Source organism: Nerophis lumbriciformis, linkage group LG20 (genome assembly GCF_033978685.3).
Source record: "Nerophis lumbriciformis linkage group LG20, RoL_Nlum_v2.1, whole genome shotgun sequence".
Taxonomy (NCBI): Eukaryota; Metazoa; Chordata; class Actinopteri; order Syngnathiformes; family Syngnathidae; genus Nerophis; species Nerophis lumbriciformis.
In genome coordinates, this window is record NC_084567.2 from 26,358,026 (window position 1) to 26,430,114 (window position 72,089).

At 39.9% G+C, this 72,089-nt stretch overlaps 2 protein-coding genes across 4 annotated transcripts; both read left to right on the plus strand.

Moving 5' to 3' along the window:
- The first annotated feature begins 4,639 nt into the window (after window positions 1–4,639).
- On the plus strand, window positions 4,640–22,958 carry LOC133619585 (uncharacterized). 3 transcript variants are annotated; one of them, XM_061980711.2, is made up of 2 exons: window positions 4,640–5,611; window positions 12,154–12,345. In XM_061980711.2, the coding sequence occupies exons 1-2, from the start codon at window positions 5,021–5,023 to the stop codon at window positions 12,193–12,195; spliced, it is 633 nt and encodes a 210-aa protein (XP_061836695.2). In that variant the 5' UTR covers window positions 4,640–5,020; the 3' UTR covers window positions 12,196–12,345. The 3 variants fall into 3 exon arrangements, with proteins under 3 accessions (XP_061836695.2, XP_061836693.2, XP_061836694.2); XM_061980709.2 differs by lacking the exon at window positions 12,154–12,345 and adding an exon at window positions 15,496–22,958 and having other exon boundaries at window positions 4,641–5,611; XM_061980710.2 differs by lacking the exon at window positions 12,154–12,345 and adding an exon at window positions 15,510–22,958 and having other exon boundaries at window positions 4,655–5,611.
- Window positions 22,959–24,751: 1,793 nt separating this feature from the next.
- thap1 (THAP domain containing, apoptosis associated protein 1) lies at window positions 24,752–32,023 on the plus strand. Its single transcript, XM_061980712.2, has 3 exons — window positions 24,752–24,923; window positions 26,514–26,700; window positions 29,413–32,023. Exons 1-3 carry the CDS (start codon window positions 24,853–24,855, stop codon window positions 29,809–29,811), a joined length of 657 nt encoding a protein of 218 aa, XP_061836696.1. The 5' UTR covers window positions 24,752–24,852; the 3' UTR covers window positions 29,812–32,023.
- The last annotated feature ends 40,066 nt before the right edge of the window (window positions 32,024–72,089 follow it).

Consider the following 72,089-nt stretch of genomic DNA (forward strand, 5'->3'; position numbering starts at 1 on the left):
TATATATATATATATATATATATATACACACATTATATATAGATATGTATATATATATATATTATATATATGTATATGTGTATGTATATATATGTATATACATATGTATGTATATATATATGTATACACATATATATATATATATATATATGTGTGTTTATTAGTTATACCAACGCAAATGAGAAGTGCACAATGTACCAGATTTAGCCCAATGAGTACCACTACAACATAATTTACGAAGAAAGGTATAAAGTAGGTTGTAAAAAGCATAGGTTATATTGTATAAATGTATATATTATAAACAGAACAGCGTATTTATTTGTTTAAATTGTCTGCAAAATACCTGTCTGCAGTCTAATGAATATTGTACTATTTTTAATCCCACCGTTAAAATACGATAATTCATTTGCATAAAGTTTGTATGAAGTTTGCATAAAAAACGCATGAAAATCAGTTAAATATTGATAAAGTTACGATGGATTAAGCTTACACTTCATTGATCCTGTCACTAGATGGAGATGTTGACCGGTTTAAGATGGCGGCCCGACGGCTCGTTAGCGCCAATAGGCAGGAGAGGTCAATGCGGCATCGCTGTATGAGATATTTATGTGTGTGAACATAACTGCCGTAAAACATATGACAAAAGTGACGTAATCATCTTCTTCTTCAATTTATGGCGTGTCACAACCAACGTTACAGGTGCATACCGCCACCTACTGTACTGGAGTGTGTATCCCTAGGGTGAGTACTTAGGTTAAAGACTAATATATGAGGGCAGTTTTAGTGAAATAATATTTTCCGGGCACAGTTCATACACAATATATCCTGAATGAGTTTACAAAAGTTGAGCTCAGGAAAATAGGAACAAGATATATTACATACCCAATTCTTTACAAAATTAAAGAAATACAATTTAAAATTATGAATAGAATATACCCTTCAAAGGAATTTTTGAAACTTAAATTTAACAGGGAGTTTAATGGCTGTTATATATGTGGAGCTGTAGAGGATGTCAATCATCTGTTTGTGGAAAGTGAGAGTGTACATGTGTTTTGGGAGGAGATCAGAGATTGGCTGAGAAACAATTAAGGGCGGTATGGCTCGGTTGGTAGAGTGGCCGTGCCAGCCACTTGAGGGTTCCAGGTTCGAGCCCCGCATCTACCAACCTCGTCACTGCTGTTGAGTCCTTGGGCAAGACACTTTACCCACCTGCTCCCAGTGCCACCCACACTGGTTGGAAAATGTAACTTAGATATTGGGTTTCACTATGTAAAAAAGCGCTTTGAGTCACTAGAGAAAAGCGTTATATAAATATAATTCACTTCACTTCGCAAGGGTGTGGAGGTGTCCCCATTCTCTATAGAAGAGATCAAATTTGGTATTTTTTAGAAATGACTGTAACATGGGGACGGCGTGGTGCGGTTGGTAGAGTGGCCGTGCCAGCAACCTGAGGGTTCCTGGTTCAAGCCCCAGCTTCTACCACCCTAGCATGTCCGTTGTGTCCTTGAGCAAGACACGTCACCCTTGCTCCTGATGGGTCGTGGTTAGGGCCTTGCATGGCGGCTCCCACCATCAGTGTGTAAATGTATGTGTGAATGGGTGAATGTGGAAATAGTGTCAAATCGCTTTGAGTACTTTGAAGGTAGAAAAGGGCTATACAAGTATAACCCATTTACCCTTTACCATAACATAGAAATGTTTGTCAACATTATTATGCTCCAGGCAAAAATGTTTCTACATAAATGTCAATTTATGAAAGTAAGGCCTACATTTTCTAATTGGCTTAATGGTTTACAATTATCAATCACATATTGAAGGATAATTAAAAGTGCAAAACACCCTAAATTGATATATTTGTTAAAAACATTTAAAGTGATTTAGGTAGCCCTTTTTGTCTTCTTTTTTTTTTTTCATTTTGTTTTTTATTATTATTTATTATTATTTAATACTCTATCTGTATTTGCTTTTGTCTTCTTTCCTTGTTTTGTTTTCTTTCGCTGATGTTGAAAGTGCCTTGACTTTTGTGTGCTTTATAAATGTATGTTTGTTGTTCAATAAAAAAAATAAAAATAAAAAAAATAGGTTACAGACTATGTTGGTATATACATATCAAATGTGTATTTACACAAAACCACACATAACAAAAGGAGAAAGAAAAAAATAAATACAATAAAATAAAATTTTAATTATTATTATTATTTATTTTTTTTGTAAACCTTTATTTGTAAATTTCAACATTTACAAACAGTTGAAAATATTAATCAAAGTAAGTACAAAAACAGTACAAAACAGCGCCAGGGGGTTGTAAATTCAAAGTAACTAAAATAGAATGCAATATATATATATATATATATATATATATATATATATATATATATATATATATATATATAATAAACAAAGTGCAAAGCCATAGGCTCACTCAATCTCAGTAAACAATTTAAATATGGAACACAGCATCATCGTTTTCACAGCTTTTTGGTTGTTAGAGGTAGAGAGTGTTTTAATGTAGAGTTCTAAATCTTTTTTAAAGGCACAAAAAACAGGTCGGGTATTGAGAAACTTACATTTATGAATATATAACTTAGCCAATAGTATAATGAGGTTGCAAAGCAACACTAAATTGGCCCTAGTGTGTGAATGTGAGTGTGAATGTTGTCTGTCTATCTGTGTTGGCCCTGCGATGAGGTGGCGACTTGTCCAGGGTGTACCCCGCCTTCCGCCCGAATGCAGCTGAGATAGGCTCCAGCACCCCCCGCGACCCCAAAAGGGACAAGCGGTAGAAAATGGATGGATGGACAATGTAAATCCAAATAGCACATCTTTAAAACAAAGCACACATTTGTCATGAATATTGTCCAGGATGAAGCGACAGATGCCCTGCCATAGTGATCGAGTGCTTTCACAAGTCCATAACAGGTGGTAAACAGTCTCTTTATGCATGTTACATAAGGTGCAGGTAACATAAAATTAAAATTAAATTAAAACCTACACTTTAAAGCATGGGTGTCAAACTCTGGCCCGCGGGCCAAATTTGGCCCGCCGTGTAATTTCATTTGGCCCTTGAGGCAATATCAAATTAACATTAGAGCTGGCCCGCCGGTATTATACAGCGGCAGTGCCGCTGTAACACCGCATTCACCGCTAATACTCATACTTGCCAACCCTCCCGATTTTCCCGGGAGACTCCAGAATTTCAGTGCCCCTCCCGAAAATCTCCCGGGGCAACCATTCTCCCGAATTTCTCCCGATTTCCACCCGGACAACAATATTGGGGGCATGCCTTAAAGGCACTGCCTTCAACGTCCTCTACAACCTGTCGTCACGTCCGCTTTTCCTCCATACAAACAGCGTGCTGGCCCAGTCACATAATATATGCGGCTTTTACACACACACAAGTGAATGCAAGCATACTTGGTCAACAGCCAAACAGGTCACACTGAGGGTGGCCGTATAAACAACTTTAACACTGTTACAAATATGCGCCACACTGTGAACCCACACCAAACAAGAATGACAAACACATTTCGGGAGAACATCCGCACCGTAACACAACATAAACACAACAGAACAAATACCCGGAACCCCTTGCAGCACTAACTCTTCCGGTACGCTACGATATACACCCCCAGCTACCACCAAACCCCGCCTCCCCAACCCCGCCTCCGCCCACCAAGTTAATGTTGATATTTACCTCAGAAGGCTGCAAATCGAAAAGAGGCATTACATTTTTTATTTAAATGTTATTTAATATACCCTTGATGTGCGCTCCCAACAGGTATAAAAGAAAGTGCATCTCTATCCTCCTTCAAAACCGCAATAAAAGTTCACCTCCAGGCAGCTACAACCCTAAACTAACACCCTCCCCGGATTGTTAATAATCAAATGTAAACAATCAAATGCAGATACTTTTTCTTATGCCTTCTGATCTCTCTCTCTCTCTCTCTCTCTCTCTCTCTCTCTCTCTCTCTCTCTCTCTCTCTCTCTCTCTCTCTCTCTCTCTCTCTCTCTCTCTCTCTCTCTCTCTCTCTCTCTCTCTCTCTCTCTCTCTCTCTCTCTCTCTCTCTCTCTCTCTCTCTCTCTCTCTCTCTCTCTCTCTCTCTCTCTCTCTCTCTCTCTCTCTCTCTCTCTCTCTCTCTCTCTCTCTCTCTCTCTCTCTCTCTCTCTCTCTCTCTCTCTCTCTCTCTCTCTCTCTCTCTGCCCACTACTTGCTGTACATATCCTACCAAGTCAGACCTACACTGTTTCAATATCCATTTCTCTGTTCTCAATTGTTGATGACTGATGATAACAACCAAACCCAACCCAAATTTATTATTAGCCTGTGGAAAAAGTTTATTTTGATATTTACCTCAGAAGGCTGCAAATAGAAAAGAGGCATTACATTTTTATTTTTATTTTATTTGATATGCCATTGATATTTTTTTATTATTATTATTATTATTATTTGAAACTCGATTTTGCATGTCACTATAAAGTTATATAAGCCTTGCTTGTTCAATATTCAATGCAAAACTTGTTTAGGTCCCTATTTAAAGGTTAATTTGGCCCGTGGCTTTGTTCAGTTTAGAATGTTGGCCCACTCTGTATTTGAGTTTGACACCCCTGCTTTAAAGTATTAAGTGATGTAATCTTCTCGCATGCGTGGACAAATCGTGGTTTCCGATACTTTAGCGCATGCGCAGACACATTGGGCACCTCAATAAATCATTTTTTTTAATGCCGCACGGAGGCGCTGTGAGTTATTGTTGTATTCATTCCCGCGAAGAAGAAGCAGATCCCACAACAATAACACTGCTAGCAAGAAGAGAATGTGAGCAATTTCGCTCTTGAATCCTACTCATAAATCTTCATTCTAATACCGAACGACAGCTTCTACATATAAGTAACGTCACGGAAAGTAGTTTGCGGCGGCAAGTTTTTCTGGTCGAGCTCCCATTTAGACTTTTAGCCGCTAGCTTAGCGTGTAGTCAGCGTACTTGTTGTTTGATGTCAGTGGCGTCACGCTGCGTGTGCAAACATGGAGAGTTTGTACAAGCGCAAAATGTTCGCTTCAATGCGCAAAACCAAGACCGACCTGTCGAAGAAGAGGGAGATCGGCTTGCCCGCGTCCATCCTGGACGACAGTGACGAAGGCTCCTTCTCCTCGTCCTCGTCCTCCAGGTCCCAGTCCGACTTCCACAGCTCCCCTGAGGACAGCGACCAGGACGAGTGGAAAAGGACTGACTCCGGGGACACTTCCAGCGACCACAGCCGCTCCGTGACTCGCAAGAAGCGGTCCTTCCTGGGAGGACGGGACAGCTCGTCCTCATCCTCGTCCTCATCCTCATCTTCCAGCACTGGCAAAGATGATGATGATGATGATGATGATGGTGGTGATGGGGGGAAGAAGAAGAAGGATGATGCAAGTCAAGTGAAGAAGATGGGGCCGCCACGGAAGAGGAGTCGGCTCCAGCGACAAGATGATTCGGACTCGGACGGCGCGGACGAGAAGCGGAAAAAAGAAGCGACTGAGAAGGCCAAGAGGAGACAAAGACACAACAAGCTGCTGGCGCTGTCCAAGAGGATGAAGGCCCGGGTTCCGAGTCGCAGGTGGAACCGTGTCAAACAGGTAACCCACTTGTGGAACATCGTCCCACGCACATGGCGAAGCAGACCCTTTAAAGGCCTACTGAAATGATTTTTTTTATTTAAACGGGGATAGCAGATCCATTCTATGTGTCATACTTGATCATTTCGCGATATTGCCATATTTTTGCTGAAAGGATTTAGTATAGAACAACGACGATAAAGTTCGCAACTTTTGGTCGCTGATAAAAAAAAAAGCCTTGCCTGTACCGGAAGTAGCGTGACGTCACTAGTTGAAAGTCTCCTCACATTTCCCCATTGTTTACACCAGCAGCGAGAGCGAATGGGACCGAGAAAGCGACGATTACCCTATTAATTTGAGCCAGGATGAAAGATTTGTGGATGAGGAACGTGAGAGTGAAGTATTAGAGTGCAGTGCAGGACACATCTTAGGTACAAGGGCTCATTGGATTCCACACTCTCTCCTTTTTCTATTGTGGATCATGGATTTGTATTTTTAACCACCTCGGATACTATATCCTCTTGCAAATGAGAGTCGAGAACGCGAAATGGACATTCACAGTGACTTTTATCTCCACGACAATACATCGGTGAAGCACTTTAGCTACGGAGCTAACGTGATAGCATCGGGCTTAACTGCAGATAGAAACAAAAGAAATAAACCCCTGACTGGAAGGCTAGACAGAAAATCAACCATACTATTAAACCATGGACCTGTAACTACACGGTTAATGCTTTCCAGCCTGGCGAAGCTTAAAGGGGAACATTATCACAATTTCAGAATGGTTAAAACCATTAAAAATCAGTTCCCAGTGGCTTATTATATTTTTCGAAGTTTTTTTCAAAATTTTACCCATCACGCAATATCCCTAAAAAAAGCTTCAAAGTGCCTGATTTTAACCATCGTTATAAACACCCGTCCATTTTCCTGTGACGTCACATAGTGAAGCCAACACAAACAAACATGGCGGAAAGAACAGCAAGCTATAGCGACATTAGCTCGGATTCAGACTCGGATTTCAGCGGCTTAAGCGATTCAACAGATTACGAATGTATTGAAACGGATGGTTGTAGTGTGGAGGCAGGTAGCGAAAACGAAATTGAAGAAGAAACTGAAGCTATTGAGCCATATCGGTTTGAACCGTATGCAAGCGAAACCGACGAAAACGACACGACAGCCAACGACACGGGAGAAAGCGAGGACGAATTCGGCGATTGCCTTCTAACCAACGATTGGTATGTGTTTGTTTGGCATTAAAGGAAACTAACAACTATGAACTAGGTTTACAGCATATGAAATACATTTGGCAACAACATGCACTTTGAGAGTGCAGACAGCCCAATTTTCATCAATTAATATATTCTCTAGACATACCCTCATCCGCACTCTTTTCCTGAAAGCTGATCTGTCCAGTTTAAGGGACGGTGTGAGCCAAGACATCCAGGGGGTTTAGCTCGCTCGTCTGCGGGAACAAACTGCCGCCATTGCTTGCCGTGCTACCGAGGGCCTTTGTCCCTGAATTGCTCACACACTCCGGCAGATTCAATGGGGGTCTTGCGGAAGATTTCTTTGACTTTATCGTTGGAAATGCATCTGCTTTGAGTGTCGCAGGATATCCACACATTCTTGCCATCTCTGTCGTAGCATAGCTTTCGTCGGTAAAGTGTGCGGAACAAACGTCCAATTTCTTGCCACTTTTGCATCTTTGGGCCACTGGTGCAACTTGAATCCGTCCCTGTTCGTGTTGTTACACCCTCCGACAACACACTGACGAGGCATGATGTCTCCAAGGTACGGAAAACAGTCGAAAAAAACGGAAAATAACAGAGCTGATTTGACTCGGTGTTTGAGAAAATGGCGGATTGCTTCCCGATGTGACGCCACGTTGTGACGTCATTGCTCCGAGAGCGAATATTAGAAAGGCGTTTAATTCGCCAAAATTCACCCATTTAAAGTTCGGAAATCCGTTAAAAAAATATATGGTCTTTTTTCTGCAACATCAAGGTATATATTGACTAGGGCTGCAGCTAACGATTATTTTTCTATCGATTAATCTATAGATTATTTTTTTCGATTAATCGGTTAATCTATAGATTATTTTTTCGATTAATCTATAGATTATTTTTCCTTTTACCGATTTTTTTATTTATTTAAAATGAAGGGGAAAAAATAAATGTAGGGCAGTTTTTTCAAAAGGCATGGCTTTTATTTACAAAAAAAAAAGTATGGCCACTCAGTCAACATTGACAACAACATGACAAAATATTCTGTAACAATGTAAACATTTAAAACTTTTAACATTTAACAAAATTAAAAGTAGCTTATTTGCTTTTTAATGTGCAAATATAAAAGTAAACATCCAGTGCAAATCTTAATATTCTGGAATAGTATAAGCATTTCAAAAGTAAAAGTATTGCTTATTTTGCTTTAAAATTTGCAAAAATAAAGATAAACATCCAATACAAAAAAGTGCAAAACGGAAATATTCTGTAACAAGTGTAAACATTTCAACAAAAGTAAAAGTATTGCTTATTTGCTAAAATGTGCAAAAATAAAGCTAAACATCCAATACAAAAAAGTGTACAGTGTAAACATTTCAACAAAAGTAAAAGTATTGCTTATTTTGCTTAATAACACAACAATGATAGTATGATTAAAGTGAAAGTTAATTGTTCGTTTGTACATAGTATATGTAACTGTTAATGTTGTAAAAGGTATTTGCACAACTAATTAACGTTAGCGTTTGTGACACGTCTTGTGCCGTGGGGTTCTTTCAGGACCGACAGACTGAACGCCAGACGGCTTTGCCAGGTTTACAATCTTTTAATTTTACACAAAGTCTTTTCTCTTCCAACTGCGCGGATCGCGCACCTGGGCACGATTGCGGCGTCGCTCCCGGCGCGCCCCGCCTCGCCGCCGCCGCCTCTCCACAGCGTTAAAGAGGAGCGCGTCTTTGTAAACACTGAACAGGCACGCCAAACGCGCCTCTCAGAGCGAAACGGTGCTTTAGTTTATGAATTTACAACGCAAATACAAATGACACATTCATGTTTTTGTGTAATAATGACAACGTATACGCACGCGGACGATTGACTTGTTGATGGTGATGGCAAGAACGCTGTCGGGGGTTTTCTTTTCAAATGTTCGTTCATAGCCGTTGTGCTGCTATGATAGGCCATTTCCGCTCGACACAGTGTGCATACAACAACATTATTAGGCCGTTTATTGAAATACTCCCACACTTTTGACGACTTTTGGCGTGCTTTTTTCCCCTCGCTCGCATCGTCTGCTTTGCGCTCCGCCATGACAGTAAAGTAGTGTGACGTAAATATGCGACGCGCCGACGCACAAAAACGGCGTCGACGTATTTACGTAACCGATGACGTCGACTACGTCGACGCGTCGTTTCAGCCTTAATATTGACGCTTACATAGGTCTGGTGATAATGTTCCCCTTTAACAATGCTGTTGCTAACGACGCCATTGAATCTAACTTAGCTACGAACCTCGACAGAGCTATGATAAAAACATTAGTTCTCCACCTACGCCAACCCTCATCTGCTCATCAACACCGAAGCTCACCTGCGTTCCAGCGTTTGACGGAGCGACGAAGGACTTCAACCGATCATCGATGCGGTCGGCGGCTAGCGTCGGATAGCGCGTCTGCTATCCAAGTCAAAGTCCTCCTGGTTGTGTTGCTGTAGCCAGACGCTAATACACCGATCGCATCTACAGCTTTCTTCTTTGCAGTCTCCATTGTTCATTAAACAAATTGCAAAAGATTCACCAACACAGATGTCCAGAATACTGTGGAATTTTGCGATGAAAACTGAGCTTTTTTTCTTGGATACAATGGCGTCCCAATACTTCCGTTTCAACCATCGACATCACGCGCAAACGTCATCATACCTAGACATTTTCAACCGGAAGTTTCGCAGGAAATTTAAAATTGCACTTTATAAGTTAACCCGGCCGTATTGGCATGTGTTGCAATGTTAAGATTTCATCGATATATAAACTATCAGACTGCGTGGTCGGTAGTAGTGGGTTTCAGTAGGCCTTTAACACAGGCCTGGGCAATTATTTTGACTCAGGGGCCACATTTAGAGAAAAAAAATGTGTCTGGGGGCCGGTATATCTATTGTTAGGGACACTAATACAAAACCTCACAATAATGTCTGATTGAATGCTAAAAACGTTATGACAGACTGCCTTAAAAAACGTAATGGAATTTTAAATTTTTCTATGAATGATAAAACACTGAATATTGACGAAATATGAACGTCACACCCCCATTCGATGGACATATTTTACAATCAAGTGAAACGCAACAAAAATGCAACAAACAGTGAAATATGAACGCGAAGGGTACAAAATAAACCCACCTACAATCTGATATATCTGATATATCACTAAGCTTTAGAACTCAGTTGTGAAAATCTCCTTCTGCGTCTGTGGAAACGCTTCCCGCCCACACTGCTGTGCTCGTCTGAGCTGCTGTGACGTAGATCAGTGGTTCTCAAATGGGGGTACCCGTACCCCTGGGGGTACTTGAAGGTATGCCAAGGGGTACGTGGGATTTAAAAAAAATGTCTGTCAAAAAGAACTGAAAAGAAATGCAACAATGCAATATTCAGTGTTGACAGCTAGATTTTTTGTGGACATGTTCCATAAATATTGATGTTAAAGATTTCTTTTTTTGTGAAGAAATGTTTAGAATTAAGTTCATGAATCCAGAAGGATCTCTATTACAATCCCCAAAGAGGGCACTTTAAGTTGATGATTACTTCTATGTGTAGAAATCTTTATTTATAATTGAATCACTTGTTTATTTTTCAACAAGGTTTTTAGTTATTTTTACATCTTTTTTTCCAAATAGTTCAAGAAAGACCACAACAAATTAGCAATATTTTGCACTGTTATACAATTTAATAAATCAGAAACTGATGACATAATGCTGTATTTTACTTCTTTATCTCTTTTTTTTCCAACCAAAAATGCTTTGCTCTGATTAGGGGGTACTTGACTAAAAAAAATGTTCACAGGGGGTACATCACTGAAAAAAGGTTGAGAACTACTGACGTAGACTACCATAGTAACTAATTATATGACCATAGTAACTAATTAGATGACCATAGTAACTAATTAGATTACCATAGTAACTGGTATATCATCTATAAGCGCAGATTTCAACCATTGAAAGACTTAGTATAGTTGAAGACTTACGGTCATTAGGAAACATCACTGCACATCATAATGGCAGCTACACTTTCCATCTTAAACATTTAAAAAAATGATTTGAGAATGTCCGGCGGGCCAGATTGAAAAGCTTAACGGGCCGCATGTGGCCCCCGGGCCTTAATTTGCCCAGGTCTGCTTTAACTGTTAATGGGTCTGCTTTGATTGATTGATTGATTGAGACTTTTATTAGTAGATTCCACAGTACAGTACATATTCCGTACAATTGACCACTAAATGGTAACACCCCAATACGTTTTTCAACTTGTTTAAGTCGGGGTCCACGTTAATCAATTCATGGTATAAATATATACTATCAGCATAATACAGTCATCACACAAGTTAATCATCAGAGTAAATACATTGAATTATTTGTATTATTTACAATCCGGGGGGGTTAGGTTTGGTTGATATCAGCACTTCAGTCATCAACAATTATATCATCTGAGAAATGGACATTGAAACAGTGTAGGTCTGGCTTGGTAGGATATGTACAGCGAGTAGTGAACATAGTGAGCTCAGAAAGCATAAGAACAAGTATATACATTTGATTATTTACAATTGATTATTTACAATCCGGGGAGGTGGGATGTGGTGGGGGGAGGGTGTTAGCCTAGGGTTGTAGTTGCCTGGAGGTGTTCTTTTAGTGCGGTTTTGAAGGAGTGTAGAGATGCACTTTTTTTTACACTTGTTGGGAGTGCATTCCACATTGATGTGGCATAGAAGGAGAATGAGTTAAGACCTTTGTTAGATCGGAATCTGGGTTTAACGTGGTTAGTGGAGTTCCCCCTGGTGTTGTGGTTATGGCGGTCATTTACGTTATGGAAGTAGTTTGACATGTACTTCGGTATCAGGGAGGTGTAGCGGATTTTATAGACTAGGCTCAGTGCAAGTTGTTTTACTCTGTCCACCCTGAGCCAGCCCACTTTGGAGAAGTGGGTAGGAGTGAGGTGTGATCTGGGGTGGAGGTCTAGAAGTAACCTGACTAGCTTGTTCTGGGATGTTTGGAGTCTAGATTTGAGGGTACTGGAGGTGCTGGGGTACCAAGAGGTGCATGCGTAATCAAAAAGGGTTGAATGAGAGTTCCCGCTAGAATCTTCATGGTGCTTTTGTTGACCAGAGAGGAGAAGGTAGATGTCTTCCATGTCCTCGACGGACAGCACTTAGAGGCACATGATTTACCATTTCACCCAGGAGTCTCTCACGTACCCCGCAGCAATGGTTCCGTCAGGGCAGCCAGGCTCCCCAGAACCTCTTTTCCTCGTCGAAAAGATTTTGTCAATTGAGTCGAGAGTCCAGCTAATCAATTCCATGTCTGGTGTTTAGATTTGGAGGACAGCGCAGAGAAAGAGGCTCCAAAAAGTGTAGACAGGACAAGACAAAGAGAGCAAGCAGGGAGAAGACAGGAGGGGAAAAGAAATGCAACCGCCCCCACCAAGAACCAAGGCAGAAAGATGTAACGGTATTAAGGACATGGTACAATATTATTGTGGTATATGTAAAAAAAAAAAGATTTAAAAAGTGGCAGGAATGTTTAGGATAAGAACACTTAGCGTAATTGAACACAAACATAATGCTAAAATGTTCTACTCATTTATTACTATAAACATACATTTTTAAGTGCAAAGAATTGTGCAGAGTTTCAAATATTTAAAAAAAATTAAGTGACAATGTAAACATCCAGTTTAACAAGTGTAAAACAATAATGTTCACTTTAGTGTCTTTCAACTTTTACTTTATGAGAAACCGTGTCCTCCGCAGTGGACATGTTTATATCTGTCTGGAAAATGCTGTTTCTCAGAAAAGTTAACTAATTATCCATCTATCCCTTTTCTACCGCGTGTCCCTTTAACTTTTAATAATGTAAATACCTCACAAACTGATGCTTAGCTTCGCTGGCTTCAAATACATATTCTGGATGACAGTTTGTGAGGTCTCGACGTGTCTCGAGTGTACACGGTTTTCCGCCAGAGTGCAAATAGGCTCCAGCAACCCTGCGACATCGAGAGAGACAAGAGGTAGAAAATGAATGATAGATTGAGGATTTGTTAGGCAGTTTTTCAGTTTCCTCATATTTCTGGCATTGAACATTTTATTTTGGTGATTACCTCCGTGCAGTGCGATGTGACAGGCTGGCTCTGTGTCGCCTCGGAAACGCTCAAGACGAAAGTGGCACACATTGCTTTGCAGAATGTAGACTTTCTTACCTACGCCAAAGAGGTTGTGTTTTCGCCAGGGTTTGTTTGTCTATTTGCTAGCAACATAACTCAAATAGTTATGGCTAGATTTTGATGACTGTGACAGTCACAGTATTATTGTGAAGACCTTGAAACCGGAATACCGTGGAACAATTTCGGAAGATTAAAATAAAAATTAAAAGGCATTATACGCATTAAGTTTTTCTTGTTGCACTCAAAGAACAACTTACAAATGTATATATTAAATACAGTCTGCCATAATTTAGGATTAGGTTGAAATAGAATAAAAAGCTTTACTGACATTGTATTAAATGCCTCATGATTTATAGTGGCCACTCTTGGTCTGTGCTTTAAGACAAATAAAATAATTAGCAAATACTAAAAACAATACTATGGCTGAAACTACACAGATAAGACATGTAGAAGGTGAAACACACATTGTTAAAGATAAAACACAAATTGTACCAATTTGTTACAAAATTCAGTCATTTCACTTGTGCTGCTAGCTTAATGCTAACATACAATGGACAATCTCATTGACAGGCTAACAAGATTAGCATTTACTCTTTAACAAATTTGATTCTGAAGGAAGAAATTTGACATTAAACAGAAAATGCATTTCTACTCACCGAAATATAGTCACCAAACTGTGGAAACAAATATTGACGGCTAACGTACTACTAGTCTAGTTCGCTATTCTGCACTCTGTCGGCTAACTACGGATGCCTGTTCTCAAATGTAAAATCTAAAAAAAATAAATGAATATACATTTTTTACTTGTGGCGGCCACAAGTAAATGAATGTATGGGAAACACTGATAAGCAGTCAGATATTTTATGAGGCAATCCAACTGTTGATGATAAGTGGCCGTAATTCACCACTGAAAAGGAGAGAAAAGAAGGTCAATACGATTATTTTAGGTACACTAAGTATACAATGACAGTAATGGATTTGGGACGGCACTACACTGTCAACATTAACACAGTCAGAATTTTAGTACACAGTGTACTAGGGTTGTACCGGTACCAAAATGTATATCGATACTTTTCCAAATAAAGGGAACTACTAAAATATTTCAATTTTGGCTTTATTTTAACAGAAAAGCTTACAATACAATAAACATATGTTTCCTGTTGCACTCAAAGAACAATTTTAGAAGGTTAAAATATAAATTAAAGGGCATTAAACACATTGTGTTTTTCTTGCTATACAAGTATAACCCATTGTTGCACCCAAAGAGCAATTTACAATTTTCCATAATCAAGAATTAGATTAGAATATAATAAAAAAGCTTTATTAATATACTATTCAATTATTTTTGATTTATGGTTACCAATCCTGGTCTGTGTTTTAAGAAAAATACAATTATTAGTAAATACTAAAAACAAAACTATGGATAAATGTAAATAGATAAGCCATGTAGCAGGTAAAACACACATTTGTTAAAGATGAAACACAAATTGTAGCAATTTTTTACCAAATTCAGCCATTTTACTTGCACTGGTTGACGTTAGATGGGCGGTCTTAACTTCTCTAATATTTGGCATCCATCCAAGCAGCTGTGTGCGCGTCTACGTATTACATTTGCACAGCAGGGGAGCTGGTTAACTTATGAGAGTAGCGTACGTGTGTTTGTGAGAATGGCAACGTGTTGTCTGAATGACATCAGTGAGTGCGTGGGTGAGTAAAGAGAGGGAGAGGTAGCACATGCACTGCGCAGTAGAAAAATAACGGATCCTGTTATGTCCCGCAAAACTAATAATAAAGCAACCAGAATGTTACAAATCGGCGGCCTCGAATACTGACAGGAAAGCAGAGCTTAGAAGACCCATTGTAAAGTGAAGGGTTACCCCCGACCAAAATATCGACTCCAAAGGGAACGTCTGCCCTGTGCTCCTTGACGACAGTCTGCACCGGAGCCAAACAGCAGGACAGGTGTAACAACTACATTATTACCTGTCACTCTTTAAACTCCTTGTGCAGATCTGAATGTTCATTATTTAAATGTTTACCTAAGTTTGAAGCAAAGGTGATAATACTAATCGCCACGTTTGGCGAGGCGTGTTTTAAAGCAACACTTGAAGCGCGGCGCTTCCTTGTTTGAAGCATCACCTTTTACCGTTGGTTTTGAAGCCCAAATACCTCCATATTGCGCTTCACGCACCCTCTTTGCTAACCAGTAGAAATTGTGTTTTTTGCCATTCTTCCACTTGAAGGTGTTATTGCTTGTGTGTGCGTTTTGACACTATCAACATCATGCGCCTTGGGTCTGTAGTCACCGCCGCACAGCGGCATTAGGATGAAAGAATGGTACCGGTATTTTCAAAGGCAGTATAGTACCGATTTCAATCAATTAGTATCACGGTACGTTATTAGTACCGGTATACCGTCCAACCCTACAGTGTACACAGTATTACGTATTGAAGTGTACTGACCCAAGCATTCCATTTGAGACCCAGCACTGTCACAGTCTTGTACTTTCAGGATGAGGATTCCAAAGATGATGAAGAGGAATCTGATGGAGATAAAGATGGAGGAAATGACGGCAAGGCTGAAGCATCATGTGCGGATGCAGGAGAAAAGAAAGAAGATGAGGACAAAGATAAAGCAGTCGAGAAGGTGTAAATCGTGAGCAATGGAGTATTTACGTTAAGACACAAGTCTACTGCGATGACTCATTAGCATCATGAAGGACAAGCTTGCATACAAGGAATCAATATTAATTAATAATAATATGGCAATGCAGCTGCTTGCGATGAAAAGTGGAGCTACTAGGTCTACACTTTTTTGTGATTGGGAATAATCCAACTTGTTTTGGGTGAAGAAATTAATCCTCCAGGCACTTTTGTTTTTCTTTTGTGTTCAGACTTGTCAGAAGACACCTTGCAGTATTAGGGAGCGAGTATGCAAATGTCAATGGATGTACAATCTAAAAACACAGGAAGCTCCATTTTAACAGTAGCTCGCAGTGTCAAACACATGTTGTACAAATGTGCTTTTTATTAATAGAAACACACAAAATACTGCTTCTTTTCAAGCAGGGGTCTCAAACTCAATTTACCTGGCACGTCAAATATTCACTTCATAATCATATTTTAACCAAATTATGACAGACATATTAACTTGTTCAGCAGCTATAGTGATCATTAGCTATGGAAGGCCTCAATTCATTGTAAATACAAAATGTATGCATTAGAAAACAAAACAAAAGGAAAGTTATATTTTGACACTAATGGGTTATTCAGAAGAATTTCAGAGACACTTCAGCTTGCTTAAAGGAACAACTAGCTAACAAACACACTCTGTAGGTCAGGGGCCTTCAACAGGGGTCCGCAGAGATACTGCAGGGGTTGTCATGAAATTTTTCGGTTGATTGAACATTTTTTATATATTCTTTTATATTCCCACTCGCAATTTATCCACAAATGTAAATGTCTTTAATTACAAAAAGACATTGATCCAACACAGTGCTGTGTAGTTTATAAATGGCAGTGACATGGCCATTATACTCACCTTGTAAGTTTGAAATAAAAACATGAATAAATAATACTATTATTACAGTCATGCTAGCCAGGCTGCCTACATCTATTTGGGGGTCCTTGGCCTGGAAAACATTGAAGACCCCTGCTTAGGGCAACGACTATCACTATTGGAGGATGGATGATATGTTTAAACCAGTGGTTCTTAACCTGGGTTCGATCGAACCCTACGGGTTCGGTGAGCCGGCCTCAGGGGTTCGGCGGAGGTCAAAACACACCCGACTCATCGTGTAAATACAAACTTCTCCCTATCGGCGTATTACGGATACGGCAACAGCAGAAGTCACACTGATTTGCAAGTGTGTAATTTGTTGTGAGTTTATGCACTGTGTTGGTTTTGTTCTTTGAACAAGGTGATGTTCATGCACGGTTCATTTTGTGCACCAGTAAAAAAACATGGTAACACTTTAGTATGGGGAACATATTCACCTTTAATTAGTTGTTTGTTAACATGCAAATTAGTAACATATTGGCTCTTAACTAGTCATTATTAAGTACTTATTAATGCCTTATTCGGCATGGCCTTATTATAACCATAACCCTCTAACCCTGGCCCTAACCCTAACCAAATAACTCTGAATTAAGTCTTTATTACTTAGAATATGTTCCCCTAGTGTCCAAATAACTCTAAATTAAGTCTTTGTTACTTAGAATATGTTCCCCTAGTGTCCAAATAACCTTAAATTAAGTCTTTGTTACTTAGAATATGTTCCCCTAGTGTCCAAATAACTCTAAATTTAGTCTTTGTTACTTAGAATATGTTCCCCTAGTGTCCAAATAACTCTAAATTAAGTCTTTGTTACTTAGAATATGTTCCCCATACTATAGTGTTACCAAAAACATATAACTTTGTCTTGAATTTGAAAAAAAACCATTTTATTTTTCACTAAAGAAGGGTTCGGTGAATGCGCATATGAAACTGGTGGGGTTCGGTACCTCCAACAAGGTTCAGAACCACTGGTTTAAACTCTAAACATGTACTTTTTGCAACTATTTACATAAAGATGCCGCAAAGCATGCTGGGTCAGAAATGATGCCAGTGTTCTGACAAAATGAGCTGCCTGGTCAAAAAAAGCTACCATTTACTATTTTCGATGGAAACAAAATGTAGGCTACCATTATTTGCCTCATTGGGAACTTCCTTACACTCTTAAGTGTCTAAATGCTTACTGGTCAGAAGACACAATTAAAGGAGCCTTATGTAGTAATCTGGGCAGAAATGGTACTGCAATCATGGTAAAAATTCTGTAGTCCCCCCCCCCCAAGCCTCCTCCCTGACTGAGGTTGCCAGATACCCGGCCGAATCCAGCTCGATCGACTGAGCTACTCCAAGGAACTTCCAACTTCCACTGCCTCTTACTAGGGGTTGAGGTGCTGGGACCATAATAGCTGAATAGAAAAGTGTTTTGTCAATAACAAATCTCTAACCAACACATTTTAAACAGAAATTAGTCTTTTTTTCAAGAAGAAGTACGTCATGCTTGTGTACAATATCACAACAAATGGCAATCATATGATTATTGTCAGTACTATCAGAAAACAAAGACTCAAACGAACTACAACCAATGGTGAAAATACAAACCCCGTTTCCATATGAGTTGGGAAATTGTGTTAGATGTAAATATAAACGGAATACAATGATTTGCAAATCATTTTCACCCCTTATTCAGTTGAATATGCTACAAAGACAACATATTTGATGTTCAAACTGATAAACATTTTTTTTTTTTTGCAAATAATCATTAACTTTAGAATTTGATGCCAGCAACACGTGACAAAGAAGTTGGGAAAGGTGGCAATAAATACTGATAAAGTTGAGGAATGCTCATCAAACACTTATTTGAACATCCAGCACAGGTGAACAGGCAAATTGGGAACAGGTGGGTGCCATGATTGGGTATAAAAGTAGAATCCATGAAATGCTCAGTCATTCAGAAACAAGGATGGGGCGAGGGTCACCACTTTGTCAACAAATGCGTGAGCAAATTGTTGAAAAGTTTAAGAAAAACTTTTCTCAACCAGCTATTGCAAGGAATTTAGGGATTTCACCATCTACGGTCCGTAATATCATCAAAGGGTTCAGAGAATCTGGAGAAATCACTGCACGTAAGCAGCTAAGCCTGTGACCTTCGATCCCTCAGGCTGTACTGCATCAACAAGCGACATCAGTGTGTAAAGGATATCACCACATGGGCTCAGGAACACTTCAGAAACCCACTGTCAGTAACTACAGTTACTGACAGCTACATCTGTAAGTGCAAGTTAAAACTCTCCTATGCAAGGCGAAAACCGTTTATCAACAACACCCAAAAACGCCGTCGGCTTCGCTGGGCCCGAGATCATCTAAGATGGACTCATGCAAAGTGGAAAAGTGTTCTGTGGTCTGACGAGTCCACATTTCAAATTGTTTTTGGAAATATTCGACATTGTGTCATCCGGACCAAAGGGGAAGTGAACCATCCAGACTGTTATTGACGCAAAGTTCAAAAGCCAGCATCTGTGATGGTATGGGGGTGCATTAGTGCCCAAGGCATGGGTAACTTACACATCTGGGAAGGCACCATTAATGCTGAAAGGTACATACAGGTTTTGGAACAACATATGCTGCCATCTAAGCGCCATCTTTTTCATGGACGCCCCTGCTTATTTCAGCAAGACAATGCCAAGCCACATTCAGCACGTGTTACAACAGCGTGGCTTCGTAAAAAAAGAGTGCGGGTACTTTCCTGGCCCGCCTGCAGTCCAGACCTGTCTCCCATCGAAAATGTGTGGTGCATTATGAAGCGTAAACTCCGACAGCAGAGACCCCGGACTGTTGAACGACTAAAGCTCTACATAAAACAAGAATGGGAAAGAATTCCACTTTCAAAGCTTCAACAATTAGTTTCCTCAGTTCCCAATCGTTTGAGTGTTGTTAAAAGAAAAGGTGATGTAACACAGTGGTGAACATGCCCTTTCCCGACTACTTTGGCACGTGTTGCAGCCATGAAATTCTAAGTTAATTATTATTTGCAAAAAAAAAAAAAAAAGTTTATGAGTTTGAACATCAAATATCTTGTCATTCATTGAATATGGGTTGAAAAGGATTTTCAAATTATTGTATTCTCTTTATATTTACATCTAACACAATTTCCCAACTCATATGGAAACGGGGTTTGTACAAGTAATAAGAAACGTAATTGCCTTACTTACCAATCAAGGAGGAACTTAGCAAGTTTGGCGTCAGATGAAAAAATCTTCTCCGCCTTCAATCGTCTCCATCTTTCAAACCCATCCCTGATACAAATCCTCGTTTTGTTCCTGGCTTTGTCATGAATAAGTTGAGAATCGTAACGACGTCTTTTAGATTTACTAAGGTCTGACATATTTAGTAACTATACCAGTGGCAGTAGCTATACTAAGATGGCGGTGCGTAACTGGCAACCTGGATGTGGCACATTAATGGACTTTCCAATTGGTTTAAACGGTGGAGGGAGGGGCATCGAAATTAAAACAATAACACGATTTCGGGGCTGTAAATCTAATTTTGAAATGAGTATATCCCTGCTGAACTACTGTTATCAGTTATAGAGGTGTTAGAAAAGAACATGATTTATTAATGCCTTTTGATATATCAGGGCCATTTAATGATGACTTGACATTAAATTCTTACATATGTCTCCTTTAAAGAAATATAAATCAAAATAATGACTTACTTGTAGGGCGAGTGACACAGTCTACACAATGTAAGTCTACACAAAGTAGTTAATTGTGATTGATACTTTGCTCGAGGAAAACTTTAGCATTGATGCGCTGTTTTAATGGGTAGCGCATGTTGACAGAACACTGGCTCCCAGCATGTTTTGCGGCACTTGTTTTGAGAAAATTTGCCAAAGTTTGGTGTTAAGAGTTGATATATTTTGTTTGTGGTACTTGCCCTGTGTATTTGTTGTGTTGCCATTTTTGTGTTTGGACCGGAATTTTGTGTTCTGTCTACAATTTTGTTTTATTTGCAACTGCCCAGTGTGCGCGGGCTGCATTTACACTAAAATATGATGTGACGTACAGCAAGGGGCTGTGAGTTTGAGACCTCTGATGTAAAGTGTTCCTATCCTACACGTGTACAGTTTCAGACTTATGTATATGTTTCTAAAGTGGTTCCGATGATGTGGAAGTGTCATCTGATGAGATTGGTGTGGTTTTAAAACGATCCCTGCTTTCATTTTTATCAAACTTCTAAATCTAGTGAACGGTCGAGTACGAGAACGTCACGAGATTTCCACGAAATGTTTTGAATTCCTCTCGTCACAACTTTAGGTGACTTTTCATGTATGACAACTTTCCCGGTTTCCAGCACTAATCACTGCTCAGTAGCGTTTTTTTTATTATGTTAATAGGGTGTAAGAATTGTGCATCTACAGTGGGTCTGGGTTAGTTTTTGCCTCATCCCTCACGTAAAGCGTGAGTGAAGAATGTGTGAAGAATGCACCACAGACCTGATCCGGCCTGATATGTCCGAAAGAAAAAGAGATGATACAGTATTATCTGCTCACAGATGCTATCTGATGCTACCGTGAATCAACAGGAATATGTTTAGTTTTCCGGGGATGTAAGACCTACCTCACGATCACTACTTCTCTGTTTGGTGAACACATTTAGCCAGATTGTCCAATATTTATCCACTTATACCAAATTGTTCTTTACTGTTTGAGGAAGCATGGCTCTATGCCAGTGTTTTTCAACCACTGTGCCGCGGCACACGAGTGTACCGTGAGATATTGTCTGGTGTGCCGTGGGAGATTATGTAATTTCACCTAATTGGGTTAAAAATATTTTTGCCAAACCAGTAATTATAATCCGCAAATGTGCCGTTGTTGAGTGTCTGTACTGTCGAGAGATTGGCAGATTAACCATGTAATACTCTTCCATATCAGTAGGTGGCAGCAGGAAGCTAATTGCTTTGTAGATGTTGGTTACATGGTTTGTCGTGATCACATTATGCAGACGACAGCGATAGGCAGTGTGCAGGTGAAAAGGTAACTAATGCTTAAACCAAAAATAAACAAAAGACGAGTGACGCTAAGAAAAGGCATTGAAGCTTAGAGATGGCTCTGCAGAATGAAACTTAAACTGAAATGGCTGCAAAGTAAACAAAAACAGAATGCTGGACGACAGCAAAGACTTACAGCGTGTGGAGCAGACGGTGTCCACAAAGTACATCCATACATGACATGACAATTGGCGTGCTGTGACAGGTCGTGACTGTACACCTACTTTGAGACAAGAGCTATAGTGATGCATGGTTGGTTATGGTTTAAATTCATATCCAACAATTGCGAGAACGACTTTTTAATGTCAATAACGGCTGCGGAGTTAAATTTTTTTGTGTTTTATGCTGGTGGTGTGCCTCCGGATTTCTTCAATGTATAAAATGTGCTTTGGCTCAGAAAAGGTTGAAAAACACTGTTCTATGCGGCCCTTAACCAATCGCAACAGAACAGGAAGAACAAGAATCCATGAGTTTTGGCCAAGAGAAGAAGGCAGATTTTTTTTTTAGCAACTTAATGAGTTTTTTTTTTTCACTGTCCTTTTAAAAGCTCCTGAAATGAAATTGATTTGTTCTGAAAGCCTTGTTTTATGCCAATATGATGGCCAAAGTTTCTGCATAAGTTGTTTCCTGCACATTATTTTCATTATAAATTCATTACCCGCATATGAAAATGACTTCAGCACAGCTTCAGACGATCGACATCATCAGCTGAGTTCAGGAACAACGTGAATTGAGTGATCATGCATTGCTGTCAGTGCTAACATGATATATTTTATGTTATGTTCTACTACCAACACATTTGTCTGTCTGTTATCTAGTTAAAAGACAAAATGTGTAGCCAATAGTGGGTCATATTTTGTTTGCTGTTATAACAATTTTTAATGAAACGTCTTTCAAATATCTTATTATTTGACAACACATTCTTATGAATGAACTAAAAGATTGTAATTGATGAGCATGAATGAGGCTTTTGATGGAATTATCTTTTTATGACTTGACTTGAGTGTCAGACACATCAATGAGGCCGCTTGTAAAATACATGTAAATGTTTTCCAAAACAACCTTTTTACTATGTAAGAAGTTATGTGTGTAAATGTAACACACCGGTCATTTGAAATGTGCTTTTTTTTACCTTCATGACTGCATTTCAGTGACGATGTGCTTACATAGTAAAAACAATAATTTTGTGTATATTTGCAGCTCCATAGAAGATTGGCATATTACTCACTGTCAACTGCAGCAGCTTAAAACAATCATGTTTGAGGCCTTGAGTGTGTTTTATTCAACCTGTCAGCAACAATGTTGTGTGTTTGTTGAAAAGCAGCAAGCTTCATGATTAATAAAGATTTTGTTTTACCCAAAAAACATTTTCCAGTTTCCATTCTCAAACAAACACATTATTTCAATCAAATCAAATACAATTAAACCGCATTAGTAAACTCCATCCATCCATTTTCTACCGCTTGTCCCTTCTGGGGTCCCTGGGGGTGCTGAAGCCTATCTCAGCTGCATTCGGGTGGAAGGCGGGGTACACCCTGGACAAGTCACCATCTCATCACAGGGCCAACACAGATAGACAGACAACATTCACACTCACATTCACACACTAGGGCCAATTTAGTGTTGCCAATCAACCTATCCCCAGGTGCATGTTTTTGGCGGTGGGAGAAAGCCGGAGTAACCGGAGGGAACCCACGCAGTCACGGGGAGAACATGCAAACTCCATACAGAAAGATCCCGAGCCCGGGCTTGAACCCAGGACTACTCAGGACCTTCGCATTGTGAGGCACATGCACTAACCCTTCTGCCATCGTGCTGCCCTGCATTAGTAAACTAAATATATATAAAAATAAAATACAGTCACTACTACTAAACATTTGAATTAAATATAATATAATTAAATTCCTAGAAAACTAAATATTGAATCAAATTTAACAGTGAGTGAACAAAATATTTTAATACAATATAATAAAACAGCCATGTAAAGTCAATCTTTAAATAAAATACAATACAAGTTATTTTTCATTTATTTTCAAACGTAGAAGAAAATAAATGAAAAACATTTGAATTAAATAAAATATAATTAAATGGACAAGCGGTAGAAATGGATGGATAATTAAATTCCGAGAAAACTAAATATAGAATCAAGTTAACAGGACTACTCAAATTAATGGATGGATGGATGGATGGATGGAAATATTTTAAGAAGATATAATAAAACAGGCATGTAAAGTAAATCTTTAAATAAAATACAATACTAGTTATTTTTCATTTATTTTCAAACGGAGAAGAAAATAAATGAAAAATTAAAAGCATTTGAATTAAATATAATATAATTAAATGGACGAGCGGTAGAAATGGATGGATAATTAAATTCCGAGAAAACTAAATATAGAATCAAATTAACATTTAGTGAACTAAATATTTTAATAAGATATAATAAAACAGGCATGTAAAGTAAATATTTAAATAAAATACAATACTAGTTATTTTTCATTTATTTTCAAACGGAGAAGAAAATAAATGAAAAAAGAAAAACATTTGAATTAAATAAAATATAATTAAATGGACAAGCGGTAGAAATGGATGGATGATTAAATTCCTAGAAAACTAAATATTGAATCAAATTAACAGTTAGTGAACTAAATATTTTAATACGATATAATAAAACAGCCATGTAAAGTAAATCTTTAAATAAAATACAATACACGTTATTTTTCATTTATTTTCAAACGGAGAAGAAAATAAATGAAAAACATTTGAATTATACAAATTATAATTAAATGTACAAGCGGTAGGAATGGATGGATAATTAAATTCCTGGAAAACGAAATATTGAATCAAAGCAACAGTTAGTGAACTAAATATTTTAATACGATATAATAAAACAGCCATGTAAAGTAAATATTTAAATAAAATATAACAAAGAGGGACAAGCGGTAGAAAATGGATGGAGGGACAATAAAAGTTATTTTTCATTTATTTTGTTCTCCGTTTTGAGAACGACGCTTAATTATGACGTCACCACAAGGCCTTCAACCGAAATGCAAATGATTGGACGTTCGGGAATCATATTAGCCAATTGGCTAAGAGTATGCTGCGTCACGTGACCACAACGTAACCACGTCGTGACGCCATCTTTGTTATTGGCAGTGACTCTTGGGGAGCGAACGCTAGTTGTTCAGTATCTTGGAGTTGTCAGGGCAGAAGTAATTAGTTAGAATCAATTAATTATACATAAATTAGTTAATTAACAGTTATGGTTCAAACTTGCTCAGCTTACGGCTGTAAAAACCGCTATCACAAAGATAAAGACATCTCCTTCCATAAGTGAGTTGAATTTAAAACGTGTGTTGACGATGAGTATTAGCTAGTGATAAGCAATTAAAACACCTGTGTACATTGTTTTATTGTCATTAAATAAGTCGGTGGCAATCAACAATATGCATTTCAAATGTTTTTGAAAATGACGGATCGATGCCGTTATAAAAACACATTTCCATAATGATGTAGTCATTTTATATCCCAAACTCACTCTTAAATTATATTTATTATAAACGCTGATTGTTTTTCCATGTCCCACTCAACTTGTGTGAATTGTTTACTAGCATATTATTACTATATGTTTTTACAATGTGTTGCTGTTTACTACAACATTTACTTTATACTATTACTGCATTCTAGTTACTAAGTGCATTTACCATGTGTGTCTGTTAACTACAATCTTTACTTTAGTCTAGAGATGTCCGATAATGGCTTTTTTTTTGCCGATATTCCGATATTGTCCAACTCTTAATGATCGATTCCGATATTAACCGATACGATATATACAGTCGTGGAATTAACACATTATTATGCCTAATTTTTTTGTGATGCCCCGCTGGATGCATTAAACAATGTAACAAGGTTTTCCAAAATAAATCAACTCAAGTAATGAAAAAAAATGCCAACATGGCACTTCCATATTTATTATTGGAGTCACAAAGTGCATTGTTTTTTTTAACATGCCTCAAAACAGCAGCTTGGAATTTGGGACATGCTCTCCCTGAGAGAGCATGAGGAGGTTGAGGTGGTCCTGGAAGAGTTAGTGCTGCAAGCGGTTCTGGGTATTTGTTCTGTTGTGTTCATGTTGTGTTACGGTACGGATGTTCTCCCGGAATGTGTTTGTCAATCTTGTTTGGTGTGGGTTCACAGTGTGGCGCATATTTGTAACAGTGTTAAAGTTGTTTATACGGCCACCCTAAGTGTGACCTGTATGGCTGTTGACCAAGTTTTCCTTGCATTCACTTGTGTGTGTGTGTGAAAAGCCGTAGATATTATGTGATTGGGCCGGCACGCAAAGGCAGTGCCTTTAAGATTTATTGGCGCTCCGTACTTCTCCCTATGTCCGTGTACCACTCCGTACAGCAGCGTTTTAAGAAGTCATACATTTTACTTTTTGAAACCGATACCGATAATTTCCCATTTTACATTTTAAAGCATTTATCGGCCGATAATATCGGGCTGCCGATATTAACGGACATCTCTACTTTAGACTTACATGATCAACTTCATATTGCTTACAAGACTGTGTAGTGAGTCAACACCTTTTACCTTGAGTGTAAATTCCACTTCACCCCACTTGGTTGGGGTCCAAGGTGCTAACAGTAATGCAATAATCCAATAATGGTATCGCTCGGTTGGTAGAGTGGCCGTGCCAGCAACTTGAGGGTTCCAGGTTCGATACCCGCTTCTGCCATCCTAGTCACTGCCGTTGTGTCCTTGGGCAAGACACTTTACCCACCTGCTCCCGGTGCCACCCTTACTGGTTTAAAAATGTAACTTAGATATTGGGTTTCACTATGTAAAGCGCTTTGAGTCACTAGAGAAAAGCGCTATATAAATACGCTTCACTTCACACTAATCCATTTGTATTTTCAGGTTTCCCCTTGCACGTCCAGATATTTGTGGTAAATGGGTGTCCGCAATGAGGAGGAACAACTTCAAGCCCACCAAGTACAGTAACATCTGCTCGCAGCACTTCACCAAAGACTGCTTCAAGAGAGAATGCAACAACCGTGTGCTCAAGGAGAACGCTGTGCCGTCGCTCTTTAACTTCAACCTCAAGGTAAACCGCGCTCGATGACTGGCTCTCACTGCACATTCAAAATGTCCCCATTTAATTGATTATTTTATACAAATCTGATATAGAAATTAGTAGGCTTGTCACGATACCAGCATTTCAATAGACAATACCGATATTTATTGATTTCCACAATTCTCGATACTTTTTCGATACCACAATAGAAATTGTAAACACAGCACCCATGTACCCTTAAGTTCACTGCTCTATTGAAGTGTTTCAATATGTTAATTATTTAAGACCACTGTGCTTTAACATTATTTTTCACAGAATTTAAAGTATCAGCTACCAAAAGTTAACTAGAGACTTAGACTTAGAGACTTGGACTTCCTTTTATTGTCATTCAAATTTGAACTTACAGTACAGATAAGAACAAAATTGTGTTGCATTAGCTCGTTGTAGTGCAGTATAAAAGAGCAATAAGGTGCAGATATAAATAGATTTACTGTACAGATAAATGTATTGCACTTTTGCATATGCATCCACGTTAATGTATGTATGTTATATTGTGTTTATATTCCAGCGAGTTAATCCGTTTTTGGGGGGAATTGAGGGGATTTTTATAAGGCGTTCAAGAGTCTTATGTCCTGAGGGAAGAAGCTGTTACAGAACCTGGAGGTTCTGCTACGGAGGCTGCGGAACCTCTTTCTAGAGACCAGCAGTGAAAACAGTCCTTGGTGGGGGTGGAAAGAGTCTCTACAGATTTTCTGAGCTGCAGGTTTTTGCGATTTCCAGGATAGGAGGAAGAGGAGTCGGTTGGAGATTTTACAGTTTTATTTACAGAAGTTTGTTATTTAAGACAGAAGTTTGAAGTTTGCCCTTTATTAATGTCAATATTGGAGATTGTTAATTTGCATGCAATGTGCAATGCTACATTTTTGTCAACAAAAGTACTATATTCAAGCAGAAGTATTGCTTCCCAAGGGAAGCTCTTGATTTAATTATTTGAAAATGATTCATAGAAGGTACAATTTATTTCTGGTCTAAAAAGAACAACATTATACAAATTATAATTTTGCCAAGAGTAAGATGCAGTGTATGCAGTAGCATTTTTAAACTACTAGTGTTTGATTAAATAAAATTAAAAAAATATTTTGAATTATCTTAGTCATTTGTATTCAATGGTTTCTTTAAAAAGTAGGGGGAAAAAATCATAAATTTAATTAAAACACAAAAATCAAGGTTTTTATATTCAGGCCATATTGCCCAGGCCTACTTTGACCTAAAATACTGGTCAAAATTGTCCAAAGATGTAATGCACCAATGAATGTTAGAATTTTTGCATTTAATTAACAAACATTTTATTTGACACAAAAAGCACACGCTCAATGTGGTATGACAAGTCTAAAATGAAATACAAAACTATTACAACGGAAAAACTGAATTGTACTTATTTAATATTGCTATTTGAATTTATTGCTATTTACCTTTTTGATCTATTCGTTACTAATCTATATCCGGGTTTAAAAAAAATCTATATTTAAAGTTACGTTTTGGTGGTACAATAAATACTCATGTTTTCAAATGAATTTGAAAATTGTGAAATTGTGTAATTAATCGTGATCACAATAGCAATCAAAATAATTGTGATTATTATTTTTTGCCATAATGGTCCAGCCCAACTCTCTGGGCGGATCTGTACTCTCACTCGCACAAAATACTTTAATCCATCCATGACCGCTTGTAATTTCATTAATGAATAAATGCATGACACAAGATAGATCTTTATTTCACTTTCAACAAACAAATCAGATAATTTAGTTTTGTGGGATCTGAGCCGAGGATGTCGTTGTGGCTTGTGCAGCCCTTTGAGACACTCGTGATTTAGGGCTTTATAAATAAACTTTGATTGATTGATTGATTGAGTTTTATGATTTTCAAACACCCAAGCAAACCCCTCCAAGATAGATTTTAATAGACTAAAACAGTGGTTCTTAACCTTGGTGGAGTTACCGAATTCACCAGTTTCATATGCGCATTCACCGAACCCTTCTTTAGTGAAAAATAAAATGTTTTTTTTCGAATTCAAGACAAAGTTATATGTTTTTGGTAACACTTTAGTATGGGGAACATATTCTAAGTAACAAAGACTTAATTTAGAGTTATTTGGTTAGGGTTAGGGTTAGGGCCAGGGTTAGAGGGTTAGGGTTATAATAAGGTAGTACTTAATAATGACTAGTTAAGAGCCAATATGTTACTAATTTGCATGTTAATAAGCAACTAATTAATGGTGAATATGTTCCCCATACTAAAGTGTTACCATGTTTTTTTTACTGGTGCACAAAATGAACGGTGCATGAACATCACCTTGTTTAAAGAACAAAACCAACACTGTGCATAAACTCACAACAAATTAAACACCTGCAAGTCAGTCTGACTTCTGCTGTTGCCGTATCCGTAATACGCCGATAGGGAGAAGTTTTTATTTACACGATGAGTCGGGTGTGTCTTGACCTCCGCCGAACCCCTGAGCCCGACTCGCCGAACCCCTAGGGCTCGATCGAACCCAGGTTAAGAACCACTGGACTAAAAGAAACAGAAGGTGAAGTTAACTGGCATCACTTCAAGTTGATGAAAGCAATATTCTTTTGATTTATTTTTCATCTGAGCCAATTCTTTCACCAACCCAATCAAGACTGGGACCGAGCGCTCAAGAGTCATGTCAGAGATTGACTTATTTGTTTTCCTCTCTGACAGTCGGAATGTCTGGAGGATCCCTTTACCTCTGAGATCCACTTCCCCCTCTCGTTTCCTTTGACCTCCGACACTGTCATGGAGGAGGTGGAGTCCGAACCCGCCAGGAGTCTGCCAGATACCCACGGCGACACGGTGGTGGTCTCCTGTGACCACAACTACACGGCAGAGGACTCTGCGCGGCAAAAGAAGCGCATCCAGCAGCTGGAGGAGCAGCTTGAGCTTCTGAGAAAGAAGCTGAAAACCACCCAGCAGAAGTGTCGGCGTCAGGAGAGACAGCTCAAGAGTTTGAGGGTCTCCTGCAAGACGGTCAAGACAGCGTGTGACGCGCCACTTTCTTTTAGTGAGGGTTATGTCATTTTACCCAAACACATCAACCAAACTCTCAAAGGTGTTGAGTAACACATTTACTGAGACTTCAAATACACTAATTATCCTGAACTGTTGGTGGAGCTACTGAGCAAGAAGGCTGTCAATTGAAGAGCCCATCCAAGGAACATGGACCTTAAAATCAACTATCATGGAAAATGTTGTTTCTGACTAATTAACGACTTGCATTGTTGCTACAACAATTGAGTTCATCAGCACATCTTTTGCACATCCAATATTATGTATTTGGTAAACAATATAATATGTCGTATTTCATCCAATCTGACTATCAGTCCTTCATTTGTTTTTCCAGTTGAAACCAACTTTTTCACTTTTATTTTTTAAACAAAGATTTTTTGAACAACAAATATCTCCATCATTTTCCTGATTTATCATCTAGATATCCATCCATCCATTTTATTCCGCTTTTACGAGGTCAGGTCGCGGGGGCAGCAGCCTAAACAGAGAAGCCCAGACTTTCCTCTCCACAGCCACTTCGTCCAGCCCCTCCCGGGGGATCCCGATACGTTCCCAGGCAAGCCGGGAGACATAGTCATCCCAACGTGTCCTGGGTCTTCCTTGTGGAAGGGAGGCATTCGGGTGGCATCCTGACCAGATGCCCGAACCACCTTATCTGGCTCCTTTCGATGTGGAGGAGCAGCGGCTTTACTCTGAGCTCCTTCCGGATGACAGAGCTTCTCACCCTATCTCTAAGGGAGAGCCCCGCCACCCGACGAAGGAAACTAATTTCGGCCGCTTCTACCCGATCTTGTCCTTTCGGTCAAACCCCAAAGCTTATGACCATGAGGATGGTAACGTAGATCGACCGGTAAACTGAGAGCTTTGCCTTCCGGCTCAGCTCATTCTTTACCACAACGGATCGATACAGTGTCCACATTACTGAAGACGCCGCACCGATCCGCCTGTCGATCTCACGATCCACTTTTCTCTTACTCGTGAACAAGACTCTGAGGTACTTGAACTCCTCTTGGGGAAAGATCTTTTCCTCAACCCGGAGATGGCACTCCACCCTTTTCCGGGCAAGAACCATGGACTTGGTCTTGGAGGTGCTGATTTTCATCCCAGTCGCTTCACTGCGAACCGATCCAGTGAGAGCTGAAGATCCTGCCTAGATGAAGCCATTAGAACCACATCGTCTGCAAAAAGCAGAGACTTAATTCTGCAGCCACAAAACCGGATCCCCTCAACACCCTGAATGCGCCTAGAAGGGCAGCCCTGGCGGAGTCCAACCCTCACTGGAAACAGGTCCGACTTACTGCCGGCAATGCGGACCAAGCTCTGACACTGATCATACAGGGAGCAGACCGCCACAATCAGACAGTCCGATACCCCATACTCTCTGAGCACTCCTCACAGGACTTCCCGAGGGACACGGTTGAATGCCTTCTCCAAGTCCACAAAGCACATGTCGACTGGTTGGGCAAACTCCCATGCACCCTCAAGGACCCTGCCGAGATTATATAGCTGGTCCACAGTTCCACGACCAGGACGAAAACCACACTGCTCCTCCTGAATCCGAGGTTCGACTATCCGGCGTAGCCTCCTCTCCAGTACACCTGAATAGACCTTACCAGGAAGGCTGAGGAGTGTCATGGACATTCAATGTTGGTTTTCGGCCTTGTTGCTTACGTGCAGTGATTTCTCTAAATCTCTAAATTCCTTGCAATAGCTCGTCAAGAAATGTTGTTCTTAAACTTCGACAATTTGCTCACACATTTGTTGACTAAGTGGTGACCCTCGCCCCATCCTTGTTTGTGAATGACTGAGCATTTCATGGAAGCTGCTTTTATACCCAATCATGACAACCACCTGTTCTCAATTAGCCTGTTCACCTGTGGGATGTTCCAAATAAGTGTTTGATGAGCATTCCTCAACTTTCCCAGTCTTTTTTGCCACTTGTGCCAGCTTTTTTGAAACATGTTGCAGGCATCAAATTCCAAATGAGCTAATATTTGCAAAAAATAAAGTTTACCAGTTCGAACGTTAAGTATCTTGTCTTTGCAGTCTATTCAATTGAATATAGGTTGAAAAAGATTTGCAAATCATTGTATTTTGTTTTTATTTTCGATTTACACAACGTGCCAACTTGTGGGGTCCTGTGTCAAATGCCAGCTGGTACGGGGACAGGGAAGGCAGGGGCGTGGTTCGTGGGAATTGTGTCCACAAGGCTTGTCAGGGATGATGTTACTGTTGTGTTGTTTGCACAAAAAAAATAAAGTTGTCGTTCTGTAAGGCAAAACTGTCTTTTTTACGAGTCAAGTCAAGCCAATCCCGTCACAGACGTGCCCGCCTGTGGGTATTGAATCTATTGATAAACGGCAAAAGCTCGCAAAAGTCTGCACTATTTTGCTGCACGGCGAAGCCGCAACTGAACGGTGTTGGGGATTGTCGTATGGCAGCTGTCGGTGCCGTTCGGTGGAGATTACGCACCGCATTAGGGGGTTAGTGTCTGCAGCCACAGCTATACCCTTCTCCTTTTCTAAGCGGTGACATTTTTGAAGCATCACTAGTCAATACTGTGCAAATAATACATTATATATATAGTTTATTATTTGCGTATGAATGTGACTGCGTGATTTCCCTCTGGACACCCCCGCTTTCTCCCACTTTCAAAGACATGCACCTGGGGATAGGTTGATTGGCATCACTAAATTGGCCCTAGTGTGTGAATGTGAGTGTGAATGTTGTCTGTCTATCTGTGTTGGCCCTGCGATGAGGTGGCGACTTGTCCAGGGTGTACCCCGCCTTCCGCCCGAGTGCAGCTGGGATAGGCTCTAGCACCCCTAAAGACCCCGAAAGGGACAAGAAATAGAAAATGAAAGAATGGATGGATATAAATATCCTTTCATACTGCAACTACCTGCTGGTGTTAATGTGTACAGTCGTGGTCAAAAGTTTACATACACTTGTAAAGAACATAATGTCATGGATGTCTTGCGTTTCCAATAGTTTCTACAACTTTTATTTTTTTGTGATAGAGTGATTGGAGCACATACTTGTTGGTCACAAAAACATTCATGAAGTTTGGTTCTTTTATGACTTTATTATGAGTCTACTGAAAATGTGACCAAATCTGCTGGGTCAAAAGTATACATACAGCAACATACATTATCAATGATGGTGATGTAGAAAAGTTAATACCAAATCAAATTAGCTTCATGGCCTCTTAACTTCATGTGAGTGATTATGATTGACGACACCTGTTGACTTCTCTGAGCCCATTTAAATAGGGCTCATGTAATGCAGTCATTAGACTCTGTTACAAACGCGACAATGGGAAAGTCAAAGGAACTCAGCACTGATCTGAACAAATGAATCATTAACTTGAACAAGTCAGGAAAGTCACTTGGAGCCATTTCAAAGCAGCTTAAGGTCCCGAGAGCAACTGTGCAGATAATTGTTCGGAAGTATAAAGTGCATGGCACAGTTTTGTCACTGCCACAATCAGGAAGGAAACCCAAGCTATCACCTGCTGCTGAGAGAAAATTGGTCATAATGATCAAGAGTCAACCGAGAACCACCAAAAAGCAGGTCTGCAATGAATTGGACGCTGCTGGAACACAGGTGTCAGTGTCCACAGTCAAGCGTGTTGTGCATCGCCATGGACTGAGAGGCTACCATGCAAAAAGGAAGCCCTTGCTCCAGAAGCGACACCTTAAGGCTCGTCTAAAGTTTTCTGCTGATCACATGGACAAAGATAAGACCCTCTGGAGGAAAGTTCTGTGGTCAGATGAAACAAACATTTTACGGTTTGGCCACAATACCCAGCAATATGTTTGGAGGAGAAAAGGTGAGGCCTTTAATCCCAGGAACACCATCCCTCCAGGAACACCGTTCCTACAGTCAATCATGGTGGTGGTAGTATTATGCTGTGGGCCTGTTTTGCTGTCAATGGAACTGGTGCTTTACAGAGCGTAAATGGGACAATGAAAAAGGAGGATTACCTCCAAATTCTTCAGGACAACCTAAAATCATCAGCCCGGAGGTTGGGTCTTAGGTGCAGTCACACGTCAAAAGCGGTAAAGGAATGGCTAAATCAGGCTAGAATTAAGGTTTTAGAATGGCCTTCCCAAAGTCCTGCCTTAAACGTGTGGACAATGCTGAAGAAACAAGTCCATGTAAAAAAAAAATTTTTTTAGCTGAACTGCACCAATTTTGTAAAGAGGAGTGGTCAAAAATTCAAGCAGAAGCTTGTGGATGGCTACCAAAAGCGCCTTATTGCAGTGAAACTTGCCAAGGGACATTAACATTGCTGTATGTATACTTTTGACCCAGCAAATTTGGTCACATTTTCAGTAGACCCATAATAAATTCATAAAAGAACCAAACTTCATGGATGTTTTTTGTGACCAACAAGTATGTGCTCCAATCACTCTATCACAAAAAAATAAGAGTTGTAGAAATGATTGGAAACTCAAGACAGCCATGACATTATGTTCTTTACATGTGTATGTCAACATTTGACCACGACTGTAATTGCTAACAGAAAGCAGGTGTGTGAATCAGTGCTCGGAAAAAGATGTAAAGCGGTTAAAAGAAAAAACACAACAAAAAGTAGGGATGTCCGATAATGGCTTTTTGCCGATATCCGATATTCCGATATTGTCCAACTCTTAATTACCGATACCGATATCAACCGATATATACAGTCGTGGAATTAACACATTATTATGCCTAATTTGGACAACCAGGTATGGTGAAGATAAGGTCCTTTTAAAAATAATTATAATAAAATAAGATAAATAAATTAAAAACATTTTCTTGAATAAAAAAGAAAGTAAAACAATATAAAAACAGTTACATAGAAACTAGTAATTAATGAAAATGAGTAAAATTAACTGTTAAAGGTTAGTACTATTAGTGGACCAGCAGCACGCACAATCATGTGTATCCCTTGCAGACTGTATTGATATATATTGATATATAATGTAGGAACCAGAATATTAATAACAGAAAGAAACAACCCTTTTGTGTCAATGAGTGTGAATGAGTGTAAATGGGGAGGGAGGTTTTTTGGGTTGGTGCACTAATTGTAAGTGTATCTTGTGTTTTTTATGTTGATTTAATTAAAAAAAACACAAAAAAAACCCCGATACCGATAATAAAAAAAACGATACCGATAATTCCCGATATTATATTTTAAAGCATTTATCGGCCAATAATATCGGCAGGCCGATTTTATCGGACATCTCTAACAAGAAGTGCCACCAAAATAAGAGCGCAGGACAGGAACTAAAACACTAAACACAGGAGAACACTAAGAAACTCAAAATAAGGCACGGCCTGGTGTGACGAGCCGTGACATGAACTCCTCCACTAGCTCGACCCCTACCTTTTAATCTTCCTCCCCCTCTTATTCTCATCCTCTTCTACTCTCTGCATCATTTTCCATTGTTGTTGTAAAAGAAAGAGGTGCTCACCTGTGGTCTTTTTTTTATAGTGCTTCTTTCCTGATCGAAGTGTTCACAATTAAGCATTCAGATGTTTGGCCAGGTTACATTTATTGGCCAATTAGTTCATGTAGTGTCATTGGACTCTCACAATATTATGCTTAATCCACTCCACGTCCATTGCACCGGTCGCCCAAAAGGGGTGGGGGGGTCCCCACATCTGTGGTCCCCTCCAAGGTTTCTCATTGTCATCCCATTGGGTTGAGTTTTTTCTTGCCCTGATGTGGGATCTGAGCCGAGGATGTCGTTGTGGCTTGTGCAGCCCTTTGAGACACTCGTGATTTAGGGCTATATAAGTAAACTTTGATTGATTTATTGATTGATTTTTAAATGGCAGTATTTTGAAACTGCAAACATGTGCTCCCATGAATTGATTAACGTGGACCCCGACTTAAACAAGTTGAAAAACTTATTCGGGTGTTACCATTTAGTGGTCAATTGTACGGAATATGTACTGTACTGTGCAATCTACTAATAAAAGTCTCAATCAATCAATCAATACCTTCATGTCAGATTGTTGTGTCTTATACACAGACCTGTGTTCATTTAAAAAGTGCCATTTTTGAATTGCGAAATGTGTGTAAAGTAGAACATGTGTTTAGACTTTTTGGAGACTTGAGAGTTGGTTTTGCTTTTAGTGTGTTAGCAATTGGAAAAAAACTGTAATAGACAGGACATAGAAAAATAAAGGAAGGGGGAAAAACTGCAGTGACATACTTGACCAGCAGGTAGCACTGCAGGCTGAGTATCCACTAGTGCAGTTACTGGCTTGCTCTAATGATTTTCAACTGGTTCACTATCACTTCTAAATGACAAACTATATAATTTTGTTCAACTCAAATATTTTTCAAATTTTACATTGTAATACATTTAATTGTCTTACCCTGGATGTTCAATGTTAACTAGTTATTTAAATGCAATGTTTATATACTACAAAACCCTAAACCAGTGAAGTTGGCACCTTGTGTAATTCGTAAATAAAAACAGAATACAATGATTTGCAAATCCTTTTTCAATTTATAAACTGCAAAGACAAGATATTTAGTGTTCGAACTGAGAAACTACATTTTTTTTAGTGCACATAATCTTAAACTTAGAATTTAATGGCAGCAACACATTGCAAAAAAAGTTGGCACAGGGGCATTTTTACCACTGTGTTACATTGCCTTTCCTTTTAACAACACTCAGTAAACGTTTGGGAACTGAGGAGACCAATTTTTGAAGCTTTTCAGGTGGAATTCTTTCCTATTCTTGCTTGATGTACAGCTTAAATTGTTCAACTGTCCGGGGTCTCCGTTGTGGTATTTTAGGCTTCATAATGCGCCACACATTTTCAATGGGAGACAAGTCTGGACTACAGGCAGGCCAGAGTAGTACTCGCACTCTTTTACTATGAAGCCACGCTGTTGTAGCACGTGGCTTGGCATTGTCTTACTGAAATAAGCAGGGGCGTCCATGATAACGTTGCTTGGATGGTAACATATGTTGCTCCAAAACCTGTATGTACCTTTCACCATTAATGGTGCCTTCACAGATGTGTAAGTTACCCATGCCTTGGGCACTAATACACCCCCATACCATCACAGATGCTGGCTTTTGAACTTTGCGCCTATAACAATCTGGATGGTTCTTTTCCTCTTTGGTCCGGAGGACACGACGTCCACAGTTTCCAAAAACAACTTGAAATGTGGACTCGTCAGACCACAGAACACTTTTCCACTTTGCATCAGTCCATCTTAGATGAGCGCTGGCCCAGCAAAGCCGGCTGTGTTTCTGGGTGTTGTTGATAAATGGATTTGGCTTTGCATAGTAACTTGCACTTACAGATGTTGCGACCAACTGTAGTTACTGACAGTGGTTTTCTGAAGTGTTCCTGAGCCCATGTGGGGATATCCTTTACACACTGATGTCGCTTTTTGATGCAGTACCGCCTGAGGTCCGTAATATCATCGCTTACTTTCTCAGTCTTTTTTGCCACTTGTGCCAGCTTCTTTGAAACATGTTACAGGCATCAAATTCCAAATGAGGTAATATTTGCAAAAAATAAAGTTTTCCAGTTTGAACGTTAAGTAGCTTGTCTTTTCATCTGTTCAATTGAATATAGGTTGAAAAGGATTTGCAAATCAAAGTATTTTGTTTTTATTTATGATTTACACAGCGTGCCAACTTCACTGGTTTTGGGGTTTGTACATTACCCAGAAGGCTTAGCAATGTAGAGCTATGCAGGAGGACGACCGTTGTGTTTGATCAATAAGGAGTTGATTTATTGTTACATGTTGTTGTTCCTGCTTCGTCTACACAAAAATAAACGTATGTTTGGATTAGACGCTTGACATAAGACATATTATATTGGTAAAAATAACGCTGATTGGCCAAAATGTGCGGGGAAGTTGCAAGCATTGAATAAAAGCCACACATAATTGGTATAATTTGCGTGATTTGGTGCAATAGCAACATTGCAAATTCCCAGAGGTTTTTCAAGTGTAAAACATACACAGAAAATGTCTGCTTTTGGATGATTCAATGTTATTGAATGAAAATAGGCCACAAAACATTGCAACTTTTCCCTCAACGTTTTGTAAAGCTACTGCTGATTCATGCACTTTAGACTGCAACAAGCACAAAAAAGCCTGAAAAATACAGAAAGGACTTATTAGGTGTTTTATTACTGTGTTTTATGTCTTTCATGTTTGATTGAGCGCCTGTACTGTGAATGAAAGATTAAATAGTCAAAAAAATGCACCCCTATTGTGCAGAAAATATACTATTATTTTTTTATGCAGGTAGGATTACCATACTTCTTTTTATACTTGAACAATAGCATCATCCTGCTAGTATTTTGGCTGCCATGTCATCCACAGCCTGCAGTCGTGTGTTCTTTTCTGATGTTTTTCACTTTGGACAACACACTTCACCCCCGCCATGACCTCCCCTTAGGTGATCCAGGTGAACTTGTCAAAACACCACGAGTTGGCGCCCCGACCCCCACTGCCCTGCCGGTGTAGCGTCAAGGTGGTTGTGTTGGAAGCGTGCAGGCTGCAGGCCAACTGTGAACCCATACATCATTATTTTTATGTACCAATATATGCAACAAAATGCATTTTTTTTCTGTCTTTTTACTCACAATGAAGTATCAGTCAATTCATTGAAGGCACTTTCTCTTAACTTACCCGTACACAGGAGTATATTAAGACATTTGGTGGCCCGAGGCAAAGCCTAGTCATTCATAACAAAAACATAGTACAAAACCCAAAACCAGTGAAGTTGGCAAATTGTGTTAATTGTAAATAAAAACATAATACAATGATTTGCTAATCATTTTCAACCTATATTCAATTGAATAGACTGCAAAGACAAGATACTTAACGTTCGAACTGGTAAACTTTTGTTATTTTTTGCAAATAATACCTCATTTGGAATTTGATGCCTGCAACATGTTTCAAAAAAGCTGGCACAAGTGCTAAAAAGGCTGAGAAAGTTGAGGAATGCTCATCAAACACTTATTTGGAACATCCCACAGGTGAACAGGCTAATTGGGAACAGGTGGGTGCCATGATTGGGTATAAAAGCAGCTTCCATGAAATGCTCAGTCATTCACAAACAAGGACGGGGCGAGGGTCACCACTTTGTGAACAAATGCGTGAGCAAATTGTCCAACAGTTTAAGAACAACATTTCTCAACCAGCTATTGCAAGGAATTTAGGGATTTCACCATCTACGGTCCGTAATATCATCAAAACGTTCAGAGAATCTGGATATATCACTGCAGGTAAGCGATGATATTACAGACCTTCGATCCTTCAGGCAGTACTGCATCAAAACGAGGCATCAGTGTGTAAAGGATATCACCACATGGGTTCAGGAACACTTCAGAAAAACACTGTCAGTAACTACAGTTTGTCGCTACATCTGTTAAGTGCAAGTTAAAGATCTACTATGCAAAGCCAAAGCCATTTATCAACAACACCCAGAAACACAGCCGGCTTCGCTGGGCCAGAGCTCATCTAAGATGGACTGATGCAAAGTGGAAAAGTGTTCTGTGGTCTGACGAGTCCACATTTCAAATTGTTTTTGGAAACTGTGGATGTCGTGTCCTCCGGACCAAAGAGGAAAAGAACCATAACCACTTGTTCGAGGCGCAAAGTTCAAAAGCCAGCATCTGTGATGGTATGGGGGTGTATTAGTGCCCAAGGCATGGGTAACTTACACATCTGTGAAAGCACCATTAATGCTGAAAGGTACATACAGGTTTTGGAGCAACATATGTTGCCATCCAAGCAACGTTATCATGGACGCCCCTGCTTATTTCAGCAAGACAATGCCAAGCCATGTGTTACAACAGCGTGGCTTTGTAGTAAAAGAGTGCGATGGCCTGCCTGTAGTCCAGACCTGTCTCCCATTGAAAATGCGTGTTGCATTATGAAGCGTAAAATACGACAAGTTAATGATTATTTGCAAAAAAAAAGTTACGTTTCTCAGTTTGAACATTAAATATCTTGTCTTTGAAGTCTATTCAAGGTAATATAAGTTGAAAAAGATTTGCAAATCTATGTTTTCTGTTTTTATTTACGAATTACACAACGTGCCAACTTCACTGGTTTTTGTTTTTGTAATTCACCGTGTTAAAAAGCAGCATGTGTGCTGCACATTAAAGCTTGGCGAGCCGTACAATGAGTATAACTGAACACTTCATCATTATTTTTGTTCGCGCATAGCACTATTATTGTGAAGGTCAGGACTCAGTGTGTGACTGGTGGGAAAATGAGAGGTCTCGAGGGTGGCTGTGTTTGTAAGAGAGACTTTTTTTCCATGTGATGTGTTTGGGCTCTGCTCCTGGAAATCTCGGCGCCTGTGTTTGCTTCATGGTAAGTCCGCCCTAGTCTATTCTCCAATTTTAACTTATAGTTTTGTTTGGGTTTTCAGAATTTTAGACTTGAACTTTTTCCAAAAAAAGGATTTTAAGTGCGTCTTATAGTCCGGAAAATGCGGTACTTTCAGTTGTGTGCATGACTTTGACTGTTTGATCATCACAGGGGGCTTAGATGTGCGTGTAGATGTAGCCAATGACAGGCATGCTAAAGAACTCGGTTCTATCCTAGAAATGTTTGGAACTAACTCGGCATGTAAACGAGCCGACCCACAGCAGAGGTCGCACTCTTGATTTAAAGTTAAAGTACCAATGATTGTCACACACACACGAGGTGTGGCGAAATGATTCTCTGCATTTGACCCATCACCCTTGGTCACCCCCTGGGAGGTGAGGGGAGCAGTGAGCAGCAGCGGTGGCCGCCCCCGGGAATCATTTTTGGCGATTCAACCCCCAATTCCAAACCTCAATTTGATCATTACTAAAGGTCTTGTTATTTCAAACAGAAATGTTACCGATGTTGCTCTCTGTCAGATCATTTCTGGGTTTTGTTCGACCCAAACCAGCAGTTAGGTCTGCGGCTGTTAAGGGGAAGACTCATAAATGATAGAATATGGACACAGCTTGTGATTATGATTAGGTTTGAAAACACCCTGTATGCTAATGTTGATTATCTGTTGAACTCATACATCAAGTGTTGGAAATGTTTTGGACATCATTGCTCCTGTCAAGGTTAGAATGGTTAAAAGTAGGAAAAAGGCACCATTGGGAAATAAAGACTTAGTCTTGACACAGACAAGGGAGTGCCAGAAAATGGCGCAAATTAAAGCTCCAAACTCATTATGGGATTTAAAATATTTTTGTTCTTCTCAAAACTCGACTGTGCGCCTTATAACCCGGTGCCCCTAATGTACGGAATAATTCTGGTTTTGCTTACCGACCTCGAAGCAATTTTATTTGGAACATGGTGTAATGATAAGTGTGACCAGTAGATGGCAGTCAAACATAAGAGATAAGTGTAGACTGCACTTTGATGGCAATATGACTCAAGTAAACAACACCAACATGTTAGATGTTCTATTGAAAATATAGAACATTACACACGGCGCTCAAACATCTATCGAAATGTTTTAGTACGACTTTGGTAAGCTATGACGCCGCACCGCTTGATGTGCTTCAACATACGAGTATTATTATGGTGTGTGTATAAGGTAAGACATATTATCTGGCGTTTTGTTTCCCAATAATATGCAAAAGCAACTTTTCTCACCTTCTGGTACCTGCTGATCTGTATTTGGGATCGGCATAAATCCTGAAAAATTGCGCGCGTCCGCCTTTGCAGTCCGTGCCGACAACGTAGCCGTTAAGCTTCTTCTTTTCCTTTATCTTCTTGTTATGGGACATTCATCCTCTGCTGTTGCCATTTCTAATATAAAGTAGCGCAAAGTTCTTACTTATATCTGTCAGTAAACTCCCCATGAAAGCGTCAAAACATACCGGTGTAGTGAGTTTACATTATTCACCCAAGGAACTTTAGTTATTAGAGTTCCGGTTGGACGGTTTTTCGCGTGTTTTTCCGGTGTTGTTGTTTCCGGATGAGGAGATGCTGCTCCATTATTGATTTAAGTAAAGTCTGAATGTCATTAAAACAGTTAGCTCCATCTTTTGACTCTTCTTCCACTCCCGTCCTTGCACGCTACACCGCTACAACAAAGATGACGGGGAGAAGACGCTGCCGAAGGTGAGCCACGTAAATAAGACCGACCACAAAACGGCGCATCCTGAAGCGACTGTCAGAAAGCGGCTTGAAGATGATCTGTAAAACATCATCTATGCAACATTTTGACCAAAGAACCACCATTACATGTTATGTAGACCACAAGGAAGTGTTTTACATTTAGGAAAAATAATAATAATATGACTCCTTTAATGCGCCTTATAATCCGGTGCGCCTTATATATGAAAAAAGCTCAACAATAGCCCATTCATCGGCAGTGCGCCTTATAATCCGGTGCGCCCTATGGTCCGGAAAATACGGTAATGCCAAAAATATGTAGAATATGCTTAAAGAGAAAGTCCGCCGTGAAGTAAACCTGCAATATTTGAAGCACGGATTGGTGACTGTAGTGAATGTGTGTTCTTTTTGAGCATGTGCATCACACTGCTTTCTTCCAAGCTTTAGGACAGGAAGGGATGAATTCCAGTATCGGATGTGACTGAAAGCAAATACACAAACCTCAGCTGTGTAGTTACAGCATGGTCTTAACCCAAAGAGTGATGTCACCAGGACTCCACCCAGAGTGTGTCAGGTTGATGTCAACATATGAATTTACAGAGCAGATGAAAAACAACCCAAATTATCTGCTAAAGAAAAAAAATCACTTTACTGTTCACACACACACACACACACACACACACACACACACACACACACACACACACACACACACACACACACACACACACACACACACACACACACACACACACACACACACACACACAGATTCTTGTATTTCTGACCTTCTTGAGACCTCTGAAAAAGGCCTACCTCTTTAGGACCACCCTTTGTAGATATACAAATATTTGTATTTACAACATTAATAATATATATATATGTATACTGTGCAAATATGAAAATAGTAAACATTTTTATTTTATTTTTGTAATTGTTTTTTAATCTTCATTATTTACTTCAAGTTATTACAGTATGTCTCTATATACATATTTATTCATTTATTTTTAATTAATTAATTTTGGCCAAAGGGGGCGCATTTCAATTTCTTATACCCACTTGTTATTACATATGTTGGCCAGAGGGGGAGCACTTCACATTTTTACACACACTTGTTATTTCTTATGTTGACCAGAGGGGGAGCACTTTTAAAAACCGACACACAGTCAATTTGGAAAAATCCCTCCTTTTTGGGACCACCCTAATTTTGATAGATTTTACTACCAGGGATGCAAAAGAGACACCATGGTTTCAGTCCTAATTTGTTCACCGGTCCTCATATGGAAGGTACTTTTCCTTGTTGATGTCTCAAGAATGAAGAAATACAAAAACATACACACGTACACACACACATTCTTGTAATTGAGTGTTGTTAAAAAGAAAGGCCATGTAACACAGTGGTGAACATGCCCTTTCCCAACTACTTTGGCACGTGTTGCAGCCATTAAATTCTAAGTTAATTATTATTTGCCAAAAAAAAAAAAAGTTTATGAGTTTGAACATCAAATATCTTGTCTTTGTAGTGCATTCAATTGAATATGGGTTGAACAGGATTTGCAAATCATTGTATTCCGTTTATATTTACATCTAACACAATTTCCCAACTCATATGGAAACAGGGTTTGTATATTTAGTGCGCATGAATGTCTGTAATAGAATTAGAAGAGTGAAACGTTGCTGGATATGACATGGAGGAATATTGTATCGTGCATTAAGAATGCTTAAATGAAGGTCTTAGGCCAAGATGCAAACATATGAACAATGAAGTCCTTCGAGATGAGTTCTTTCTGGGTCAGGACTCGCTAATTAGCATGCGCTCTGACCAATAGCAGCCATCATGCATCATTCGCCGTCTGCACTTTTGTCTTCTGCCTGAAGTTGAAACGTCTCATTTGAAAATGTGCTTCCCCAACCCTTCCCCCTTTCCTTCCTCCCCCGCTCTGCTTCCTCCCCCGAAGGAGTTTTGCCCCCCCGTTTGTGTGGAAGCAGCAGATTATTGGCAGTGAGATCAGACGCTTTTAAAGAACTGATAAAGGCCCCGGGGCCAGATTGGAGATAATGTGTGTTTTTATTTATATACATCGTCGCCGTGTTGCGAGCATCGCTTGTCTCGATGCTCCGGGGCCGCCGCTGGCTTGGGAGGCCGGAGTGAAGAGGATGAAAAGTGATGCTGTGTGATTTCTATCTGGGTCAGAGGATGAATACATTCATGAGATTTACATCAGTGCAGTCCAATAGTGAATAATAGACGTGATAATAAGCGTCAAGTGTGAACGTTAACGTCGCAATTAATGTCACGTAAAGCTGTGGTATTATTTACACGGCATACACGTAGTTATAATACATACATTTTATATGTAAGCACTCTACTCGCGTTCCTTTGTTGAACAGTCAGAGGTGAGGTCTTCTGGAAGATTTCACAAGCATTTATTATATGTCGGCTTTATTATGAGAAAATGGAAGAGTTTGGGAACAACAGCAACTCAGCCACGACGTGGTAGGCCACGTAAATTGACAGAGAGGGGTCAGCGGATGCCGAAGCGCACAGTGCAAAGAGGTCGACAACTTTCTGCGCAGTCGGTTGCGACAGAGCTCCAAACTTCATGTGACCTTCCAATTAGCCCACGTACAGTACGCAGAGCGCTTCATGGAATGGGTTTCCATGGCCGAGCAGCTGCATCTAAGCCGTACATCACCAAGTCCAATGCAAAGCGTCGGATGCAGTAGTGTAAAGCATACTTGCCAACCCTCCCGATTTTCCCGGGAGACTCCCGAATTTCAGTGCCCCTCCCGAAAATCTCCCGGGGCAACCATTCTCCCGAATTTCTCCCGAGTTCCACCCGGACAACAATATTGGGGCGTGCCTTAAACAACTTGTCGTCACGTCCGCTTTTCCTTCATACTAACAACGTGCCGGCCCAGTCACCTAATGTATGCGGCTTTTACACACGCACAGGTGAATGCAAGGCATACTTGATCAACAGCCATACAGGTCACACTGAGGGTGGCCGTATAAACAACTTTAACACTGTTACAAATGTGCGCCACACTGTGAACCCACACCAAACAAGAATGACAAACACATTTCGGGAGAACATCTGCACCGTAATACAACATAAACACAGCAGAACAAATACCCAGAACCCCTTGCAGCACTAACTCTTCCGGGACACTACAATATACACCCCCCGCTACCACTAAACCCAACCCCCCCAACCCATCTCCCGAATTCGGAGGTCTCAAGGATGGCAAGTATGGTGTAAAGCACGTTGCCACTGGACTCCAAAACAGTTAGCTCCACCTGGCAATCCGATGGACAAGTCTGGGTTTGGAGGTTGCCAGGAGAATGGTACATTTCGGAGTGCATTGTGCCGAGTGTGGAATTTGGTGGAGGAGGAATTATGGTGTAGGGTTGTTTTGTAGGAGTTGGGCTTGGCCCTTTAGTTCCAGTGAAAGCAACTTTGAATGCTCCAGGATACCAAAACGTTTTGGACAATTCCATGCTCCCAACCTTGTGGGAACAGTTTGGAGCGGGCCCCTTCCTCTTCCAACATGATTGTGCACAAGTGCACAAAGCAAGGTCCATAAAGACATGAATGACAGAGTCTGGTGTGGATGAACTTGACTGGCCTGGGCAGAGTCCTGACCTGAACCCGATAGAACACCTTTGGGATGAATTAGAACAGAGACTGAGAGCCAGGCCCTCTCCACCAACATCAGTGTGTGACCTCACCAATGCGCTTTTGGAAGAATGGTGGAAAATTCCTATAAACACACTCCGCAACCTTGTGGACAGCCTTCCCAGAAGAGTTGAAGCTGTAATAGCTGCAAAAGGTGGACCGACATCATATTGAACCCTATGGGTTAGGAATGGGATGGCACCTTAAATTCATATGTGAGTCAAGGCAGGTGGCCAAATACTTTTGGCAATATAGTGTACATGTATATGTAAGCACTTGTTGGACTCTGCACGTGTTCCTTTATTGAACAGAAGAGGTTGGGTCTTCTGGAAGATTTCACAAGCATTTATTTAAAACAGGCCACAGGTAAATGATACAGCGCTGGTCTCACTCCCGCAAAAAGCATTGTCGATTGCACACGTAAACAGACAACTTCAGATTGTTTTCTTTGTTTAAAAATAGAACAAGCACATCCTGAAAATGTACAAATCATAATGATGTTGTTTTTTTTTACACTTAATGTTACGGTTAATAGTATTCCATATTTATTTGTCGTTATTTATACTTTCTGAATAAATTATGCGATAATGTTCATCAGTCAACTCATTGGTGTTAATTTTCAATCTATCAAGATTAAAAAAATATATTAAAATCAAATTACAGTATGTTATTTATGTAGTTTGCTCATTTTCCTCGACTGGTACACCAACATCATATGTTTTTTTTTGTTTTTTTTTACATATGTAGCATCATCTACAAAGATACAAAGAATTGCTATTGCGACCTCTAATGGACACATTTAGAACAGCAGTTTCTTTCACTCAAAAATTTAGGCAAATTTTTATACTTAGCAAACTCATCCTGCGTGTCGTACATTTGACACCCCTGAGCTAGTCCATTGTATGTTAGCATTAAGCTAGCGGCATTACAGCTCAACCTTCATCCCTCGTAATTGTATTGAACTTTTTAGTTTATTTCAAAGTATATTATTAATCTAAGGTGATTCCAACATGTACGTGCACTTCATGTGTATGTATAATGTACTTTCGTTAGTGTTGTTAGTTTTACGGTGCCTTCATCGTGAAGGATATCAACAAAACACCTAGTTATTTTTTCCAAATCTAAGTCAAAAGACTGTTTACATATTTGGCAAACTAAATATCAACATTCAGGGAGAACAGAATAACGTGCAGCCTGTGTTACGGTTTACAATAAGCAACACTTGAAACTGCATTGAACAAAGAGAGCACAGTCTACCAAGTCAAATTATTTGTGTTAAATCTGATAAGGATTCTGATTATATAAGAAAAAAAATGAATTAATAATATTAGTAATTATATTTTTAATAACTAAACACTAATATTTGCTTTTAAATATACATAAAACATTTGTTTAGCCCTTTTAAAGTAAATATATGCATCATTGCAAATCAAAATGATCATAACATATATATGATGATGTCATATTGACCACGCCCCTAACCACGCCCCCACCACCACTTACTTGATCCATCGCTCACCCACGCCACCCTTCTGCCCGGGAAAAGGTGACAAGACCAGCGGTACACCACAGTTTCAACCATCAATGAGGGGATTTTTTTGTCAAAAAAGATTTGTAGCTAATTAAAATTGTTATTATAGATTATAAATATTCGGATCTTTCTGTGTGGAGTTTGCATGTTCTCCCCGTGACTGCGTGGGTTCCCTCCGGGTACTCCGGCTTCCTCCCACCTCCAAAGACATGCACCTGGGGATAAGTTGATTGGCAACACTAAATTGGCCCTAGTGTGTGGATGTGAGTGTGAATGTTGTCTGTCTATCTGTGTTGGCCCTGCGATGAGGTGGCGACTTGTCCAGGGTGTACCCCGCCTCCCGCCCGATTGTAGCTGAGATAGGCTCCAGCGCCCCAAAGGGAATAAGCGGTAGAAAATGGATGGATGGATGGGTATTTGATTCAACCTTTGTGCCAATTATTTAGCCATTGAAGACAGCTTGAACTTGGTTACATTCGGACACATTCTTTTTTTACAAGGGATTAGACGGCAAATTATTTTTTGTATCATATTTTAACGTTCTGTTTTGTTTTTTTAATTAATTAGACCATGAGTTTAAAAGGTTGTCCAAATTAGTACCTATATATAGAGTCTGTGCATTCCTGTAGACTTGTATAGCATGTAAGTAATATTAATTGTTGGCGGTCTCATCCATCAGACGGCAAATTTTTTTCCCTACATGTTTAATCGTATTTCAAAAATACTAATGCAAATCAATATACACCTGGGACAACCCATGTACTGTCAATTGGGGACCCTTGATCTGATTAGTAATTCTCTGGCGGCCTAATTACAACAATTACTGTATTTTTCAGACTATAAGGCGCACTTAAAATCCTTTCATTTTCTCAAAAATCGACAGTACACCTTATAACCCGGTGCACCTAATGTACGGCATAATTCCGGTTGTGCTTACTGACCTTGAAGCAATGTTATTTGGTACATGGTGTATTGATAAGTGTGACCAGTAGATGGCAGTCATACATAAGAGATACGTGCAGACCACAAAATGATGGCAGTAAACAACACCAAAACTTTAAATGTTCCATTGAGCATATAGAACATTACACACAGCGCTCAAAAATCTGTCAAAATGTTTTTAGTACGACTTCGGTAAGCTATGAAGCCGCACCGCTTGATGGATTGTCGGCGCATTTAACATACCAGTATTATTATGGTGTGTGTATAAGGACCGCAAAATGGCACCTATTAGCTGACATATTATCTGGTGTTTTGTTTCGCAATATTATGCAAAACCAACTTTTCTTACCTTCTGGTACCTGCTGATGTGTATTTGGGATCTGCATAAGACCTGAAAATGTGTGTGTGTACGCAATTGCAGTCCGTGCCGACACCTTAGTCATAAGCTTCTTTCATCCTCCGTGGTTGCCATTTCTAATATAAAGTAGCGTAAAGTTCTTACTTATATCTGTCAGTAGACTAGCCATGAAAGCGCTAAAACATACCGGTGTAGTGAGTTTACATTATTTATCCAAGGAACTTTAGTTATTAGAGAGTTCCGGTCGGACGTTTTTTCACGAGACACATTTCCGGTGTTGTTGTTTCCGGATGAGGAGATGCTGCTTCGTTATTGATTGAAGTAAAGTCTGAATGTCATTAAAACAGTTAGCTCCATCTTTTGACACTTCTTCCACTCCCGTCCTTGCACGCTACACCGCTACAACAAAGATGACGGGGAGAAGACGCTGTCGAAGGTAAGCCACGTAAATAAGACCGCCCACAAAACGGCGCATCCGGAAGCGACTGTCAGAAAGCGGCTTGAAGATGATCTGTAAAATATAATCTATGCAACATTTTTACCAAAGAACCACCATTACATGTTATGTAGACCACAAGGAAGCGTTTTACATTTAGGAAAAAATAATAATAATATGACTCCTGTAATCTGGTGCGCCTTTTATATGAAAAAACCCCCCCGAAAATAGACCATTCATCGGCAGTGCGCCTTATAAGCAGGTGCGGTGCGCCCTATGGTCCGGAAAATACGGTAATTCCATAAAATCATCAATAAATGCATTTTAATTCTGTGGTGGTTTGTAGATATTGATATTAAATATGGATTTTTGTTTAATCTCCATTTTGAATGACACATACTTAAATGATACAAAAAAACTAAACAAATGACAATATTTCCCTGAATATGGCACAAACACCCCCACCACTCTGGTTTTTTCGTGTCTCAATCACATTGTTAAAGGGAGGTGGGTTTGTTTCAATCAGAACTGCATTTGCTGTGTTTATGTGGAGCCATGTCTCAGCTAAAAACATACAACTGAGATTGTAAGAGGAAATACAATTATTAATAAAAAAATATTTATTACCTATCTGACATTGAGTACTGCGTGTTTGAGATTAGCTAGAGTTGTCCTGAGACATTGTGTCCTTTAAAGGAAGGTGGATCACATTTCTCTGGTCAGAACTGTCTGTCTCTTAACTAATTTATGTGTCATCTAAGATGGACTGATGCAAAGTGGAAAAGTGTTCTGTGGTCTGACGAGTCCACATTTCAAATTGTTTTTGGAAACTGCGGACGTCTAACGAAGAGGAAAATAACCATCAGAATTGTTATTTGCGCAAAGTTCAAAAGCGAGCATCTGTGATGGTATGGGTGTGTATTAGTGCCCAAGACATGGGTAACTTACACATCTGTGAAGGCACCATTAATCCTAAAAGGTACATACAGGTTTTGGAGCAACATATGTCGCCATCCAAGCAACGTTATCATGGACGCCCCTGCTTATTTCAGCAAGACAATGCCAAGCCACGTGTTACAACAGCGTGGCTTCATAGTAAAAGAGTGCGGGTAGTAGACTGGTCTGCCTGTAGTCCAGACCTGTCTCTCATTGAAAATGTGTGGCGCATTATGAAGCCTAAAATACCACAACGGAGACCCCCGGACTGTTGAACAACTTAAGCTGTACATCAAGCAAGAATGGGAAATAATTCCACCTGAAAAGCTTCGAAAATTGGTCTCCTCAGTTCCCAAACATTTTCTGAGTGTTGTTAAAAGCAAAGGCCATGTAACACAGTGGTAAAAATGCCCCTGTACTCAACTTTTTTGCAATGTGTTGTCATTAAATTCTAAGTTAATGATTATTTGCAAAAAAAATTTAGTTTCTCAGTTGGAACATTAAATATCTTGTCTTTGCAGTCTATTCAATTGAATATAAGTTGAAAAGGATTTGCAAATCATTGTATTCTGTTTTTATTTACGAATTACACTATGTGCCAACTTCACTGGTTTTGTACTTAGGAATAAAATGTTGAACTAATTCCCAGTTTATTTGGTTTTTAGTACAGATGCATTTACACTGCAGGTTAAAAACTATGTAAAAAATAATGATATTAATAGACATTGATGATTTTTTTGTTGTTGCCATAATCACTCAACCCTAGGATCTGATCATCAGCTTGGAATAATCACAAATAAGAAAGCACTAATAATAATACAAAATAATAAAGCTAATTAAATGATAATTAAAATAGATTTTTTCACAGCTTTCTTGACACCAGGTTTATGTAGTACCGATATGAATACTGATCCCATACTTGCCAACCCTCCCGAATTTTCCGGGACACTCCCAAAATTCAGCGCCTCTCCCGAAAACCTCCCGGGACAAATATTCTCCTGAAAATCTCCCGATTTTCAGTCGGAGCTGGAAGCCACGCCCCCTCCAGCTCCATGCGGACCTGAGTGAGGACAGCCTTTTTTTATGACGGGAGGACAACAGGGTGACAAGAACTAAATCATCCAGACTAGAGATACATTGTATTATGTTTATCTTACCTAAAAATAAATATATTTATTAATAAAAAAAAAACAACTAAATACAATTTTACTATATTTTGCTAAAAACATCAAAATTAATTGTATTTTTATTTGTATTTTTTCTGACTCCTTATTACATCCAGCCATAGAATTATACATTAAAATAAACATATTGGAAATAATTAATTTTAAATGATCATAATAATTCATTTAAAATGACCATATTTAATTATTAAAATAATTGCTTGTTTATCAACAACTTTAGCATTTTATTCATTACATTTTGAAGCTCTCAGAAGCCAAGTTATGTTATATTCCTTAAGATTTATTTATGCAAGTTTGAAGTATCAATTATCTGAACACAGTTTTGTTTGCATATTTTCAGGATGTAGATATATATATATATATATATATATATATATATATATATATATATATATATATATATATATATATATATATATATATATATATGTATATGTATATATATATGTATATGTATGTATATATATATGTATGAAATACTTCACTTGGTGAATTCTAGCTGTCAATATACTCCTCCCCTCTTAACCACGCCCCCGCCCTCAACCACGCTCCTGCCCCACCCCCGACCACGCCACCACCCCCCCACCTCCCGAAATCGGAGGTCTCAAGGTTGGCAAGTATGACTGATTGTCACGATACAGGGGAAGCTGAGTTGATTTTCTCAACAACTTCTTTATTTGTGGAGTCATACACACACAAGCACTAACCTCGCTGATCGTGGCAACTTCAGTGCCTCCGGTCACATGCTCTACGGTGGCCTACGATGGACAATAAGGCAAATCTACCCTCTTTCAAAAGTGAAACAAATATTGCAAGACACATGTCATAGCACCATTAGACGATCAGTTGCAAAATCAAAATAGAACATACATCAACACGCTTTTTGTTACTTATTTTGTTACTTCCAACTACTTTTATTAAACAATATTACTGTGCAATGTTCCTTTAGGCAGCACGGTGGTACAGGGGTTACAGTTCCTCACAAGGAACGGCGTGGCGCAGTGGGAGAGTGGCCGTGCGCAACCCAAGGGTCCCTGGTTCAATCCCCACCTAGTACCAACCTCGTCATGTCCGTTGTGTCCTGAGCAAGACACTTCACCCTTGCTCCTGATGGGTGCTGGTTAGCGCCTTGCATGGCAGCTCCCTCCATCAGTGTGTGAATGTGTGTATGGGTAAATGTGGAAGTAGTGTCAAAGCGCTTTGAGTACCTTGAAGGTAGAAAAGCGCTATACAAGTACAACCCATTTATCATTTATTTATTTAATTCGAAGGTCTTGGGTTCCATCCTGGGCTTGGGATCTTTCTGTGTGGAGTTTGCATGTTCACCCCGTAACTGCGTGGGTTCCCTCCGGGTACTCCGGCTTCCTCCCACCTCCAAAAACATGCACCTGGGGATAGGTTGATTGGCAACACTAAATTGGCCCTAGTGTGTGAATGTGAGTGTGAATGTTGTCTGTCTATCTGTGTTGGCCCTGCGATGCGGTGGCGATTTGTCCAGGGTGTACCTCGCCTTACGCCCATGTGCAGCTGGGATAGGATGGATGGATGGATGGAATTTTCCTTTACTGTAACATACTTAAACCTGACTATTTTAACAATACTGCACACTCAAGGAACATCAAACATCCTCGGGGTAGACTACCTTCTGCCCGAATAAGGAGTTATTCTGCCCTTTTCCTAATATTTAGTCTTTTTTTATGTCTTCACAATATCACACAAGTGAAAATATTACTTAATGTATGACAGTTTTCACTGCTGGACTCTGGAAAGAGGTTCCACAGCCTCCGTAGCAGAACCTCCAGGTTCTGTAACAGCTTCTTCCCTCAGGCCATAAGACTCTTGAATGCATCATAATAATCCCTTCAATTCCCCCCAAAAAACGGATTAACTCGCTGGACTATAAAGACAATATAACATACATCCGTAAACGTGGATGCATATGCAAAAGTGCAGTATATTTATCTGTACAGTTATCTATCTATTTATATCTGCACCTTATTTTGTAAATGCAAACACTCTGCACCTTATTGCTCTTTTATCCTGCACTACCATGAGCTAATGCAACAAAATTTCGTTCTTATCTGTACTGTAAAGTTAAAATTTGAATGACAATATAGGAAGTCTAAGTCTAAGTCTAAGAACATAGTCCAAATGTCTCAGTCTCAATACCTGAGAGGCAGCTTTACCTCCCGGCTGTTTGTGCCACAGGTCTCAGAGGGGTTGTAGGCTGGGGAAAGGACTCTTGGGCAGCGTCGAATAGCGGCTGGCTCGATGATGTGTTGTTTGGACCAGCCGCTACTCCCGTTAGGACACTGGAGACCTACTATGGTTGGGCAGAATCCTTCTTTCAGTTTCTTTACTGGATCTGCTGGTCCCGGGACTGCTTGAAGATGGTGCCTATTGCGGCGAGACACTACACCGTCAAGTGTCTCGACCAAGTAAGATCTTGGCTCACCTGACCTGTTGATGACTCTGGCGGGTGTTTTCCGTCCCTTCGCCCCCTCCAGCTTTACCATGAAGTCCTGGCCTGGAACCAGTTCAGGGAGTGGGCGAGCTGAGTGTGGCTGGTTGTAGGAGAACCACTAACTCTCATTTGCCCTGGCATCTCTCAGTCTGAGCACATACCGGCTAATTGGGTGTTGAAGCAATGTCTCTTCCAGCGCTGGCACGGTTTTGTCGTCCTGTCATGAGCTGGGCTGGGCTCCAACCAGTTGCAGCGAGGTGTTAGACTTAGACTTAGTGTTAGACTTAGACTTATTGTCATTCAAATTTGAACTTTACAGTACAGATAAGAACACAATTTTGTTCCATTAGCGGCAGGATAAAAGAGCCATAAGGTGCAGATATGAATAGATTAATGTACAGATAAATATATTGCACTTTTGCATATGCATCCACGTTTATGGATGTATGTTATATTGTCTTTATATTCCAGCGAGTTAATCCATTTTTGGTGGGAATTGAGGGGATTATTATGATGCATTCAAGAGTCTTACGGCCTGAGGGAAGAAGCTGTTACAGAGGCTTTGAACCTCTTTTTAGAGTCCAGCAGTGAAAACAGTCCTTGGTGGGGGTGGGAGGAGTCTCTACAGATTTTCTGAGCCCTGGTCAGGCAGCTGCTTTTTGCTATTTTCCGGATAGGAGGAAGAGGAGTCCTGATGATCTTTTCTGCCGTCCTCACCACTCTCTGCAGAGACTTCCAGTCTGAGGCACTGCAGGCTCCAGTCCAGACAGAGATGCTGTTGGTCAGTAGGCTGTCTATAGTGCCTCTGTAGAATGTGGAGAATGTGTGTAGAGTGGTAACACATTAAGGCTAGAAAGGGGTCAGATTGTGGCCCTCTCTGCATCACTATTTGCTTGTTGGTAATGAGGACTAGAGGTGATATGGGAAAATATATACTTCCGCCTAAAATCCATCTCACACAAGTCGGCTGCAATCCTTTGCCAAGGACCCGCAGGTCGGGGAGTTGTAATCACTTGGCCACCAGAATGTTCCCCTGGCTCGCTCCCTGCCCTTAGTTAGTCCCCTGTGTCATTCATGCAGCTGGTCTAGAATATCTGATTGGAGTGTTGTGGCGATTACGATGCAGTCTAGGAAGAACACTGGACTGTCCAATTCAGATAGGTGGGCCTTGGTCGGGTGGAATCCTCGCAGGGGTGAAAAGTTAGACATTGTTTCTGGTCACCCATTTCTGATGTGTGTGATCACTTTTTGTAATTCTGGATCATTTTGAGTAGCTTTCCGAATTTCCTCAAGTTTAGCTGGATTGATTGGCTTGCTCTCTACCACGGTGTTTACATAAGCTTTCACCTGACTATCATGTCAGTCTCGTCTCTCCCATCTATTGGGTGTCTTGACAGCGCATCAGCCACTGTCAGCTGTTTACCAGGAACATGATCCGCTGTGACATTAAAACGCATGAGGCGCAGTAGTAGTCTTCGGCACCTTAGAGGGGCATTGTCTAGGTAAGGCCAGGGGAATTATTTTGATTTGGGGGGCCAAATTTAGAGAAAAAATGTTGTCTTTTTTAGGAACACTAATACAAAACCTCACAATAATGTCTGATTGAATGCTAAAATTTTTATTACAGACCGCCTTAAAACACGGAACGGAATTTTAAATGTTTTTACTGAATGAGACACCCAGAATATACATGAAAATAAAAAATGTAGGATTTACAATATTGACTATGAATGATAAAACACTGAATATTGACAACATATGAACGTCACATCCCCTCTCCATCGACATATTTTACAATCAAGCAAAACGCAACAAAAATGCAACAAACATAGCGAAATATGAGCACAAAGGGTAAAAAATAAACCCACCTACAATCTGATATATCTGATATATCACTAAGCCTCAGAACTATGTTGTAAAAACCTCCTTCCGTGTCTGTCCCTGACACACATATTTCAGGCTGGCCGCTCTGCAAACACTCTGTGGAAATGCTCCCCACCCACACTGCTTGATGCCTCCTCTGAGCTGCTGTGACTTAGAATACTATAGTAACTAGTACCGGTATATCATGCAAAAGCGCAGATTCCAACCATTGAAATACTTTGTATAGTTTAAGACTTACGGTCATTTAAAAACATCACTGTACATCATAATGGCAGCTACAGTTTCCATCTTAAATAGGCTGACCATATTCTGAAATCCCAAAAAGAGGACACATATATGCGTGACAAGGCGGGCAGCACGCCAAGGCCGGGACTAGGTGAAAATTTGCCAATGATACTTGAACTTGGACCCCCATCAAGTCATAAAAATGGGGTCCCACAGTACATTTTTGGGGTCCCACTTTTTTGTAAGCGTTTTGAAAACAAATGATAAACATAAAATAAATAATAAAAAAAGAAAACAAATTTGTATAGATATGTAAATGTATTCAGTTATAAACATTCATTCACTTTCTTCTTTCCTTCATGGATGTAAACTTTACCGCTGCTGGTAGTTTTTTCTATGTTTTTATTTAATAAGTTGTAGGTGTATTTATTTCAGTATAAATGTGTAAAAAGTGTTTTTCTTCGGTCATGAAATGATGATAATGGTTTGCCAGAGCATACATACATTTTATATTTAACGCTTAAATCTCTGGAGTCTACATCAACTTCTGATCTATTCCTTATTTCAAAATGTTTTAGTTTTTTTTTAATGTTATTTTTTTGTTTGTTTGTTTTCTGCCCTTTTTTGTCAAACAAAACTATGTTTTTAATGGCAAACACACAAAATATGCAAAATCTTCCACCAAAAATATTTTTCAAAGTGGAATATTTGATGTGAAGTAATCAGAACCTTGGTTAATAATTCATAATAACATTGATTTTGATTCAATATTATGTTTTGAGCAATGACAGTTTGACAGCTTTGTTTTATTAGTCAACATTGCAACTTTTTCTAAATTACATTTCACCTTTAAGCTTTTTTTTATTTCACTTTTTTTATGTTTTTGTTTATTTTAATAGTATTTTTAGAATGTGCCGTGGGCCTTTAAAACATTAGCTGTCCGCAAATGTTAAAAAAAATACAAATCTGTGTCCTTTCTGATTTCAATGCGTTAAAAAGACACAAAAAGTGCGTTAACGCCAACACTGCTTGACAGTATAACAAAATAAGTCACACTTATATTCTGTAGCATTCACAGTTTTGGTAAAAGGGCAGAGGTAGAAATATTCAAAATAACCTCTAAATTTTAATTTCCCCTCGGGGATTAATAAAGTGATTCTGATTCTGATTGTATATATATATATATATATATATATATATATATATATATATATATATATACATATGAGGTGGGGTGGGGGGGGGGGGGGGGGGGGGGGGGTATATTGTAGCGTCCCGGAAGAGTTAGTGCTGCAAGGGGTTCTGGGTATTTGTTCTGTTGTGTTTATGTTGTGTTACGGTGCGGATGTTCTCCCAAAATGTGATTGTCATTCTTGTTTGGTGTGGGTTCACAGTGTGGCGCATATTTCTAACAGTGATAACGTTGTTTATACGGCCACCCTCAGTGTGACCTGTATGGCTATTGATCAAGTATGTATTGCATTCGCTTTTTGTGTGTGAGAAGCCGTAAATATTATGTGACTGGGCAGGCACGCAAAGGCAGTGCCTTTAAGGCACGCCACCAATATCGTTGTCTGGATGGAAATCGGGAGAAATTCGGGAGAATGATTTCCCCGGGAGATTTATGGGAGGGGCACTGATATTCGGGAGTCTCCCGGTAAAATCGGGAGGGTTGGCAAGTATGTCAATCAATCCACTCTCTCGCTCTTTCTGTCTCTGCCCCTCCCTCACGAATGCTGCTGCGTGCGCACACCTTCACAATTTGTTTTGTTTTTAACCCCTTCTTAACCCTGGACGTACATTGAAAATACACGCAACCCTGACTCAAAATGCCGGACATTTGAGGCATTTAAGAAACCCGCAAAAGAGGACATGTCCGGGTAAAAGAGGACGTATGGTCAGTCTAATCTTTAAAGATCTGAAAAAAATATATTTGGGAATGTCCGTCGGGTCAGATTGAAAAGCTTTGCCCAGGTCTGGTCTAGGTCATATGTGTTAATCAGTGGTACTAATGGCTTATGGTGGGTTTGTAACCTGATGAAACCCATGCCCTGAATGTATCCAGCAAAGCATTCACAAGCTCACACCGAAGCCAAGTATTCCTTCTCTATTTGAGAATATCTTTTCTATGCATTTGTGAGGCTACGAGAAGAGAAGGCAACTGACCGCAACTCTCCGTCATGGTCCTGTAGTAGTGCAGTGCCCAGGCCATAGCTACTAGCATCCGCACTGACCAAAGTAGGCAGCCCTACATTGTTATAGCATAGTGCAGGCATCGCTTTTGCTTTGTCGAATGCACGCTGCTGTTCCTCATCCCTGATCCATGCACTGTCTTTCATAAGCAATGAAGCGTGGTGGACAAGCCGGGTATTAATTTTCCTCCGTAGTTATTCAGTCCACGCACTCGACAAAGTTGTTCCACATTCGTGGGAATGGGCATTTTAGTGATGGCCTGGTTGGGGGCGTGGTTAAGAGGGGAGGAGTATATTTACAGCTAGAATTCACCAAGTCAAGTATTTCATATATATATATATATATATATATATATATATATATATATATATATATATATATATATATATATATATATATATATATATATATATAAGAAATACTAAGTCAAGTATTTCATATATTTCTTATATAAATAAATAATTTCTTATATATATATATATATATATACACATATAAGAAATACTTGACTTTCAGTGAATTCTAGCTATAAATATATATATATATATATATAATAAATACTTGAATTTCAGTGTTCATTTATTTACACATATACATACACATAACACTCATCTACTCATTGTTGAGTTAAGGGTTGAATTGTCCATCCTTGTTCTATTCTCTGTCACTATTTTTCTAACCATGCTGAACACCCTCTCTGATGATGCATTGCTGTGTGGCACGCACAAAAGTGCTTTCATCAAATGCACTAGATGGCAGTATTGTCCTGTTTAAGAGTGTCACAACATTGCTGTTTACGGCAGACGAACTGCTTTACGGTAGACAAAAACGTGACTGCTGTTGTTGTGTGTTGTTACCGCGCTGGGAGGACGTTAATGAAACTGCCTAACAATAAACCCACATAAGAAACCAAGAACTCGCCCTCCATCATTCTACAGTTGTAACGTGATTGGGCAGGCACACTGTTTATATTGTGAGAAAGCGGACTCAGGTCCGCATGGACCTGAGTCCGCCTGAATTTCGGGAGAAAATTTGTCCCGGGAGGTTTTCAGGAGAGGCGCTGAATTTCGGGAGTCTCCCGGAAAATCCGGGAGGGTTGGTAAGTATACTTTTTACCCAACTACATTTTCTGCCATTTTGCTGTTTTTTTGCATTAAGTCTTGCAACTAGTCCCATGTGCTTCCCCAAAGTCTTGCCCAGCGAATTGCTTGCAAATATTTTTGTTTTTTATAGATGGTTGTGGCTAGGATTTTCCTACACACTTGACATTTCCCCCTGGACTGTACACAGTTGGCCTGGAATGTGTTAGTCTTGGTCTGTGCTGTCGTCCATTGAGTGCCCATTTTGACCTCACCACATAACAGTGGTGTCTGCCCCAGTGTCCGTTTTAAAATCAACTTGACTTGCAGCCGAACATCCCAGTCAGTGTCTGAGCATGGCTCTTCTATGACGGTAGGCTTTGGCTCAGTCACGCCCCCAAGGAAAAGTCCACACTGCAAAAAGTCAGTGTTCAAAAACAAGAAAAAAACAAACAAAAATTAGGGGTATTTTATTTGAACGAAGCAAAATGTTCTGCCAATAGAATAAGAAAATTTGGCTTGTCAAGACTTTCCAAAACAAGTAAAATTACCTAACTTCAATGAACCCAAAAATACCTTAAAATAAGTATATTTTCTCTAATAACAAGTGCACTTTTCTTGGTAGAAAAAAAAAGAGAAATTTTTGCTCAATATGTTAAAAAATATTCTTAAATTAAGTAAATGCTAGTGCCATTATCTTGACATAATGATATGCGCTCGGCATTACATTTAATTATACTAAAAACTAATTTATTGTTCTTAATGGAAAGGCAACAAGGCAACTGCTTGTTACTCTCGGGGTCTCCTAGCCGCTCAGGCAAATCATATGGTCTAAAAATGCATTTTTCCATCGACAACATGACATCACCGCGCCGAGTGCGTGCTCTTTCAGTCAATTAGTGCGCATATATACAGCCTGGAACCCCGGCCAAAATTTTTTTTATTGTAATTTTGAAGAATTCATCTGAATGTGCATGAAATATTTCTGTTCAGAATTGTTAGAAATGTCACATGTTAAATGTTTAAATATTAACTGTCAGTTTACTGTACTGTGCCAACTGTACTACTATATGAATACGTGTTTTCTATTGTTTCATTGAAAATAAAACAGCAAAGTCCATTTGACTGTCATCCGTTTTAATTATGAGACACAATTGTGTCAAAGTCATGATTTTTTTTTTCATGCTGGAAATAAGAAATTTTTACTTTAAAAAAAGTAGTTTTATACTTGTGAGTGTTGATGACACAGCTTTGCAACACTTGATATTCTAGTTTCAAGCATGTTTTACTCAATATAGGTCATCAAATCTCAGCAACAAGCTGTAATATCTTATTAAGATCATTTAGGACCAAAACCCTTAAAACAAGTAAAACACTCTAACATAAAATCTGCTTAGTGAGAAGAATTATCTTATCAAACAGAAAATAAGCAAATATCACCCTTATTTGAGGTATTTAATCTTACTTAGATTTCAGTTTTTGCAGTGCACCACTGAAAAAGTCTAATACAGTGTCTGCTCTGACATCTTTTAGCATTTTGCTGCGGTACTCTATTGCAAAAGGTCCTGTCTTGTTGCATTTGTTACACTTTTTGTTAAAAGCAGGACTGGGCTCACTTTTAGCATGTCGTCAGTTGCAGCGTGGGCAGTTACGCTTGGCATCGCCATTTTTCCGTCCGTATGACTGCTCCTGTGAGTGTCTTGGATTGTGGCATGTCCGCACATTATCATAGCACTGCCTCCTGCTGCTGTGTTGTTTACGTCTCACTTCGTTAAGTCCACTCTCCATCCGCTCGGCGCTCTGCTGCTGAATTTGCTCACTTTGTTGTGTCAGCTGCACAGCTAGTTCCAGTGTCAAATCCGGCTCCGGTTGAAGTTCCTGTGACACCTCTTTGTCCAAAATTCTGATGACAATGCGGTCCCAGTCATATAGCCAGATTCACAGAGTTGTTCAAGCTCGTACAGGTTCCGCACAAAAGCCTCCACCGTCGCTCCAGCCTAGGGTTGTACGGTATACCGGTATTAGTATAGTACCGCGATACCAATGAATCATTTTCGGTACTATACGGCCTCTGAAAAGTACCTGACAAACTTGCAATAAGAAACATATGTTACATTTTTTGATTTTTTTGTTAAAATAAAGCCAATAATGCCATTTTTTGTGGTGCCCTTTATTTAGAAAAGTACCGAAAAGTATCTAAATTATTTTGGTACCGATACCAAAATATTGGTATCGATACAACACTACTCCCGCCATCTGTGCTCTTTGATGAAAACACGCACGGTCATGAATGAAGTTCCGCTTGATAACAAAGTGTCCACTAAACTTCTTTACAAAAGTTTTAAAGTCAAACTCAGTGTGTGGCATTATCCACAGTGGCAGCAGGGGAAATAAATGAGAATTATATGGGCTCAGCGTTTTTTCCCATGGAATAAAGAAGTGAATGTACTTGAACTTCCCCACTCTCCTGGTCTAGCTTCATCGCTGGAACGGCAAAATCAAATGCCTCTGGGGGCCATACTTGCCAACATTGAGACCTTCGAATTCGGGAGATTGGGGGTGGAGGGTTGTTGAGGTGTGGGGGGCGGGGGTGTATATTGTAGCCCGAAAAAGTTAGGGATGCAAGGGATTCTGGGTATTTGTTCTGTTGTGTTTATGTTGTGTTACGGTACGGATGTTCTCCCGAAATGTGTTTGTCATTCTTGTTTGGTGTGGGTTCACAGTGTGGCGCATATTTGTAACAGTGTTAAAGTTGTTCATACGGCCACCCTCAGTGTGACCTGTATGGCTGTTGATCAAGTATGTCTTGCAGTCACTTTCGTGTGTATGCAGAAGCTGCATACAACATGTGACTGGGCCGGCACGCTGCTTGTATGGTGAAAAAGCGGATGCGTCGACAGGTTGTACAGGACGCTAAAGGCAGTGCCATCACGGCACGCCCTTAATATTGTTGTCCGGGTGAAAATCAGGAGAAATTTGGGAGAATGGTTGCCCCGGGAGATTTTCGGGAGGGGCACTGAAATTTGGGAGTCTCCCGGAAAAATCGGGAGGTTTGGCAAGTATGCTGGGGGCCCAAACCTTGCCATCCTTCTATGTTGTCTTCCACTCTGACATCATGTTACAATACAGAAGAGGCTGATCTTATTCTGTCCACAGCTCCTTTATTTCAGTTGACTGCAGTCATACACACACAAGCACTAACCTCGCTGATCTTAGCAACTTCCGTGCCTCCGCTCACGTGATCCATGGTGGCCTATGATGCACTTACAAGGCAAATCTCACAAGACTGATGAATATCGATTATAGATATCAATAATCAATAAAATCTAACAATATACATCCATAGCGCCCCAGCTTCACTAAAATGTATACCAAACAAAACTCCAAAACTCACAAATAACATGATAACATTCATCTACGGGTTATTATTTAACATCCAGCCAGGAAGAAGACGCTGTTGTAGTGTGCATACACACGCTACATCACCATGACGACAAATCATATTTAAAATCTAATTTAACATGTTAGTAAAACTCCATGTTCCACAATTTTCACTCAGCAAAAAAGGCATACTGGCAAAGTACTTAATTCAGGACTTAAAGGTCTAATGTCATACTTGATCATTTCGCGATATTGCCATATTTTTGCTGAAAGGATTTAGTAGAGAACATAGACGATAAAGTTCGCAACTTTTGGTCGCTGATAAAAAAAGCCTTGCCTGTACCGGAAGTAGCAGACGAGTAGCGTGACGTCACAGGTTGTGGAGCTCCTCACATCCGCACATTGTTTACAATCATGGCCACCAGCAGCGAGAGCGATTCGGACCGAGAAAGCAACGATTTCCCCATTAATTTGAGCGAGGATGAAAGATTCGTGGATGAGGAAAGTGAGAGTGAAGGACTAGAGGGCAGTGGGAGCGATTCAGATAGGGAAGATGCTGTGAGAGGTGGGTGGGACCTGATATTCAGCTGGGAATGACTAAAACAGTAAATAAACACAAGACATATATATACTCTATTAGCCACAACACAACCAGGCTTATATTTAATATGCCACAAATTAATCCCGCATAACAAACACCTCCCCCCTCCCGTTCATATAACCCGCCAATACAACTCAAACACCTGCACAACACACTCAATCCCACAGCCCAAAGTACCGTTCACCTCCCAAAAGTTCATACAGCACATATATTTCCCCAAAGTCCCCAAAGTTACGTACGTGACATGCACATAGCGGGACGCACGTACGGGCAAGCGATCAAATGTTTGGAAGCCGCAGCTGCATGCGTACTCACGGTACCGCGTCTGCATATCCAACTCAAAGTCCTCCTGGTAAGAGTCTCTGTTGTCCCAGTTTTCCACAGGCCAATGGTAAAGCTTGACTGTCGTCTTTCGGGAATGTAAACAATAAAACACCGGCTGTGTTATCCAGCAAAACACCTGCCGCAATACACCGCTTCCCACCTACAGCTTTCTTCTTTGCTGTCTCCGTTGTTCATTGAACAAATTGCAAAAGATTCACCAACACAGATGTCCAGAGTACTGTGGAATTTTGCGATGAAAACAGAAGACTTAATAGCTGGCCACCATGCTGTCCCAAAATGTCCTCTACAATCCGTGAAATCACGCGCAAGCGTCATCATACCTCTACGTTTTCAGCAGGATATTTCGCGCAAAATTTAAAATTGCACTTTAGTAAGCTAACCCGGTCGTATTGGCATGTGTTGCAATGTTAAGATTTCATCATTGATATATAAACTATCAGACTGCGTGGTCGGTAGTAGTGGGTTTCAGTAGGCCTTTAAGTGCCAAAATGTGTGCAACAAATAGGAGAATAAGGCCCATAGTCAACAAAGCATCCCTATAAGAACATTTAAAAATGGTTCCAATATCACTCATATTCATAAATACTCATGAATACTTTTTATTTTGGTCTCGTCTTAGTGAGGATTTTGAGCAGCAACTCGTTTTGGGCGTTTGGCCTGTTGCTTTTCTGTAAATACCAATTTCTGCCTCAAGTGACTAATTGCTGCCCAGCAGTCAAAGCACACATGTGATGACATTTGATCATTTGGGTCAGAGTAGGACTACTTCTCATGACACGAAACACTACACTACAACAATACAGAGATGATAATGAAACTCAAATATACTATAGCATTTATATAAAGTTCAAAACGCATATTGAATCAAAATGCCTATGTCAGCATTATGGATCAGGTTAATGACTAATTAAATAACTGTAGGAACGTGTAAATGTGCAGTGAAATGAAGAGAAGAGGACTTCAACCTGAACACTGTTGTTGCTTCTCATGATAAAAGATGCCAGACGGTATTATTCTGAGACGAGCTGTGACCACGACTCAGGATGAAATTAGTTTATGCTCCGTGAATGCCCCCCTCCACACACACACACGCACACACACACACACACACACACACACACACACACACACACACACACACACACACACACACACACACACACACACACACACACACACACACGCAGTCATGCACCGCTGGCCTCGTCCTGAACATGGCTCTGATCAGATGTGATCAGTTTCCGCTCAGCTTGCTCTCTCACAGCGTGAACGCAAAGAGGCAGCATAAATTTCCCTGTCGTGCTTTTCTCTCCAATTTCATGCAGCAGAGCGGCTGCGGGGGTTTTCTTCTTTTACTGTCACTCCGTCCCAATGTCTGAAACATGCTCGCAGTCCAAGAGCAGGTCGTAAAACAACATCGTGCCCCCTCTCCGAAATTATACTTAAGTCAACCCAAAGTGACATCGCTGGATTGTTCTCATGAATAAGTGCTCCAATTATTTTTGTTCACCTTTTATTCTACAAACAAATAACCTACGCCAACAAGCTACCTGAACGCAAGCACAAACACAATAGTGACAGTTGATGTCCATATCAATACAGTAATGCAAAAGGCTTAATATGATAATGGCACATTGTATTTACATGGTCTTTCCTTTTAACAACACTCAGTAAACGTTTGGGAACTGAGGAGACCAATTTTTGAAGCTTTTCAGGTGGAATTCTTTCCCATTCTTGCTTGAGTTGTTCAACAGTCCGGGGTCGCCGTTGTGGCATTTTAGGCTTAATAATGCTTAATAATGGGAGACAGGTCTGGACTACAGGCAGGACAGTCTAGTACCCGCACTCTTTTACTATGAAGCTACGCTGTTGTAACACGTGTCTTGCTGAAATAAGCAGGGGCGTCCATGATAGTGTTGCTTGGATGGCAACATATGTAGCTCCAAAACCTGTATGTACCTTTCAGCATAAATGGCGCCTTCACAGATGTGTAAGTTACCCATGCCTTGGGCACTAATACACCCCATACCATCACAGATTCACTTTTAAACTTTGTGCCTATAACAGTCCGGATGGTTCTTTTCCTCTTTATTTCGGAGGACACAACGTCCACAGTTTCCAAAAGCAATTTGAAATGTGGACTTGTCAGACCACAGAACACTTTTCCACTTTGCTCCAGTCCATCTTAGATGAGCTCGGGCCCAGCAAAGCCGGCAGCATTTCCAGGTGTTGTTGATAAATGGCTTTCGCTTTGCATAGTAGAGTTTTAACTTGCACTTACAGATGTAGCGAGAAACTGTAGTTACTGACAGTGGTTTTCTGAAGTGTTCCTGAGTCCATGTGGTGATAACCTTTACACACCGATGTCGGTTTTTGATGCAGCACCGCCTGAGGGATCCAAGGTCACGGGCGTTTGATGTTACGTGCAGTGATTTCTCCAAATTCTCCGAAACTTTTGATGATATTACAGACCTTAGATGGTGAAATCCTTAAATTCCTTGCAATAGCTCGTTGATAAATGTTGTTCTTAAACTGTTCGACAATTTTGCTCACGCATTTGTTCACAAAGTGGAGACCCTCGCCCCATCCTTGTTTGTGAATGACTGAACATTTCATGGAAGCTGCTTTTATACCCAATGATGGCACCCACCTGTTCCCAATTAGCCTGCTCACCGGTGGGATGTTCCAAATAAGTGTTTGATGAGCATTCCTCAACTTTCTCAGTCTTTTTTGCCACTTGTGCCAGCTTTTTTGAAACGTGTTGCAGGCATCAAATTCCAAATGAGCTAATATTTGCAAAAAATAACAAAGTTTACCAGTTCAAACGTTAAGTATCTTGTCTTTGCAGTCTATTCAATTGAATATAGGTTGAAAAGGATTTGCAAATCATTGTATTCTGTTCTTATTTGCGAGTGCCACCTCAGAAAACATTTGACTCTCTCAGGACCCATGACCAACATTTAAATACAGTGGCATAGTACGCCTAAGTATTTAATAAAAACAAGGCAGATTATTTATTTAACAAGTATATTTTACATTTTGGCCACTATAACATTACACACAGTTTGAACACGAACACTGTTTTTGAATATAGGAAAATAAAACACTTTAATCAAGTGATTCTTTGGCGTTCTACTACAAACCCCGTTTCCATATGAGTTGGGAAATTGTGTTAGATGTAAATATAAACGGAATACAATGATTTGCAAATCCTTTTTAACTCATATTCAATTGAATGCACTACGAAGACAAGATATTTAATTTTCAAAGTCATAAACTTTATTTTTTTTTTGCAAATAATAATTAACTTAGAATTTCATGGCTGCAACACGTGCCAAAGTAGTTGGGAAAGGGCATGTTCACCACTGTGTTACATCACCTTTTCTTTTAACGACTCAATAAACGATTGGGAACTGATGGAACTAATTGTTTAAGCTTTGAAAGTGGAATTTTTTCCCATTCTTGTTTTATGCAACAGTCCGGGGTCTCCGCTGTTGTATTTTACGCTTCATAATGCGCCACATATTTTCGATGGGAGACAGGTCTGGACTGCAGGAGGGCCAGGAAAGTACCCGCGCTCTTTTTTTACGAAGCCACGCTGTTGTAACACATGCTGAATGTGGCTTGGCATTGTCTTGCTGAAATAAGCAGGGGCGTCCATGAAAAAGACTTTGCTTGGACGGCAACAAATGTTGCTCCAAAACCTGTATGTACCTTTCAGCATTAATGGTGCCTTCACAGATGTGTAAGTTACCCATGCCTTGGGCACTAATGCACCCCCATACCATCACAGATGCTGGCTTTGCGTCGATAACAGTCTGAATGGTTCGCTTCCCCTTTGGTCCGGATGACACAATATCGAATATTTCCAAAAACAATTTGAAATGTCGACTCTCATACAATGTGGAATCTCATAAAACAGAAAATGAAGCAGTCTTGCACGTAAACGTTCCACAACATAAAGCGATCTTCGAGCACTGAGGAGTGCTCGAGAGAAGGCATAAATAGAACTTATGCTGATTGGCAGCCGGTGTGGACCGGCTACCTTCTGGTATCTGCTGATGTGTATTTGAGATCTGCATAAGTCCTGAAAATTTGCCACTGTAGTCCGTGCCGATACCGTCGATAAGTTTCTTTTTTTTCACTATTTTCTTGTTATATGGCATTCACCCTCTGCTGGTGCCATTTCTAATATAAAGTAGCGTAAAGTTCTAACTTATATCTTGCTGTGGAAGCACTAAAAACTACCGGTGTAGTGACTTTACATAAATTATTAGAGAGTTCCGGTCGGACGGTTTTTCACGGGACACATTTCCGGTGTTGTTGTACTAGAGAGCCACAGAAGAGAAGATGCTGCTCCATTGTTGATTCAAGTAAAGTCTGAATGTCGCTAAAACAGTTAGCTCCATCTTTTGACACTTCTTCCACTCCTGTCCTTGCACGCTCATCATCATCGGCGATCACTCGAAACGAGTACGATTGTCCTCCTGTTGGTGGGATTGCCTTCAGGAGAACGCCTGTGCGTGAAATCTTTTAAAGTGGGGAGACTGGTGCACAGATAGCTACCACACTGTCCTTGTCAAAGAGAAGGCCAGGGTCCAATGGCATGGAGACCAAGACAATTGGGGGCCCATCTTTGCTGCAGCCTTCTTCCGCCTTTGTGGAACCATCATCCGCCCACTCCGCCGTTGAGGTGTTATTCGACGAGGGAGACGCGCAGACTCCAATATCACAAAGCAGCTACATTAAAGTTGACGGGGAGAAGACGCTGCTGAAGGTGAGCCACGTAAATAAGACCGCCCACAAGAGAAGGTCAGAAAGCGACTTGAAGATGGTCTGTAAAACATAATCTATGCAACATTTTGACCAAAGAACCACCATTACATGTTATGTAGACCACAAGGAAATGTTTTAAATTTACAAAAAAATCATAATATGACCCCTTTAATGCGCCTTATATTCTGGTGCGCCTTTTGTGTGAAAAAAGACCTGAATAGACCCGCTCATCGGCAATACGCCTTATAATTCGGTATGCCCTATGGTCCAGTAAATACTGTAGTAATGTTCCAATAAATGCTTGAATATGCTTTAAAATAAAAGGACATATACAAGGATACACCAGTTTGTATTCAAACACTGATGGCCGAACTATACTATGTGACGCTGTCAAGTTATCATTAACTCAGCAATGAAGATGCTTAAAGTGCGACAATCCCTGACATCGGTGGTCGCATACACAAAAGCAATAATTTAGGAACTGTTCGACTCTTTGGAGTTTAATTTTTTTTTTCACACACTTGTGTTACAGGTGGCCACTTTAAGTCCTAGTGGCAGAGAAGGGAGCTCCCGTGAGGAGGGAGCAGGACAACCAGATTTTCACTCACCTATGGAGGTGAGTGAAAAGTTTAGTTTTGATGGATGCATGCGTCCCTGTAAACATGATTTCCCCAGACGAACGTTCTTTCTCCTCATGATAACATTTCCGTCACATTACATCAATTTCCAATTTACGTTTAAATTTGCCAATTCCATTCCATCTGTTATTCCGTTAACGAAGATATCAGAAGGCCCTCCAAACTGATCAATAACACAAAGAAAAAAACAACCACACGCACTCAGAACCGTGTCATGTCAACTTAAGGGTTCAGATTCTTTTCCTAAACATTTCCATTTCTAGTCTGCAGTTATTTATATTTAAACAAGACATGATGAACGCAATCGATCGGTCTACCTAACACACCTGCTGTACGCAAGGGGCCTCAGCCGGTTCTCAAATGTCCTCCCTCCCACAGACGGGGATTTAACGTCCAATGATTTGACTGCGAGGTTGATAGTCAAATACACCTCCATACCATCACAGATGCTGGCTTTAGAACTTTGCACCTATAACAGTGCGGTTGGTTCTTTTCCTCTTTGGTCCGTAGGACACGACGTCCACATTTTCCAAAAACTATTTGAAATGTGGACTCATCAGACCACAGAACACTTTTCCACTTTGCATCAGTCCATCTTAGATGAGCTCAGGCCCAGCGAAGCCGGCTACCTTTCTGGGTGTTGTTGATAAATGGCTTTTGCTTTGCATAGTAGAGTTTTAACTTGCACTTACAGATGTAGCGACAAACTGTAGTTACTGACTGTGGTTTTCTGAAGTGTTCCTGAGCCCATGATGTCGGTTTTTGATGCAGTACCGCCTGAGGGATCGAAGGTCACAGGCATTCAATGTTGGTTTTTGGCCTCTCTCCAGATTCTCTGAACCTTTTGATGATATTACAGACCGTAGATGGTGAAATCCCTAAATTCCTTGCAATAGCTCGTTGAGAAATGTTGTTCTTAAACTCTTCGACACGCATTTGTTCACAAAGTGGTGACCCTCGCCCCATCCTTGTTTGTGAATGACTGAGCATTTCATGGAAGCTGCTTTTATACCCAATTATGGCACCCACCTGTTCCCAATTAGCCCCTTCACCTGTGGGATGTTCCAAATAAGTGTTTGATGAGCATTCCTCAACTGTCTCAGCATTTTTTGCCACTTGTGCCAGCTTTTTTGAAACATGTTGCAGGCATCAAATTCCAAATGAGCTAATATTTGCAAAAAATAACAAAGTTTACCAGTTTGATCGTTAAGTATCTTGTCTTTGCAGTCTATTCAATTGAATATAGGTTGAAAAGGATTTGCAAATCAATGTATTCTGTTTTTATTCACAATTTACGCAACATGCTAACTTCACTGGTTTTGGGTTTTGTAATACATAACTGTAGGAATGGTTATTTACATCAGTGTGTCCTAACGTCTAACGGCTGTGGAGTGGAATTGACTAGGTCTGTTGAACTATTACATTTTTGTTTTGATTGGTTGATAAACAAATATTTACAAAGGGGGATTAAAACAAATAGAAGTGCAACACAGTTGAACCCAGTTGGTAGAATTTTAGCTTAGTTGAAGTATTTGTCATGCCGCAGTGATTGTTGGTGATTAGTTCCTCCGAGGCCTTCAAATGCATTCTTGGCAGTTCGAGACTTCCAACTTTATTCTGTTTTCCTCCTTCCAAGAACATGTCGCTAGTGTTTGGGTTTAGTTAGTGTCTTCAGATTGATCACACTGGTTTGTATTTAACCTACTTAGGCAGAGAGCGAACAAGCTAAGCTGAGCCCCCTGCAGGATTTAACATTTCCAACTGTCAGAATGGATTAACCGGCACTAATACCGCTTTCATCCCTCAGTGGGTTCCTTCGCTGGAGTGATTCACGGCTCTGTAACGCTGAACAGGAGGATGTTGGAGCGTTTATGAGAATGACTCCTTAAAACATCCGTGCTAATCTGTTGCAAGTGCCTTTAGGAACTAAAAAAGCATCGAGAGGGTGTGATTTATCCTCCAATCATTTGGTCTAGGTCTAGAGCTAAATAATTCTACTTATGAGCATTTAAAGACAAAATCACTTTTAGGAGCCCATTAATTATTGCAGCTAATTGGTTCCAGGCCTGACTAGGGATGTCACGGTATGGGAATTTCTTATCACGGTTATGGTGACCAAAATTATCACGGTTATCATTAGTATGGCGGTATTTTTAAATGTGCTCCAAATTTTCAAAAAGTACTTACATTGAAATATTTTAATTAAGTTATATTAAAAAACAAACACATTCAAAATTATTTCCTTTGAAGAAAAAACATTACTGTATCTAAGAAAACTGTACTTGTGCCTGAAGTAAAAATTGAACGTGCACATGAAAACAACACAAGCATTATAAACAAAGTAATATGGCAGAATCAAAATAACATCATTAAGTAAAAATAAAAGTGAAAATTGTGCAAGATAGCACCTTATGGACATAGGAGTTAAACAAAAACAAATGTAAGAATTTTTGCATGATGGCACCTGATGGCCATCTTGGCAACTACAACCAGGTGTGCCCGGATGCCAATCAGGGACAGGTTAGGGCAGTGGTTCTCAAATGGGGGTACGCGTACCCCTGGGGGTACTTGAAGGTATGCCAAGGGGTACGTGAGATCTTTTTTAAATGTTCTAAAAATAGCAACAATTCAAAAAATCCTTTATAAATATATTTATTGAATAATACCTCAACAAAATATGAATGTAAGTTCATAAACTCAGTGAAGCACAAGCTCAGGTTTCTCACTAAAATATCTGTCAAAAAGAACATTGCAACAATGCAATATTCAGTGTTGACAGCTAGATTTGTTGTGGACATGTTCCATAAATATTGATGTTAAAGATTTCTTTTTTTGTGAAGAAATGTTTAGAATTAAGTTCATGAATCCAGATGGATATCTATCACAATCCCTTAAAGAGGGCACTTTAAGTTGATGATTACGTCTATATGTAGAAATCTTTATTTATAATTTAATCACTTGTTTATTTTTCAACAAGTTTTTAGTTATTTTTATATCTTTTTTTCCAAATAGTTCAAGAAAGACCACTACAAATTATCATTATTTTGCACTGTTATACAATTTAATAAATCAGAAACTGATGACATAGTGCTGTATTTTACTTCTTTATCTCTTTTTTTCAACCAAAAATGCTTTGCTCTGATTAGGGGGTACTTGAATTAAAATAATGTTCACAGGGGGTACATCACTGACAAAAAGGTTGAGAACCACTGGGTTAGGGGAACGAGCGCTCTGGGAGACATGCAGGAAATGCAACAAAAATAAGAGCGCTGACAGGAAATAAACATCAAACAAGGAAACACAACCAGAAATGAAGTGACAGATCGTCACAGCATCTCTACAGTATAGTTTTGTTTCCCGGTGAAAAATCCAAACACTGTGTCTTAGTAGTTCTAGTTCTGATTGGACCCCCACCATGATTTTCCCCAGCCTCTCTCCCGCGTGCTACTGGGATTGGATAGATTCCTAACTTGTAACACCCGTCTAAAGACGAAATTAAATATGATTAGATTCTGTCTCCGTCTGGGCAAGGGAAATCTGGGTCCTTGATTTCGTCTTTTCTTAGAGGTCTTCGAGCTGCTCTCT

Excerpts from the sequence above, each read along its gene's own strand:
- LOC133619585 (XM_061980709.2), top strand. The coding sequence starts at position 5,021 with ATGGAGAGTTTGTACAAGCGCAAAATGTTCGCTTCAATGCGCAAAACC. Across the intron at positions 5,612-15,495 it reads GGTGGAACCGTGTCAAACAG|TCTTGTACTTTCAGGATGAG; the intron begins GTAACCCACTTG and ends GCACTGTCACAG.
- thap1 (XM_061980712.2), top strand. The coding sequence starts at position 24,853 with ATGGTTCAAACTTGCTCAGCTTACGGCTGTAAAAACCGCTATCACAAA. Across the intron at positions 24,924-26,513 it reads AAAGACATCTCCTTCCATAA|GTTTCCCCTTGCACGTCCAG; the intron begins GTGAGTTGAATT and ends TTGTATTTTCAG. Across the intron at positions 26,701-29,412 it reads TCTTTAACTTCAACCTCAAG|TCGGAATGTCTGGAGGATCC; the intron begins GTAAACCGCGCT and ends CCTCTCTGACAG.